At 41.0% G+C, this 68,026-nt stretch overlaps 1 protein-coding gene across 1 annotated transcript; it reads left to right on the top strand.

Annotated features, from left to right (window-relative positions):
- Positions 1-1,148: 1,148 nt before the first annotated feature.
- Positions 1,149-57,600, top strand: ZNRF2 (zinc and ring finger 2). Its single transcript, XM_082045781.1, is given in 6 exon segments — positions 1,149-1,532; positions 1,534-2,071; positions 33,238-33,333; positions 53,494-53,599; positions 54,356-54,433; positions 55,615-57,600. Coding segments are annotated over 5 exon segments (978 nt in total). The 5' UTR covers positions 1,149-1,352; the 3' UTR covers positions 54,414-54,433; positions 55,615-57,600.
- The last annotated feature ends 10,426 nt before the right edge of the window (positions 57,601-68,026 follow it).

Here is a 68,026-nt window from a genome sequence, read left to right on the forward strand (position 1 = left end):
CAATGTAGTGTTAGGGCTGGTAACCTCCTCTGCCATGCCCAGCTATGGTTTATCTTCTTGCAAATTTAACTGTGAGTTGCACTGATACCAGAAAGCAACTGCATGTGGTTGTAGTAGATGGTAAAATAAGGGGAAAAGGGAGGCCTTTGAAATTGTTTGCAACTGAGGATGAGTGTTAAAGATACATGTACATGTAATGGACATTTGTACATTTCATAAACATAATACATGTAGTAATTGCACGTACTATCTATAGTACAAATGGTACACGTAAGGGGAGTTTTTCCTCAAAGTGAGAGACTGAGATCTGCAGGATTTTCCAATATTGTCTGTGAACCAAAGAAAGAAGAGATTTTCATTCTTTCTGTCCAGCTTCTCCACCAGATATACGAGAAAACAGCCCGGATTGGAAGTCCGCTACCCGGAAAAGCTCCCGACGGGAGTGAGCGGCCCTCTCACCAACCACCCCGCCAAACCCGGGCTTGGGGAGCGGCGAGCTGGGCCCTTCGGCCCTCAGTCGGTGCGCGGCCCGGCCCAGCAGCCGGGAGCCGCGCTCGCCCGGTGGGGCCCGGAGCCCGGGCATTCGGGCGCTTCGCTGAGGCTGCGACGGCAAACGGAGCAGCGGCGCAGCAGGAGGGCACCCGCCGCCTTGTGGGGGGGCAGCGTCCCATGCTTGGTCACCCCCGTCCTGCCCGCCCCACCGAGCCGCCTCCCGCTGCGGCTGCTTCTCCCATTCACCTGGCGGGACTCAGCACGGAGCGCAGCCCCGGGATCGGCCGCCGCCAACGGCCACCAACCGTCAGAGCGCAGCTCCTGCTGGCGGCAGTTGGGCTTTTAACTCCCTCTGCGCCGGGGCGGCCGCTCGGGCGCCCCGCGAGCTTCCCCCTTCAGGCGAGCAGGCAACCGGCCGCCCGTGTCCTCCGCCCAGCAGGTTCTCGCCTCGGCCCCCCACCTTGCGTGGGGCGAGGGACAGGAGGCGGGGCGAGACGGCGGGCCCGACCCGTCACGCCGCCGGGGGCTGGTCCGCGGCCGGGGGGAAAGAGAGGCGGCGGCCCCTACCGCTGTAACCGCTCCCTATCCCGCCCGCTGGTGCCGCCCCCAGTATGGCGACACGGTAGAGGAGCGGCTGCGCTAGGGTGACCGCCCCCTCCCGCCTCCCTCGGCACAGGCACGGCGCGCCGCGGGCGAGCGAGCGGCCTCGGCGGCGCTGCTGCCGCCGTTGCCCCCCACACAGCTCAGCGGCAGTGAAGGAGGATGGCGGCGGCGGGCACAGCGGCAGCAGGCACAACAGCAGCAGCGGCGGCGGGGCCGAGCGGCCGCACGGCGGGAGCCAGCACCGTCCCGAGCAGCTCATGGTGGCGCCCCAGACCCGCGAGCAGCGGCCGCGCCGGGGCCGCCAGCTGAGTCGGATCCCGGCAGGCGGCTCTCCCGTCTCGACACCGACCCACCGAGCGACCTGTTTCCCTTCCTCGGCGCACCCTCTTCTCTCTCCCCGGCGCGACCCGCGCCTCGGATCGCCCCCGCTTTGGCCGGACTCCCGCCACCCTCGGGCGCCGCGGGGAAGGCGGCGGCGAAGGGCACCGGGCAGCGCCAGGCGGCGGCGGGACCATGGGTGCGAAGCAGAGCAGCCCTACCGCCGCCAATGGCCGCACCCGGGCGTACTCGGGCGGGGATTTACCTTCCTCCAGCAGCAGCAGCAGCGGCGGCGCTAACGGGACCGGCGGGCGCTCGGCAGGCGCTGGCGGGCGGTACGCGCACCTGGCGGCGGCGCCTCATGCCGCTCCCGGCGGCGCGACGGCCACAGGAGGAGCGGCGGCGGCGGCGAGTGCCGCGGGGTCGGCACCCCGGAGCAGGTCCTTAGGGGGTGCGGGCGCCTCAGGGGCCCGGGCAGCGCAGTCCGCCTTCAACATCCCCCACAGCAGCGGCCCTTACGGCTCGCAGGACTCGGTGAACAGCACCCCGGAGGAGGGCGGCCGGGAGCGGCCCACGGGGGGCGACAGCAGCTCCTCCGGCGGGCCCCGGCTAGTGATCGGCTCGCTGCCCGCTCACCTCTCGCCGCACCTGTTCGGAGGTAAGGACCGGACGGCGGAGCGGGCGCGGTGGGGTGGCTTAGGTGCCTCTCTCGCTGCTGCGGGTGAGGGGTCCCCAGTGGGGAATGTAGGGGCTTTCCTTCCCCGGCTCACGGGCCGGAGGTGAGACGGGTCATGAATCATCACTTTGGGGATAGCGGCGACTCTTCCAAGCTTGCGCCCGCCGGAGGGGGGGAATCACGGTTTGGAGACGGGGTTGACAGGCCAGCGTCTCCTATTGTTTGTAACGAGAGATGTGAAAGGAGGAGGTTAAAAATGAACCGAACTCCGCGGCGGTACGGTCGGGACGGCGAAAAGGAAGCGGAGCCTCTCCGGCTGGCGACTTTAGACTCTAATAGCTGTAATCAGTGCCTGTGTAAATACTCTTGCCTGCTACTTACATAATTAGAATTTAATTGGATCATGTGTCTCCGCCGTTTATTCTAAAATCGGACCAAACCCCTCTTTAGGTACTGATTAATATGCGGTTGATGCCTGTTCCTCTTTCTAAGTTCTTGGGTTCTTGGTTCTGAAAGTCGATTAAGAAAAACGGAAGTTAAAAGTAAGTTTCTTTCCTTATTTTCCCCCTGAGAGATGAGGAGAGCCGGATAGCTGTCCATGGCAGGCTTGCAGCACTGGTCCTGTACAGTCTTGAGGATGGCAACGTGTGCACTTGAGGCAGGAGAAACACTCTGCTAAACTCGGAATTAACCAAGAAGCTAAGGCCCTTTAAGGGGCGTATTAGACGTGGAGCAACTTGTCATAGTTTTTTTTGTCTCTCCTGTGATATTGAGATGAATAGGGCTTTGCATTTTACCACTGTGTTCTTTAAGTTAAAAATCTGCCTCTAAGTTGCCAGCTGCTTTCAAAGTTACTGACTACTTTCAGTACTGTTTATTCTAGAGGTCGTTGTTCGCTTAAGTCAAACATTAAGGTGCAAGGTGACTTTTGCAATGGATTAATTCTCTTCATAATTCTAGTATATATATATGTATTATAACCTGTCTAAATACCAACCAACTTCCCCAAAAGTTTTATTTTGAGAAAGAGGAGGTTACTGTAAAATTCCTGTATTTCTGTATTCTAATTAATCTGTTTGTGAATTCTATTTGTAGCAGGCTGGGTTTTCTTCTTTTCAGTAATGCAACCTAGTTTTAGCCAGGGCAGAGCTCTCTTCAGTCCTACCCTGGTGGGGTTTCTGTCCCATGACCCGCCACCTCTGGGCTCTTGTGTGTTGACCTGAGAACAGTATAGCTGTTACTTCCTAGATCTGAAACTGCTGCCTCCCAGCGCGGTGGTTGAACATTAACAGAAAGCTGTCAAACCCTGTTCTAATAAAGGGATATTTGCCCTTAAGAAAGGAAACATAACTACTCTCATAGTGCCAGGCTGCTCGATAGGAGTGCTTTGTTGCAAGGATGCTCATTATACTGTCACGGTAGCTGTGGGGGAAGAAGGTGCATGCATTGCCCTTAGTGATGAAAGGATGCCCTATCGTGGAGTATTGTGCAGTTTGTGCTAAGCACAAAGGAATCATTAAAACATGTAGGCAGGTGTTGTTCAAAGGTAAAATTTTGGTTTTTTCTTCCTCTTGTTGCTTAAACATTGTCTTGCAACCTGCCTTGCTGCCAGGAGGGAGTGGATTAAATGTAAATGCAGTGATGAGGATCAATAACCTACGAAGCTCTATTCAGATGCAGGAAGGTCTTTTCAGAATAATTCTAAATTTGGTTGTATTTTTCTACAGTTAATTGCTGTACTATACCATATTTTGTGTTTTGCAAATCTCTGAAACTGGCAAACTGAAGGGGATCTGGGCTGAAATGAATGCAAAGCTTTTTGCTTTTCCTGGTGAGGAAGAGTACCAGGAGGGGTGCACTCTCGTCATCTACTGACTAATAAATAAAGAATGCCATATGTTAGGAGTTTGAGTAGCAATTTTCAAGATACACTGTCCTTATGTGGTCACAAGATGGTCATGAATCTACTTGCTTTTTCTCTTCTAAAAATCTTAGTATTTCTTATCGGGATGAATAACTGTTTAGTCATAATACTGCAACACCTGTGAAGAAGGCTGCACTTGAAACATTATTTTTTTCAATTAAAATATTCTGTGGTATAAGCGATCCATTACTCCACATCACATTGAATGTTGGGATCCTTATTTAGCTGCATGCCATGTGTTTTCTTGATTCCTTGTAATAACTGGATGCTTGGAGCAAGTAGCCCCACTGGAGATCATACACCAGTAGAATTAGCATGGTAAAAAATAACTTGAAGCATTGTTTTTGCCCTGATGGTAACTAGCTCAAGCTTGTTTAGGTGTGGTATCTGGCATTTATCTTGTGTATCATAAGCATGCCTGAAGTGCCCTCCCTTGTTTTGTAGCTTGCAAGTTACCCAAATTGTTTCTTTTTATCTTGAAAATTACTGAAATTAATTTTGAGGATTAGCATGGCAATTCTATGAAAATTAAAATAAAAAAGAACTAGAATAACTTCCATAAGTTGAACTGAATCTCCAGCTATTTATGTTTTTAGGCATGCTGCTTGGCCTCATCAGTCAGTGACACATGGGTGTTGTGTTTGTTAAATTACTGTAATTAATTTGCTATTAGTGAATTACACCATATTGTCACTTTTACTGGGCAGCTTTACGTACTGAAGTAATGTCTAGGTATTAATTCTCTAATGTAACATACTTAAATCCCTACTGTGCTTGTTAATATAACATTTGAATGAGAATATAAAAAGTATTATGTTATTATATGTAATGTATTGGAAAGTGTGATCAATTATTTCTCATCTTCAATAGGAACCATAGTAAGCACAGCCTTTCCTGACTCTGAGGGCCTCATGTTCTTGTCTAACCTCAGGCTAGTGCACCTTTATGGTGAATGTATAGTGGAGTAAATGCTGCTATGTAAGTTTAGGTCTCATCTCAGGGAGAGTTCAATTCACTAAATAACTGAGGCCTTGGTTTCACTATATACATGTGTGTGTGTATGTTTGTGCTGTGAGCATGCCTGGAGTAGGCTTAGAGCATTAAGCAGAGCAAGGCCCAAATTCCATAGGATCTTAGGGCACTCCCAGATGGAGAGACCAAACCTGTGCGTGACGTTCAAGCACTTTCTTGCAACACGGCGCTGGGTTCCGGCTTCCTTTGAGGTGATAACGCTGTTATCAGGAATTTGGACCAGTAGTTTCCTGCTCTGTTCCTCAGTGAATGGGACTTCCCCTTTCTCCCAGCCCCAAAATAAATATTCTTACCTTCTGTTAAGAACAGTGTGTAGAAGAGTTGGCCCCGAGATCCACAGTTAGTTTTTCCACTGTGTTTTTAGCCAGTAGGTATTCCTGGGTAAACTGTCAGCGCTGCAGCAAAGCCACTGCTGTAGTTACAATATAGCTTATTTTTTGTCAATGGTGCTTGCAACAATAGTTTCAACTAAAAATGGATGATCTTTTGGAATTTTCTTTGCCTTGGGTAACTGCTGATGTGTTACTTCTGTCACTAAAAATGTTGACAGCTCCTCAGAACTCACTTCATGTTTGTGATTCTGGGCGGTCACAACAGGGAGAGATCTTGGTGAAAACACGTAGTATTAAGTATCCTTCTGGTGTTCAAATGTAAATCTCTTCTTAGGAATGTTGTTGTAAGACAAGAATAAAGCCTTTACATATTTTTTTCCTCTTTAAAAGTCTCGTAGGGAAGAATATATAAAATTCATCTGAACAAGGCAGAAATGTTACATATTGAGTCTTAAATTTCCGTATCAGTTCTTTCCAATTGATTGAGCAGTGACCGTACAAGTATTATATTAAAATTTCAGGTTGTGTTATATACGGTCATTTACAATTTTATATGATGTACTTATAGACAGGTTTTTAAGTATATCATGTTGCCAGACACAACTGTTGACAGCTTTCAGGCCTATCTCAAGACTTCGAGTAATAATTTGGAGATCAAGTTGCATCTGTTCAACTTTGTTAGGAGAAGGAAGTTTGTTATGTTCTTCTCTTCTCAAGCCAGATAGCGATCAGGCTTTTTTTATGTAGTACTTTACAGTTCAGGATTTATTGCCAGCTGCTGAATGTACATAACACAGTATGGGTAGAACCTGATAGGTATGTTACAGTAGCATTTGTTTGTAATAATAGCTGGTAGAAGTAATGGATTAATTCTTCACTCTATAGAAGAAAGCTCATGAAAGCCCCGGGTTATAACCTGAATTACTTGTTGGAAGCAGATGTCAGTAGAAGAATGACATAAAGTCACAAAAGTTTTTTAGACATCTCTCAGACTGCCTGGAAAGCTGCATTTTGTTTTGTTTTCCATCTGATCTGTTTAGTTATATGGAATTTGAATATGGTCTTGAGGTTCTCTTCATCTTTCTCACACCTTTTTTGGGGGTTTAAGACTATCTTTTGGCCACTTCCTTGCCCTTCTCTCCCAGTATCACACAAGTACTATTGCTTTGAGGAACTGTGAAACTCTTAAACACTTCAGACTTCAGTGCTGCTCCTGTTTTGTCAGCCAAAGTTGTAGCTCTGAGGTCTTTGCCCCCTGACTTGGGAGAAGCGTTGGAAAGTGTGCTTTGCAGTGGGACTGTTGGGATATCCTAGGGGTGTGAATCATGTTAGAAGCAGTGAAACTTGCTGTTGCAGCTTCAGCCAGTGTGCCGTGGTACTACCTGACATACCTTCTCTTTCTGGCAGTTGGATTTTTTTTTTTTTTTTTTAAATATTTGAGGAAGGCCAGTGAATCTTTGCTACAATATATATTTCTCTAAATTACTTCCTAACCATTCAGAATGAGGAAAGCGTATAAGGGTTTAGTCTAATAAAACTAAAAGTTTTCCATAAAAATTCTGCCTTTTTTAAGATGTACGATAACACTGCTGTTTGCTGTTGTGAATACAAAAAAAATCCCATGTGCATTTTCACATAGTTTAGCTGTTCCAGTTCATAGGTCTTACAAGGTGCAGAATGGTGAAAGCTAAGAAGCTGTCTTTGCCTTGGTATTTTGATTTGTTTCTGTTCACTTGGTTGCACTATTGAAACACAATCATATCCATGTTTATCCACTTTGGAAAAAAAGAGAGCAATAACAATGAGAGGCTGGCTGAAGTCTGCTGATTGTAGAAGAAGTTAAAATGGACACCAGTCTGAAAGCGGAGAGAAATAACAAACATGTCTGTACACATACACATAACTCGCAACAACCACAGATTGCGGGGGGAGATAGATGTGTGTCTCATTTTCTGTTCGGTTATACTGGTGAGTTGACTCCAAAATGAGACAGAAGAGTCACTTTTGCAGTCTCTGAAGATATGGGAGGTTTTGAAAATATATTAGTATTCCATTAACCAAAATACAGACTGAAACATCCAGTGTGCTAGGAAAGCAGTTCAAGGATAAGTCTATTGATTGGGAGTTTTAGAAGAGCTGTTCTGACAGCTGGGTTTGAGGAATCCAATCCCTTTTCAGGGTCTCACTGTTCTGGTGTTTAGTGGACTCCTCTGTTGCTCCTGCATACACAGAGTGGGCAGCATACGGTGCCTGGTAGGCAGCAGAGACAGAAACTCTTCTAAGGAGGGCACAGGAAAAAGTAGCAAAAAGTCCAGCACCACCACCCCCTTTGGACAAATGAACTAAAAGAAATGTTTGGATCTGCTGGTAGTGCTAGCGAAGCCCCTGGGAGCCATGTTTCGTTTCCTTTGGTTGAAGACAGGTCTCCATGATGATGAGAGGCTTGCGGCACTGGAGTAAACGCTGAAGCGAGTGATGGAGGATCTTTGAAGGGCTTCTTTTTCTTTTCCTGCCTGGTATACAAAAAAGGGTTAAGAGAAGCCAAATAATAGAAATGGCAGCACTGCATTTATGGCAGAATTGTAAATAGTTAACAGTCTGAAGAAAGGGAAGCAGCCTAATTGTAATAGCATATATAAATATTTATTTTGGCTACCAAGACAGCGATAATACCTGATGGAGCCTTTGCAGTGCCAGTTCAAACAAAGGCCTTCCTTTTAAATGTCTTCAGAATACCTATCCAACCCTGATATCCTGACAGTGTGCCTCTCCTCATGTTCTCTCACATAATTGCAGACTAGTCTCCAGCAACCTTCCGAGTAATTTCTTTGTCTTATAAAAAAAGCCTTTTGTCAGTGCTAGAAATTCAAAACTATTTTTAAAACACGGTGCCTACCCATCTGTTTGGGTAAGTTCTCCTCCTGTTCTTTCCAGCTGCTCATGGAAAACTTCATCATGTTAATGTTCTTGATGTGCTGTCTTAGCCTTGCATGAAACTTTTGAATAATGTTATGGAGTTTTTAGGATAGGTTTTCCTTGCAATTTGCAGGTACATGAACCAAGTCTAGATTATTTTCAGGATTTTTCTGCAGCATGTGTGCTGTTCATTAATGGTTTAATTGGTTTCAGGAGAGGCATGTGGTCATTTCTACAGATGGTGTTCATTTAGAGTGTAATGGAAGATGTTGTTCTTGCAGATGTTTAAGCCATGAAAAGAAAACAGTGAGAAACCTTTGAGTGTTCTACGTTTCTGTTTTTTAATATCTTTAAAAATATACATCTTATCAATCAAAAGAAAGCAATTTTTTATAAAAACCACCATTACCCAAGTAAAACTAGAACAGCACTTCTTAAGCATCCAGGAAAGTGTTTTTACTGTCTTATCTCTGGTTAGATATTTCCTAAACAAGTGCCTGTGTTCCCAAGGCCACCTTTCCATTGTAAATGATCATTGTGACTTGCGTAAGGATGTCTCAGTGTGCATCCACAGCTCTTTGACATCTGTTGTTTGGTTGGCTTCAAATTCCTGATGCTTGCAAAAGCGGGAGGGTAAGTTGTAGAAAGAATGGGGCTGGTTCTCACTTTCACTTGGGACATGTTTCTGTTTTCTGCATGGAAGTTGCCTAGTAGTGACCTGGAGAGATCAGGAAACATGCAGGAAACTCTCACAGGGCTTGGGGTGTCTGACTGCCTGCCAAAAGGAATACCAACTGTTGCGTGGGATTTGACTCCGTTACTCTTAGTCATCTTTAGGAACTGACCTACCTGGGTGTTTTCGTCTTCCTTGTCTGCTCTGTCTAAAAATCAGACCACCACAGCCTGTGAATAGTCCCCAAAGGGGTGGGTGTGCTGCATACCATTGTGGCTATTTTTAGTAGATTCTGTTTGCTGACTTAGTGTGCTATAAATACAGAGTTCTCGTCTGGCATGCACTTTGCATGTCCTCTATTAACTTATAATAAATTCATCTAAGAAGAATGGCAGGAAAAAAAATCAGCTGTTACAATTTATTTGGCTCTCCATATGAAGTGTCATTTATATAAAGCAATTATTTAGCAACGTTTTAACTGTAAATGGCTTTTAAAGCTAGTGGTGTTCCAAAACACTTCCTAGTCAGGCTACCATAATTAGTCCTTATGTCAGATTGATTTATACTGCAACTTCATTAAGGTTTTAAAAATTAAGGTGTTTTTAGATATGAGAGGTTAGTTGAGCATGTAGAGTAGTATCAACACTAGTAAATTACATTCTTTGTTATGTGAGTACAGTGTTATGATTCTCCTGGCCTTTTTTTTTTTTTCATAAAGTATAAGTGTATATACATTCACTTGAGTTGAAATATAGTTAAGGCCTTTATAACATTTTTAATATTAGTAGGACTCAATGCCAAAAGGAGAGGGACACATGTCTAACTGAAATAAAGATGCATCTGTCTTTGAGTATTGAATTTGACACAAAATTGAAGGATGGGTTCTTGCTGAATTATGCTGAGCGCAACCTAAATGCAGTTCCTCTGCAGTGCTAAAATAAAAACTGTCATAGTGTACACTAACAGATGTGGCCTTTGTGAAAGAAACTTAAAACTGGTGAAGTTTTCCATGTGCAGTAAAAGAAGGGTCTGCTTAGAAGTGCTTTCTGCAGGTTGTCTGAACACAGACAGTATTTTGAGAATCTAAAAAAAAAAAAAAATAATTTTCAACCTGGTGATAGTTTTTCAGAACAAAATAAATTCTCTCCCTGCCATGAATCAATCCTAGGTAGTTCCCTGAAAAACATGTTGCTGTTGAATCCTGCCTTTCTGCAGCTATGAGGGTTTTACTTCTTGTGGACTGAAGAACATCACTCCTCCTTGATTCTTGAGCATGAATATCAATTGAAGTTCCAGTATGGGGAAAAATCTTACCAGACTTAAGAAAATGCTGTGTCTCTACCAAATAGAGCAGAGCATCATCAGTTAAGCAAATTTCAAAGAGATAATGGTGGACAATCTCTAGAATATAAAGAACAATGGCAACAGTAACATGCAGTTCTCTATGGTCATTTAACTACTTTTTACCATCATTTAACTACTTTCAGTCCTCTTTCTTCTCATGGTCTTTTATGCCTCAGTAAGGATGGCTGGAGTAGCCTAAAGTAAGGAGGACTGAGGCAGTCTAAGATGACAGACTTGAGGAGCTGCTCTCCATTTTCTTGGGTGTTTTGCTGTCTTTTGGGAAGAATGAATTTAAAATCACACACCTGCATTCTGAGTGCTGGAAGGCACATTATGCTTGTGCAGCAAGTGACTTGGGGCTCCTGTAGTCTCTTAAACTGGATAAACACGATTCTTCTGCAGAGGTGATTTTGATGAAGTGTCCTGAAAGGCAGTATTACTGAGTTCAGGTGTGAAGTGCCCAAATACAGGGTTACCTATGCAACTTTCTTATAGAGCTTTTTAATTTTTCAGTGTTGTGATTTTGCAACTTAATGGTCAGTTAAGGTTGGTTTGAATGTGTTTGTTTATTTTTCCTTTATCCATGTGTGTGTAGTTGTTAGGGGTAGTCAGATCAGTGTAGATAGATACTTGTTTTATTTTTATATTGGGAATACTACTAAATATGTGACAAGTAGATTGTCTGAGTTCAAAACAGAACAAAAAAGACCCTACTTTTTGTTAAAGATTTATCAGTCTATTGATTAATTACAATTTCAAAACAATAAAACATAACTGGAAAACTACTTCCATAGTTTTTAGTTGTGGTGTAAAGAAATAAAATACCTGCTCCATCTGTGCAATAGAGCTATAAGGCCGTTGCTGCTTGAAGAGAAATTATCTACTAGAATAGCATGTGAATGAAAACAGCATTAAATTCACATATGTAAAAGGACTGCATGCTATCAAAGAAGCACCCTTTGAATATCTAATTCATCTGTCCTAACATTTAGATACTGGGTGACAAGTGTACAGGCATTACCTCGCTTCTTAAGGACTGAACTATATTACACTTCAGTTAACTTTAATTGTATGTTTGCTACAGCTCAGCTTTGGATTAGTTTATATCCAGATGTCTTGTATCCACGAATTTGTGTGTTTTGTAAGCGATAACGTTTTCAAAGACAGATGATACTGGGCTTATTTGCAGCTGTGGATATGAAAAAACCAAACTGTTTAAAATGCTTTTGAAGTAAAATACTGAATAGCTTCCAGTTTGGAGGAAATACCGATTGCATTGCTAGCCTAATAAAATGTGTGCTAAAATAAGCTTGGGTTTTTGCACACTTGATAAGATCAAGATCCAGTGACAGCATGCACCTAAGGAGTGGAGGAAATATTCCTTGCAGAAGTGGGACTAGTTCTGCTGCAAACAAAGAAATAAGAAGGCTGATGCAAATAATGTATTTCATATTGTGCAAGTGTGGGCCAGCCCAGGTTATTCTCCTTTGTGTCTCTACTGTGCTTCTCCAGTTGTAAGACACACGGTTGCATTCAGCCGAAGTCAAAAGGAAATGATGAACACATTTGGAGCTGGAGGGCAAGAGTTCCTTCTAGGGGGCTGGGCTTCTATATATGACTTCCCCCTACAGGTGTGCAGCTAGCCAACCATTTAAATGTATTTAATGATTGTACATTTTGCTTTAAAGCGTTATTCTGAAGAAATGCTCAGAAGAGTTTTAAGCTTGGATGATGTAATTTCTGGACGTTTAAGAGTTTAATAAGTTGGGGAAGTTTGTTGATTTGTGAAAAGTGGGCTAGAACTAAGATTTATAAAGAGCACTTGGGCTGATAGCAGTGTTGAGATTGTTTGTTCCTGTCCACACAGATAAGGCAACTTTATGCGGACGTGGAACTAGAGGTCATGGAGTGGATGTGAAAAGCATTCTACTTTTTGAATTCTGGCCAGTATTGATTCTCTTTTAGGGACTGGCTAGCTACAATCTTTGATCTAGGTAGTTTTGACAACTGTCTAAGTTTCATTTTTTTTAAAAAAGAAAAAACTTGTTAAATTTTTGAATTCATTTTTTATTAAGTGACACAGCAAAAAACCTTCCAGGACCTCTGCTGTAGCCCTTGCTTTTAGTAGTACTAGAAAAGTCTGTAGTAATTAATTTCTGTAACTTCTTTCAACTCTTGGAAAAATTGAACAGTCTTTATGAATGCCAAGTATAACTTGCCTTACATTTGTTGTAACAGACATGACACTCTCTGAAAAAATGCTTGCTTATGTATGGCTGTTGCCTGCTTTTTAATTATATTGATCTTTATTTTAGCTGAATTTTAATTTACTGATGAAAAACACTGGCATACAGATTTTGTGTTTTATCCTGGTATTTTATTGCTGAAAAACATATATTTAGCAGCAAAGCTGGAAGTAGCTGAAAGCATTGAAAAGCGAAGTGGATCCCTGTTGAAGTGTACTGGAGAAGTAGTGATTGTGTTTTGCTATCCACAGGTTGTTCCTTCCATCTCTGCCATTCCATTAGTTAACTAATGAAAATGGCAGGTATAGTGGGGTGTGGAATGAGAGTATAGCATGGTATTGGATGCTGTTGGCTTTTGAAGTCTGAAAAGCTATACAGCTTTGGTTTTAGTTTGGTGTGTCTGGATTGCTAACTATGCTGAGAAACAGAGTGCTGGGCTAGTGTTGCTATACTGCCTTTTGATAGTGAAAATTGCTCTGATATAATGAGCTGAGAATGGGAGACCTGAAAGGTATTCAGGTCTAGATGAGATGGTATCGATTTGGGGATGATTCTGATTTTTTTTCCCCCCTTGTTTTGCTCAACAAATACTTTAGCTTGCAGGTTAAATATGCAAAAGTGATGCATAATTTGTCAACATGAGGAGGGCTCTTAAATGCTTGCAAGTAGTCAAATGTCTCTACTTTTATGTAGCTGTTATATTTGTAATATGTTCTGCATTTTACAAAGTGCCGCAAAATACTAATTATAATATGCACCTCTAGGGACTCTTATTTTTCTTCCTTTTCTCATCATGGATTTGGAGAATTTCAGGGCTGTTTAACAGCTGCATCCCATGGCAGCCTGTTCTTAATTATGAAACTTTGTTAGCTGTAGAATGCTAGCATTCTTTTAAATACATTTAAAAACAAATGTTTGTATCGAACATGTGGCTGGCTTGACACCATCCACAAAGATGCAGAATTAGAATGAGTGAAAAACATTAGCACCTCAGGAAATATTAACCTCAAAGGAAATCCTCAGAAAAGGATGCCAAGTTTGTCAGCAAGAGAGAGGAGGGGGGAAGTCTGTATGGAGTGGTGGTGTTTGCTGCATTATTCCTACTCAGAGGAAATCAGGATGCACGGATATATGTGCTGATAGTTTTTTTCCAGTCTCTGTGATCCTATGACACACTAAAGCTTATTGAGAACCTCTTATTTTTTCTCCCTTTTCTCTTCCATCTTGCTGTCTTCTGTGCGGATGAGTCTTCTTACTTGCTACACCTGTATTAGTAACTGAAATTACAAAAAAAATCTGTATAAATATTGATTTACCCGGATCTTCAAAATATTTGCATAAAAAACCTGAAACAAACAAACAAAAAACCAGTGTCTTAGTTTAGGACTTTTTTCTATTTTTTTCCTAGAAAGACAGAATTTTGGGTATTACATTTGATTTGGATTTTTAACTTAGCTATCCTAGTTTTATCTAACAGTAGTTATATCTGTAGCGTTAATGGAGGAATAACACTGAAGAGAAACACATCGGAATAGATAATTAGTACTCTATTAAAGAGATGAGAGGCCATTTTGATGAATTTTCTATTTTAGGCTATTTATTTTTAGATATTTTCTTGTCTCCAGTTCTTCTGATTTGCATTTCCCCAAACTTGAAAATTGTGATGTAATGTTTTTCTTTGCATTAACAGTATTTTGAAGTGCATACAAGTTAAAACCAATTTAACTTGTTTCCTCAAAGGTCTAACCCCATAAATGTGCTTTACATATAACATGAAGCATTAAAGCCTGGAACTTAAACATCAACATATTAAATTCTAATCCTATCAGTTTTCTGTTTATGCCTTACAGATTTGTAAATTTACAAAATTACACACTTGTAATTCAACTTCAGACATGTGAAATTTCATATAGAAACAGAAAAGGAAGAAAGGCCTCAAGTCAGCACCTTGTTTTTCTTGTATTTTTCCTACTGTAGTTTGACATAATTAGCCTTGTTCTCCTTCAGGCAGTGATGATAAATGTACTAGGTGCAATGTTTTTAAGCTACTGGTACAGCTACAACACCATGAGGGCAGCTTAAGTCAGTGAGTCTTGCACATGCGGAACTTTTGGTATACTCACAAAACTGTCCTGAAGAACATAATCTCATTTGTCAGGAATTGTATATAACTGACAAGGATTCCTTCCTCTGTTGAAGGAAGGGAGCTCTTTCTGTAATCTCAGTATTCATGTCTTTAAATTGCTAGATTTATAGCCCTCTGCAGAAACTCCTAAACTACAAGCTAATTTTAAAGGTATTTTCCTAAATCTGAAAGTCGGTGAATGGTCTGACAATTAAACCCTGTAACTGAGGTTTAGGAATATCACCAGAAGTACTTGTCCACAGAGAGGTAAGTATAGATTAGAGATACTTTTGTCAGCTATTAGAGTCAGTTATTGTTATATGTAATACTTAAGCATTGCATCTTCCTTTCTCACACAGTGTGTTGGAAAACAACAGGCCTTGCTCTTGACATTATCAATGAATTTTCATTATTATTTTTAGTTTAGTAGGCATATGATGTCCTTTCCCCTCAAAACTTTACACAAAAGATGCTGTGATGTGTGGGTGAAACTCTCTTTGTTGATGATCATAGCACTTGAAGGGACCTTGAGTTTAACGGTTCCTTCCTGTCACTGGAATGCAGGATGAGCTGGGTTTAGCTGATTCTGACGAGATGATGTTTATCTATTCTTTCTTAATTTCTTAGTGGAAACCACCTATTTCCTTGAGTATTCTATTTTGAAAACTAATTTTGCAAGTTGAAAACTAATAAACAAATTATTCTTACTGTTTCACAACCAATTCCCAATTTTCAATGCAGAAATTTGCAGTTGATGCATTTTTAATGGGTAGTTCTTTCTTCATTACAAATGTGAAGGGCTCTTTTTTCCTTTTTAACTGTATTTGAATTTTTCTAGCTATTAGATGCAGTGTCAACAATGTATATAGCCTTGAAATGTAACTGAAAGGGTATTTATTGCACTGTTATGATTTTGTTTCTCTCAATTTGTGTATCTACTTACTTTGAATTAGGTTTGTTGAAAGCTATAATTTGCTAGATGTGTATGACAAAAAAGGACCAGGGTGGTAATGAAGCAGACAACATTTAACAATAAAGTAACTGTCTTAAAAAACTTAAGTTGCTGTTTCTGTCAGCAACTGCATAGCCAGATTCAGGAGGATAGATTGATAAGAGACTTTATTAAAAACAGACTTATATTATCTGATATTAGTATTTCTGTTAGCTAGTAAACTTGAAGTTGCTTCTTCCTGTATAAACAAGAAAGCCAGCTTCAATTATTCTTTAAAACTCAAAGCATCTGATTGGGCTATGAAAAACTGTTCTGTAACACAGACAAAAGTACAATTGTGACTGTGTATACAAGTTGGCACTAGTGCTGTATAAATAAAGGGGGATTTCATTTTTTTTTTTTTTTTACACGTGTATATATCTCATTATCCTTTACATAAACTGAAATTAATGTATTTGTTTCTTTAAGCCATGAATTTTGGCTAAAGACCAAGAGTAAAAACCATTACAAGGGTTTGATTCTGGCCTGGCTGCAGAAGGCAGACCTCATGTATTAATACATCTCTTTATGTCATTGTTGTGGTATTTGCCTAACTGCACTCGATGACAGGATTAACAAAAGACTAATAATCAAGGATAAATCGTTCAGGGTTTAACACCCACTCAGTTGAAGCCAAAAAGAGGAAAAACCCAGAGCCTGGGCAAGCCCCTCCCAGGCCAGAGCCCTGTTCAGCACCCGCGGCCTGGACAGCTCAGGCAGAGCCTCCAAGGCCGGGCCGGGCCCCTCCGGGGCTCCTGAGCAGGGACTCGGACTCATGTGCCTTTAGCTCCTACGTGGTGGGTTTTAAGTTTGATTTAATTTAATTTTAATCTTACTTGGGTTTCAGAAGTTCACTTGTCATCTATTTGCTCACTTCTCTCCTCAGAAACATTTCATGTTATGGCTTTCCCAAACATTGGTGGGCTAACTTCCTTGTTCTTAGTTTCATCATTGTGTTTGTGTTTTTTTTCTTTCTTTTCTTCTTCTTCTTCTTCTTTCACGTGGTTTAAGGACTTTCTGGAGCTAGTTCTCATTTTCTGCTAAAGTTTTTTTTAGTCTTGTTTCAGCTGGACTTCCCTGCTTGGTTTCTTCCAGTAAGTGGAAATAGAAGACAAAAAAGCATGTTATACAGATCCTTTCTGTTATCACACTGTCTGTTCAGTTTTCTTTGTTGCTATGTTACACCACTTTTTAAAAAATTAGATGACTGGAATATTTGACCTTAAATATTCAAAAACCTAGAGAAACTTCTGTTATGTTTTGGGTTACTGTTAGAAAGATGCTTTGAGCAGTAGGAGACTCACTGACAGATTAACCTTGTGAAATAACATCAGTTTTTCTTGGCAAGAACCTGAAATTTAGAAGATGGTATTCTGAAATACTTACTTTTGAAAAGGGATAGTTTTGCATCCAGTAATGCTTGGGTAATAAGACAGGAGTAATCTTTTATGTGGAAGAAAAAGAACAAAATCTGTAAATATTTAATTTTACTTAATGATTTTCAAAGCCAAGGTGGAAAACACAGTAATACTTTGATTCATTTGTGAAAACAAGGTTTATAAATACTTCAGTGACCTTTTCCCTTTATTTTTATGACCCTGCTGCAGAGATCTATCTGGTTTGGATATTTTTTCCCTATTGTTAAGAGCAGTTTATTTAAGATAGTATGTGCTTTTCCCCCCTACTTACTGTTATCTTTTTACAAATGTCTTGCAGCATGTTCCTTAGGGGTGGGAATCCTAAGTAAATATTATTTCATTTTTATGCTGAAGACCTTTTGGTGTACTACCATACTGTTACGTTAGCTTCTGTAAGAACATCGGCAGCTTTATTCAGTTTACTACTAAACAAATAAACAAGGAAGCCACCTGCATTTCTTACACTCCCTCGCTACTGGAAGAAAGAAAGTGAATTTCAGGAGGAAAAAAAAAAAAAACAACCAACTCATTTTGCTGTGTCAATGGTTGGAATACATGCATTACAACTTTTAAATGAAAAATGGGAATACCATCATTAAATTAAATTAGTAATAGAGTTTCCTCAGTGTCCTGGGAAAGCTATGTTTCCAAATCAGTTGTTCCTAACTTACGGGTAACTTTTCTTTGTTTGGATTGGACCTCTGCCATATATCTGGGAACTGTGGCAAGCTATTGGGTAATTTCCGGGGTTACATTCCACTTTTTTTTTTTTTTTTTGTCTTAAACTTGCTTCGTTGGAGAGATGATATATAACAGGATTCTATTTATAAGTTGAAGATTTTTATTGAAGTCACATTATAAAAGTTATTTCCCTGGTATTCTGAGTTCTTAGGTTTTATATAAGAATGGTTTGTTTCCTGAGTAGTTACAGAAACATATGGAGATTGGATAGTGAATGAAACACTTTTCATATTTGTTTGGATGGGGGGAATGGGGTTGGAGGTGGAACCCACCATGTACATTTACATTTAAATAAATTTAAAGCCTACTTTAACAGATTAGCCAGTGCAAGATGAATAGGAATTGATAATGAAAGTTGTCATATCTGGTACTTTGGAAGATGTTTCCTGTGTCTTTAAGAATTGCTTATGTACAAACTGTTTGGCTATTAAAAAAAAAAAAAAAAGGCAGCTTCGTACCTGTCCATATTAATACATTTGAGATCAGATTTTTTTGTCTGAATTGGTTTTAAAGGCACAGACTTATGTATACATGTTCTTGCCAGAATATTAATAGATTAGAAGTCTTTATTTTAGTACTTTTTAGTGCCTTTAGTGCTTTTGATTTATTCCAAAAGGCTTGCTGTTTTATTTTGCTGGATGAAGCTACTGTTGACTTTGTGAGATACATGGCTAGGTCGAGAGCAACAATAACATACTGCAGGATTTATAATTCCGCCTATGTTGTGGGTTGGGTAATATGCTGAATTGACATAAATAGAGCTGAAACATTTGATTTCTTTTTCTAAGAGCTTAAATGGACTTTGTTCCCCTTGAAATGTTGTTACTATGATTCTAGCCTAACTAGGTGACAGTGTAACAAGATTAGTCTGTCTCAAGATTTAGTGCAACTTGTATGGATATTTTTGCAGGTAGAAAACTGGTAAATGAGTTAAAGTTTTCATTTTTCTTCCTAGAAGTCATTGTATAGGTGGTGTTAAGTGCTGTGAACTCCCTTTCTTAACTAAGAGCTTACTTTTCAATATTGTTTTGAATGTCTCTGTCAGCAAAAATAGTCCGACCTATACAATAGGTAAGGAGGGCAATTTGCATGTTTATGTTGACTTCTACCCCAAAGCATATGCTTGTGTGTAAAAAATATTTGTATTTCCATGTGTATGACATAACCCTTTCAACTGCATCTGTTTCCTTTGGTCATATTTAGGCCAGCTTCTGGACAGTTTTGATACATTTTTAGTTAAGGACTGGTTTTACCCAAAGAGCAGAATTTCAGCCTGTCCTGCCATGTTTTGTGGAAAGTGCCAGACAGACGGCAATGTCAGGCTAAAGTCTTCTGTTCAAACAACAAGTTCAGCTTTCACTTCTTTTCCAGCCTGGAGCTGGAGGATCTCCCTGAACGATTGGACAGCTGCTAGTGCTCTGTAGCCTGCCTGCTGCCCTGCGGAGATGTTTTCCAAAACAGAAACTGCTGCTGTAGATTACAGGAGTAATAGAATGAATGGTACAATGTCTACACAGCTCTGGAAAGCAAAGACATACATTTAAATGCCATTCCCGCTGCACAAAGCCAGGAATTGTGTTGTGTATCGCTGCTTCTTAAGAAAAACCAATAAAAGTAGGTTTCTTTTATTGGCACATCTCCCAGTTTACTGATTTCTGGTTTGATACAACTGCTGTGAAGGACAGGTATGGCAAGACCTCTGCTAGCAAAAGGAAGAGTATACTTCTGTGATGCCTGGCAGGAATGTCAGGCTTCCTTTGGGAGCTTTTATTAGGTATTCCTGAAAATGGTAGCTAAAAGCAAATTTTTCAAGAAGCTACTTGATGAAACAAAAAAGCCTGGGGGCAGAGGCTGTCTGTCCTTTACATGCCTGTGGCTTACTTCTCAGTAGTTTTTAATACAGATAGAGTTTACAAAGCTCTCTTTTCACCAGAGCTGATGACTTATGCCTGGCTTAATCTCACTAATTTGCTGGTGGCCATACTGTGAAATTTATCACAGTTACTGTGACTGCACTCACCTGTGTGCAATGGACCTGCCTTCCCAGGGCTTCTCCTACAACAGGAGTGGATTTAAGCTGGTGTTCATGTGGGAATTTCCTAAGACGATGAAAGTACAGCTTCTGTCTACTGAAACAAAAATATTTTTGAGGAACTAATGCTTCTCTTAGAGAAAGTGGGAGATCTAATTTGCAACAGAAAAATGTCTATAAATTATGTTAATTCTTTACAGTTCTTAAACCCATTTGTGAAAAGTAATGTGACAATTCAGTAGCCGAATACTTAGCAATATAAAATCTTTCTTGCTTGGAAAGTGGTTTATTTAACTGAAAATGCCTTTCAAGAACTATTGTTTCCTACACAGAAGATTCTGGGAAGTTGTGAGTTTTTTTCCAACCTAGAATGAAAGGCTACAATGGGAAAATAAATATAAATCTATATCTCTCATCATTTTGGGTGGTAGTAGTCCTGAGTAGTCTTACCTCAGGACTTTAGATCCTAAAGTGATGGAAGATGCGTAAGTTATTTTTTATGAGTGCTTTACACTTAAAAAATGGGAATTGGAAGAGAATTAAATCATAGGTGTTTGAGAAAGGCTAGGTGTTTGGTTATTTAATGTGCATCATGGAAGTTTATTTTTTTCTTTATATAAGTTTGTTTGCTGCTGAAATATGTATATAGTACTCATTGGGGATGCATCTTTCATTTGCTTGTCTGTTGTTGTAGAAACCTACAGTTTTTTTATTGTGGTTTTGTTTGTTTGGTTTGTTTATATCATGGAAGGGTTTACTTAAATGCACCTTACTGGTCTTTGCCCTCTACCTGCTGGATCCTGTCAGCCTCTGGCTTGTTTTATATGCTGCCGGCAGGCTGCCTAATGCAGCAAGGTGCAGTAGGCTGCTCCAGCACACCACTGGGAAAGCTCAGGGTCCTCCTTGCTTGGGCTGGTCCCCACCAGCTGACATGGCCACGCAGGGAAGGACAGCAAGCGCAGAGGAGGTGGCACCGCTGCGGGACAGCGGGAAGGGGATGAATGCATGGATGAGTTGTGGGGAGCGCAGGCTCAAGCTCTGGCACTTGTGCTGCCCTCAAGAGCTTTTCTTTTTTCTTTCAAAACCAGATTTTGTTGCTGTTTGAACATTTTATTCTTTATACTTTAATTGGTCTGTTGCTGGTTTTAGGGATCTGTGGTAGAGCCTTGCTAACTGATTAGGTAAGGCTCTGGTTGATTCTGTGATTCTGTGTGAAAGGCAGAGCAAATTTATATAGTCATTTACCTTTTCCGTGACCCTTGTCTCAATGTCATTGTGGGCAAATAGCATTTTTATGTAAGGTGAGACCTAGAGACTTATAAGAATTGCTTTTCTTTCTGTGTAAGCCAGGGCAAGTTTCTTTCTGTCTTTCTAAAGCAGATAATGGAGACATTGTAACCATTGCTTGTTCTTGTATATTTTAGAGTGTAAGCTCTTAGGAGGAGAGACTAATACATATATGCAAACAAACATATTTGCAGCACTTGGTACACTATGATCCTGATTTTATAAGGGCATTCCTGAAATAGGAATACTGACTATGATTGCTCTTTAGTCAGTTGTTTAAAAAACAAACAAAAAAGACAAACCAAAACACATACACAAAACACCCCACACAAAAAAACCTCAAACCCAAAACCCCTTTCTTATTAAAATACAATTTAGTAGCATGTTGCAGTTTCATGCTATCTCAGTATTCAAACTCAAGACAGTGTCTCCTTTCTTATGCATAATGCTTATATCCATCAATTGAGAGATCGTGTTTTTGTTTGAACAGTGACGAACAAAACACACTTTTTAAATAGTTGCAGCTTCTCTTACCTTCCATAGTGTTGTGGATGAGTAAAGCAATGAAAGCCTGTACTTCTTTAAATAAAAGCCATAATTGGATAAATAAAATAATTTGAGTTACCATGTCATTTTTCAAACTGCTGAAAAGTCAAAATGTCTGTCCTTTTAACTAATTTGTTCCAACTGCCTATCCCTGTTAAAACTTATTTACAGTCTATGCTCTGTGTGTGCGCATGCATATGTGCATCTTATTAGCATGATCTGGTTAATAATGTAAACAAGATGTTTCTCTTCTAAGGTAGTGAATCAAATTTCTCAACAATTTGATAGACCAATGCAGCAGTTGTAAATGGAAAAATATAAAATACACACTAGTGTTCTCTACAAAGCCCATTTAAAATGTGAATGATACACAAAATATTTCTTAAGTTTCTTCAAAGAGTGCCATCTTAATGATGAAAAAGCAAGAGTTACAATGCTGACTCAGTTGCTGCAGTAAGAGTGATGTGGCACGTCATTTGAAAGTTTGGTTGGTTTGTGATTTATGGATATTCTTTAAGGTTTTGCAGAGTATGGTATAGGTGCTATGTACTCTCTTAATAGAGATAAAAGACTAAATGTAGATGGATCTGTCATGGTGGTTATGTTTAAAGGATGTGGATAAATAGTTTGATTTTTTTCAGCCTTTACTGAATATAGTTAAGAAAACTTGATTGGGGGGTTATTTCTTTATGGGTTCAGTTCTAGCTTTTTCTGAACTAGTTATGCATCTTCTATACCATTCCTCATATTAGTTATTTTGCATGCTTTCTTCACTGTGGTACATCCCCAAATGTTATAAAAAGGTTCTGTCTTAGAAACAGGAACTTTTGCAAAAGTTGTGCATTATAAAATATAAATGCATGTCGCTCAAGCTTAAGAAACTGCTCTCACATTTTATCAAAATTTGTACATAAGTCCTGTTAAACACTTAAATTCTGTTAATACCAAATGACTTAATGATCTAATTCCATTGTACACCTTTCTGAAATTATGTGTTTTGTAACCTTTGGTCTTTTCCCCATTTGTTAAGATTCTCTCTAATTATTTTGTTAAAAATCTGTCTTCTTATGAACTTGCATCCTAGTTTCTGCAATATTCTGTACACTAAGGTAAATATTTTCCAAGTTGAAAGAATAGAGGGATGAGTGAACTTCTCTTAGTTTAATTTTCCATTTAAAAACAAAAGGCTGCTTTATGACAAGCAGAGATGCCAGTACTTTAAAAAAGTTATTCCTTAAACAAAATTCCATTGTGCTGAGAATTAATGATATTTTTCAGCCCAGACTTTTCTACCAAGCTCAGTCATTATTCATAAGTCATTCCTGAGTCTGGGGAAATAAATAAACAAGCAAACACATTTACCCTCACCAGTTTCAAGTGAATGAAAGTAAACTAGTCCATAGGTTAGATGTTTTGCTGCAGATGTAAGAAATTGGTGCCTTCTGTGGAGAACTGCCATTTGGAGAGCTAAAGAGGGGAAAGACGGAGTATAATAATGTAGGAAAGTCTGCTGTTGTGCTTAGGTAATAAAAATGTTTGTATGTATGACTGGAAAATGAGATGAAAAGCACTGGAAAACAAGTATGCTTTCAAATGTTTGTCCTTGACTTTCCTGAAACTGTACTTTTAATAGGTATAATTTTTCTGTTATACTGAATGATAAATGTAGTTATAAATACATTCGATACATGATTTAAAGTTGCTGTCAAAAAATGAAATGTTATTATGTTTGGAATTAATATTTAAACTCATGAGAACATCCCACATAATTTAACTATTCATATATATTCTTCCCAGTTGTAATCTTTAATATTTTGTACTCTGACTTTTTTGTCATTGATTGGTTTTCCCCTTTTTTCTTTGTCACTGCTACCTCTATTTCTGCAGGAACACGTAGGTTATTGGTAAGTATTTCAACTAAATCAGACTTTACAAAGTTTTGCCTTAGTGAGGACTTCTTTTTTTGACCCTCGCTTACTTTGGTAAAAACTTTGTAGGCAACAGACCAATTGTCTGTAAATGCTGTGCTTTCTCAGGTCTCCATTATCGCCTTGTATGTGTAGTAGAGTAATAGTTTTCAGATTCTCCAAGAGACTTTGTCTTCTGCATGCTTTCCAGCAGCATTATTATCTGTGCTGTCTTCTAAAATGCTGCCTTCTCCTGGGGCTTGCTCCTTTGTTCCTGTCTGCTGGGTTCCAAGTGCAGTGTTTACTTTGTCTCTCCCATTTCTTTTTTTTGGTAAGACCTTGTATGCATTTTGGCCAGTTTGCTCAGAAGACTTCTCCACGTCCAACAAGATGCTCTGTTTCACGTGTTCAGTTAGTCATCCTTGTCAACCATTATTCAGCCCTTTTCACATCATACCTCTTCTCCTTTAGCTATCATTAACTATACTCTCAGCATGGTGTAGCCACCCTCTCCTCTCTTATTATCATGCTTCATGTAATTCCGATCAGATTTGTTGCATTGTACGGTACAAGTTTTCAAGATATTTACATCTGTGCATTTTTAAAAAGTAGGACTCCATTCTTCTGATCTTGGAGCAGCTCTTCCCATACTTCCTTTTAAATGATGTGATTTCTAATGGAAACTTTCTTTAACACTAGTATGTTTTTTTTTAAAGTAGTGATTTTATTGACAATGTGAAGAAGGGAAGGGGAGTGTAGACAAACTGATTTCCCTGTACTTAAAAGTTTGTAATTGTCTTGCCAAATTACTCAGTTACTCCAGAAGAGCCTACTTCTGGCAGCAGCAGACCGTTGTCCTGTCTGTCTTCCACAACTTCTGTTGTGAAATGATGAGTGCAAAGACCTTTTTCAAGTGTTTGAGGAAAATACTGCTCCAGGCAATGAGGCAAAATTGAGGGAGTAGGAAAATTAAAGAAGAAAGAAAAAAAAAAAATACAGATTCAGGGGAGACTAGGAATGGGAGAGAAGAATTCTTCCTCCTTGAACTGTGATGGGTGAGTTCAGAATAAAAGAGCAATGGGAATATGTAGTATCTCTAAAGTAAAAGTTTTAAGGCATTTTACCTCCATAAAGTTTTCAGACCTGCAAGCTGACTTTGTCAGTTATTTGTCATTATCTGGTAATGGAAGGACTAAGCTTGTTTGACAGGTTAATCTTGCCTGCCATGTGTAAATAAAATACATTTGTGCCCCAAACCATGGACCATGCTTTCTGGCTACTTGCTTTCTGAATAAGATAGTTGATTGGGCACCAAAATGTGTCCAACCTGGCTTAGCTGCATTTCCAGGCAACTTTGTTGTCCTCTACACAGCTCTACAAGATTTCTCCAGAGTGGCAAGAACACCATGTGTGTCCAGAAGCCTCTGAGGTGGTGATAGGGCTGGTTTCTTCCCATGCTACTGGTGTTACTCTGCAGGTGTGGCTAGAAGGGGACCTTGCTCTTATCTCTGCCAGAGATCTGACAATGAGAGACATGAGAGAGAGCAAATGTTTATTTCCTTTGTTGCCCTTGATTGAGATTTTGGAAGGGAGTCATCACACCTATATGAAAGAGAGAGAAAAAGTGTATTCCTTTGGGTTCTCTCCCCTGCCCCCTTTTTCCTTGGGAAAGACGCTATGGAAGTTAACGGTGTTCTTCTGGGGAAGGTCTTGTTCATAAGTGGAGGTTTTGGTCAGTAGTTGAAAATATACTTCTCAAATGTAGTAAGCTAAAATAAAAAAATCATCTGGATTTAGGGTGTGGGTGGAGCCTTTTTTACATGAAAACTGAGGCTTGCTCTTACCTGTAAATCTACCAAATGCAACTCCCAGTGTACCTTTATATTCACACTTGTCTGACTTCAGCTGCTTCTGTTCCATCAAGAAACTTGTGGTATGGATCTCTGCAGGAGGGAGTGACGTGTCTGAAATGCAGTTAATAAAGTAGCAAGTTTAAAAGTGAATTAATAGCTTACAAGTCACTTTAAAAACGGTTCTTGCCTGTGTGCTTGTTGGTGTGAAAATGCAAAGACTCTAGGAGTTTGGATGAAGGAGACTTGAGCAGTCTCATCTACCTTGACTACAGATACCTATGGATGATGGGATGGTGGGAGTAACATCCACTCACCAACACAGGTGGAGCTAAGAAGGTCTTTCTTCCTCTCTTGGGGTGCTTGCATCAGTCTAAAATGTCACTCTTGAAAAGCTGTTCCTTTAATAACAGCTGGTTTTATTTTTGCATTGAGAAGTGAAATCAAGCTTTCCGCAGGTCTTTCGCACCTGTAATTTCATCTTCTGGTTTGCAAGATATTCTACTATGGGGCTTTTTTTTTTTTCTTTTAACGGTTGTATTTATTCTTCTTCATTTTGTAAAAGTATGCAGCTGTCAGTTACAATCATTATCATCATGTGTTATTTTTATATTGGTATTAGACACCTGGAGTTTTGCAGTTGACAAATGCTTTATTTATTAATAAGAAAATGTGTCTTGTTCAATTTCTCTTCTTCATTCTGTACTGCATTATTTTTCAGTGATTGCTACTGAAGATCTTACTTTCCCAGTTACCAAGATGAAGGGGGTTAAAGAAGTTATGTAGTAAGATTCTGTCTTTCGTAAGTTTTTGCTTAGGAGATGAAGCCTTATCCAAACATATCTTTTCTAATTATTCTGTGGGCTCCTTAACGAAGTTTTGGGTTTGTTTTTATTCCACATTTTATATATCCCTCCTTTCCCACTGAACGCTGTGGAAGCTTTAAATTGGAAAATATAAAAGAAAATCCCTTGTTTCCCTCAGGGAGTTCACAGGTGTGTTTACTTCAGTTTTATTGCACTAAAGTGGGGAAGAAAACCCTCTGGATTATAAGCACAATATCAGTAAAGGCTGAGAAGAAATTACTTGTGCTTATCCTGGTTCGGTTTTCTAGAAAAGACAGAGTTTGGAATGCTCGTATTGTGTTTCTTATTTCTATTTGATTTCCTCTTGTCTCCTAAATTGAGGGGAATATTTATTTATTTTCATCTCCAGAAGCCTTTCCAGATGACACTGTGTTCTCTTGTCTGCAGCCATTGACAGCATAGGGAAGGATGGAAACTAGAGAACTAGATATATCTTTTCAACAAGGCACTTTCTCCCTTCATAAAAAACTTCTGTACATAAAGTGGTAAACTGTCTCTGAGTAGCCACTTGTATTGGGAGCAACAGCACCCAGAAATTCTCTTGTGGAGGGTTCCCTGGGAATTGGTAATGCTATTTTTTTCTTCTACCTTCTAACTTGAAGCAATTTTAAAAATTTCAGTTCTCTGTTCTTAAATTTAGTGTGAAATAATTTTCATATTCTCTTTAATGGTTAGGGTAAAGTTACCAGGTAAGATGTTAGCTGTGTTAAAGCAATATGCTTTCATGTAAAAAGCTTCATGGTTTTGAGCTTAAGGAATTATTTATTTTGTCTTTCCATTTTTAGCTGTCTCAGGAGAAGAGAATTCTGTGGCCACATAATTCTGATAGACTATGTAGTCTTAACTGAAGCTTTTATTTCTTCTTCTTTCAGTTTAACAAATGAGTTTACAGAAGAAGGGAGTAACAGAGGTTTGTCTTCACTAAGACTGTTGTTACTTCTCTGAGGATCTGAATCATTTTCATCTATTTTTCTACTATTCTTACAATCTCCCTTTGTAGTCCCCTACACGACTGAATATAAAAGGAAGAAGTTGAGGCATTATGCTTTGACTTTAATAAATATTTATGCTATTCTGCTTTATATTCTCTTCAGCAAACTTAGAGAATATGGTGTAGGTGAAAAAGTAGGTGGATGCTGAAAAAGTTGGAAAGAGAATCCTGTAACTGCTCTAGAAGGGCAACTGAAATCAAGTATCAAGCTAGTCTGCTTTGGGTCTGTTTTCAATAATCTTTTTTTGGAGGGTGGGCACTTTAAAAAGGAAATAGAATGACAAACTTTTAAGATCTGAAAACACTGTGGAGGGTGAAATTGGAGTTCATAACTGTTTTTAACACATCAGAAAACTGTTCATAATTGGTTAAAAAAAAGACAAATGAGAATTATTAAATGTGAAGAGAAATAAAACATACCACTAAAAAAATGGGATCTGGCTAGTAGCAATTCTGTTGAAGATTTAGGGAATGTTATGGGTCATGAGAGGAATGAGCCAATAATCTGTGGGTTTGTTTAAAATGCACATGTACGTGCCTATATACACACACCTAAAGGAGACTTCTCTATGTATAAATAGATCTATATATAGATACTCAGCACCTACTATAACAGAACCATGTGACAGGTAACTATTAATTTCTGCTTAGAACTTGCAAAGTCTTGGCCTGAAGTTATGCCAAGTTTTTGGCAATGCAATATATTTCAAGGTTGGAGAGAGCCTAGAGGACAGCAATAAGAATGAAAGGTTTAGGCAGCAGGGCCTGTGAGGAAAGATTAGACTAACTTGTTTGTTTTTCAGGCTAGAGGAAGGGCCCACATTTTCCAGTGTGAACATGTTTGGGTTTTTTTAAATACTGAGGACAGGTGCTGACTGTTTTCCATGTCTGCTGAACACATAAGAAGTAATCAACCTTTCTTGTGAGTGCAGGCTGCCAGATTAGAGATAAGGGAAGGTTTTTCTAACTTCTAGAAACAGCTGATCAGCATTGTAGGTTGTCTAGGATGTCTGTGAAATATTTCACTAGTTGATTTTTAAGGGCAGATTAGATTGTCTAAGTATGTTTAACCCAGTTTCCCAGTATGCGATAGACTTGGTGACCTCTTGAGGTCCTTTCTAACATGTTTCTCTGATTATGTGAGGTCTTTTCTGTTTATTGTGGGGAGGGGATTATTTGTGTTGTTTTGGTTTAGCATCATTATTCAGGCTTTATTTGTGTGACAGTAATCTTGCATAGCACCCTCATACTGTCATATTTACTGGCTGCTGTGCTTCCAGATTGTCTATACTTACTTTTCTAAGTATCAAAGAACAACTGTAAGTATCTAAGTAACACTTGTCAGGCTTCTTACTGTCAAATACATTTTAGAAAAGTATGTGTATGCAAGGATTTCTCTTTTCTTATGACTTCTTTAAATGTAAACCAGGATGGATTTATCCATCTTATTTGAAAACACATGGATTCAAAATTTTAAAATACTAATATGTTGCATACTTATTTCAAAAGAACAGCTGGTCTCATTATACTTTTAGTTTTGTTTTTGCAACGTGCCAGTTGAGATATTTTCTGCTGAAGGGTTACTCTGATCTTCCTGATGCAGTCTTTTAGTTGGTGCAGGTTTTATTTGTGGTTATTTTTTGCTACAGCTGTTTAATATTGACTAAAAGGATCATCCGTTCTTCTGTGCAAGTCTAATACCACTTTAACTTGTTTCCTTCATGTGCAGTTATGTGACACTCTGCACTGTATTGTCTGGAAGTTCTTAGCTCTGTTGTTTAATTCCCATCACAAAGTAGATATTCAAGAATGAGTGCCAATGTGATTTTGCAAAAAATATAGAGGTCCAGGAGTTTGTTATTTGTTGGATGGTTTTTGTTTGCTTCGCTTTGCACTGAACTGCAAGTTAAACAGTCCGATGTTTGCAAAGCCAGGCAAACACAGCAAGATATCAATAGGAGGCTGAAATTGGTACAGATAGAGTTAGTAGCCACCTGTTGACCTGTCCCTGTGGATAGTTTTCAAGCCTGCCAGAGATTAAAGTTACTAGTTCGATAGATGCATGTGAGAGAAGATGGGATTTCTTGACTAACTGGAAGTTCATTTGCAAAAGACAGCAGTGTCTGAAGAAAGTGATACATTCAAGAGAAAATGAGAGATAGAATTCACTTCTGAATATTTAAGTCCTGCTATTTACACAGCTTTAGTTATTTCAAACTTTCTGTGCCACCTAGTAGCCGTATTGTAACTTTCTGTTCTGTCTCTCTTTTCTTGTAATTGTACTTTTTTCCAGGATTAGGTTTTGCTTTTGGTTTAAGTAATATGTTACTTTCAGCATTGCAGTCAGGGTTGGGAAACTAGATGATGGGAGCTTTTAAGAATTTGTCTCCCTGCCTCTTAAGCATGCAGTTGTAAAAGTCAGCTAGAGGCATGTGCTTGCTCAGTTCTTTCCTGTTGTACAGAAAGAGAACGGGGTGGGAGGTGGTTTTTCCTCCTGACTTGAGGTGTCCTCTCTGCTGGGAGAAGGAAGGACAACTTTGTAGGGGTACGCTGACAAACAGTGATGTCCCTAATACAAAGGTGATAGTTCCTCACCTTGGATGAGGGATGCTGGATTTTTACCTATAACTATACATTATATCTTGTGCTCTCCTTGTAAAGAGAGTGGGAAAGTAGTCAGTTGAGCTTTGTGGTTTTTAGAGGACGCTTCATGTGATGCCACCTCATCTGATGACTACTTCCACTTCGTTATCCAAATGTCTGTGGATGCATTGTTTATCTGCAAAACTCAGTAAAGCAAGTCATGTAGAGAGTGAGTTATTTTTGACCTGCTGCTGATTGTTAAAGTCATGTGAAAGTTTCTTCAAGTTATCGGAATTGTTCCTTGAGACTGGTAAAAACAAACATAGGCTAGAAATGTTGTTAGCCTGCTGGGCAGTGGTACAATAGAGTCTTTGTTCTTACAGAGTAGTTAATTGTAAACTGGGTCATGAAACTATGGCCTTCTGATTTGAGGAAAGGTGGGGAAATACCAGCTTTTTTTAAGGACCTTTATCTGGCTTGTGGACAGTGTTGATTGTTCACTTAGTTACATTTTTCAAATACAGTTAAAAATAAAGTCTATAGTAAAAATATTTTTTTCTTTGAGGTTACTAAAGGAGTTGGAAATGGTAATTTCCTTCACACAAAACATACACTCTGCATCTCTTGGGGAGAAATCCAGGAGCTGCTTATTGCAGCAGAACATTGTGAAGGAATGAGAAGTTGGATTTCACTTGTATTTGAAAAATGTTTCAGGAAGTGTTGCAAACTCAAGGTTGTTTTTCTGCTGTTATACTAGTCTCTGGCATGCAGCGGATGCTGGTCACTGGAAGCACATCTTTTCTACACAGCCACCTTTACCACTGGCAGCTAAGGCTTAGTTAAGTGTGATGTCCTCTAGTTCTTGGGTTCTTCAGTGTACTGTTCTGCATGCCAAGGACAGCTATAGCAGTTGGATATCCCAAACTTTTGGTGTCAGGAGGATATTTGTAGTTTTTTCGCTCTTACCTTCAGATGTCCCTTGACACTGGAGAAGCCACAAGATACTATATTGTTAAAATATGTACTTATATTGCTAGAATGAAGACTGTTTACTAGGTTTAGGTGTATATGGTAGTATAAGCAAATTCAGCTGAATAAGTGGATAACCAGAAAGATTTTTCACAGCTATCTGTCTTTAAGCATAGATTTAAGTAAAAGCATTATTATTACTAACCTGAGATATGTACCTTCTTAATAACACTGTTAACTTTAGCAATGGTTCTAAACACCTATTGATGGTTTTCCTTGCCCCCTGTCACTCCCAGTTAGAAGTGCTGATGAACCTAGGGAATAAGCTAGAAGGGTTCTGTCCAGAAAGCAAAGGGGAACCTGTTAATGACTGTCCCAGTGCATAACTAGCCATGAACATAAATGTTAACTTGCTGTAATGCAGACACTTTCTTCTGGCGTAGCTGGACTCAGTCCACACTGTGTTAAGGAAGTTATGTGCTTTTTCCATCAAAATATGTTGTCAATTATGTCTTACAGAAGCATATAAATGAGAATAATGCATGGATCTTAGTAACTCTTTAATAGACTTGAAAGTAATCAGCTGTGTTAGGCTGATAAAGTTTGAGAGAATATTTACCCGGGGTCAGTTTTTGAAGAAAACCATAACAAAACAGTTATGGGTGGTTTGGGGGTATTTGGATGATTGAGATACTGTTTTCAATTTTGGTCATGTTGAGATGCAGCCTGGGAGGAGGAGGCTACACAGTGGCTGAATTAATCCTTTCAACTTTTTTTTTTTTCAACTTGGGTTTTTTCCCAACCTTTTTTTTTTTTTTTTTTTTTTTTTTTTCCCCAAAAGGCATGTTTGGCTGTTACATGCTTGTTAACCTGTGGTTGTACCTACTGTTTGTAAGATGTGGGGTGGAGGTGGAGGATTGAAAAATGAGGAGAGAAGAGCAATATTTAAGCTGAAATGGAAGATTGACACAAGAAGAAATAGATATGAACTGTTTATGACTAAAATGGGAAGAATCAGAACTGTACTTTAGCTCAGGAAGTGGTTTCCAGTCCATGTTCAGCTGCTGCTCAGAGTTCCTCATGGGTGTTAGCCATTGTCTGTTTTGACTTGCTTCCTATTAGAAATAAAAACCAGTCTTGATAAATGAAGTGCATTACTTCTGTCAAGTGCTTCAGGTTACTTGCTTGATCTACATTTGGATAATAATAAACAGCAAAGATCAAAATTCTCAGGCATCAGTAACTTGAAAGTGCAGCACCAAGTCGCTTGTCATCCTTGACCGACTCGGTTTGTTGTGGACTTCCAAGGTTAGAAGTACAAAAGTAATGAGCAACAAACTAAAACATGTAGGAACAGGCCCAGATGTGGATGCTGGTGGAAGGTGCAGTGGCCTTTTATACAAACCTGCATCATTACTTTTCAACAGCATCAAAGAAGAAGTTGCTTCTTTGCACTGAGTGTGGATTTAGATATTTTCACCATACATTGTCCTGTAGGTAAACTTCTTAACAGCTGTTATGCATCAAGATCCATTTTTGTGGCTTTTTGTCTGTCACTTGTGTGTTAATTATTCAGCAGATCAAAATCAGTCAGACGTTTCTCAAACTTTTCTATGAACCGTGAAACTAGTTTAGCCAATATTGTCCTTTAACTGGAAGACTACTGGCTTTGGTAATGACATAGAGTATTAAGCAGTTTTGCTATGGACTATTGTGCAGTTGCCTCAAAATCCAGACTGTCTTAATTATTCCTTACCCCTTATTGCCTTAGGCTGTGACCTCACAAGCTAAACAAGGTCATGCTTGGCTAGGATGAGAGAAGTCAAATGAATTCAGCGCTACAGGAAATATTAGTGATTCAGTAGGTGAGGTGGCACCCCTGAGTTGATGTTTTCCCTGTACCCCAGACTGGTAAAAGATGGTGCACCTTGCATGATGAAATGTAAGACTGAGATCCTTTGTTAAAGTGTCAATGCTATTCCTGGTGAAAATGAAGATGTTAATTTAGGGCTCCTGCCCAAGTTCAGATTTTAATGGCTATGTTCTCTCTAAATTTCTAATTTCTGTTTTAGTAGATTCATATTATCTTCTTGTTCCTGTCTTAAACTGTTCTTAGAATTGTTGGGAAAGTTTGTATTCCAGAGGTGCTGACATGTTTGCAATTGGCAGCAGATCAATTTGCAGAAACGATGGTCCGTTTTGAGATCTTTGGCTATCAAGGGAATTATATTAATTTAAGAAATGTCAGGTCAAAACTGAAAAGTTATCATACATTTTTTCTCTTTCTTTTAATGTGTGCAGAATAGGTTTTCTGTTTAAATATACATATTTGCAACACAGTTGAGTGTACTCACACATATTTTTATTTTCCATAGGATTCAAGTGCCCTGTATGTTCAAAATTTGTATCTTCTGATGAAATGGATTTACATCTTGTGATGTGTTTGACAAAGCCAAGGATAACCTACAATGGTAAGAAAGAAGTAAGCTGATAATTATTTATTCATTTTAATCATTAAAGTGAAAATAATTCTATTTAATAAGGTACTCAGGTAACTAGTTCAGTGGACTCAGAAATTATGTATGGTTTTTGCAAGTAGTTTATTTTTTCAAAATAATTCCTAAGACCTTGGTCTTTTCTATACTTCATGCCAATATAATTTACATTGTTGACTTGTTCTGCAAATATAAAATTGTTCTTATTTGAGTATGTTTATTCATTTTTTTTAACCACAAGATCACATATTTGTCAGTGTGTGTTTAGTGCCTGCTTGAGATATGCGTAGCTTAAATGTCCTCTCATCTAATGGCATCAAGTAGTGAGGTAGGTCAATCAAGTCTCTTTCTGAGACATTATTAAGGACTGTAACTTGATGCACTGTGCATTTGCACGTTATTCAAGAAAATGACCCCTTCTTAAAGGAGCTAAAGAACTTTCTCCTCATTTAGCTGATTGTGTATGTGATACTTCATAAGGACTGGTAGATATGTATGTTTTTGTTATTTTAGTGAAACTTGCCAATTTTTTCCCTACTACTGAGCTCTCCTAGGCAATCTTTGATGCAAGGTAAACAGGACTTTTGCCTCTGTTGGGATCAAACCTTTCTATCACCGTGGCTTAGGCTGACGCTCAGTTCTACAGCAAGCACACAAAAAGGTTTTAGAAAACTAGGAATTAGAAAATCTTACTGAAATATTAGTGCCTACTTTGCCAGAGCTGCCCTGCCATCAGGAAATCTTACAGTGTCTTCTGAATGACCTTATAGCTCACCAGTCATCCGATGTGGAATATGTGAGAACAGAAGGTGATGAGAAAGAAATTGTGGAGGAGCGGGAAGTTGGATTGTTTTTGGAGCTGCACAGCAAAAAGTTGAGAGTCAGTAGTCACGAGCTACATCAGGGAAAAATCTGATTCAATGTAAAGTGGAAATGCTCATAATGAGGATGGTCAAACACAGCAACAGGTACCTGAAGAGATTGTGCAACCTCCATCCTTGGAGATGATCTGCAATTGACTGAACAAGGCCCTGAACAACTTAGTCTAACTTGGTCCTGCTTTGAGTGAGGGGACTGGACCAGAAGACCTCCAGAGGTCCCTTCCAACATAAGTTACTTATTGCATAAATAACCTTCAGTGTTATAGGCTCTTTGACCCTCCTGGCACCTTGCTGTTACAGTATCCTACACTGGATTTTTTTCTTATTGGAACAAGTCTTGAGGGGTGGTTGGGCCCACCTTATTCTTTGTCTGGATAGCAGTAATGCTGACTCTTAATTGAAAAATCAATTTGAAATCATATGCTTTGAGTTATGAAATATATTTCAAAGCATAGCACTCAGGAAAAGTATTTTTTTTTCTCCTGGTATTACCACACATACATTTTGGAAGGTTGACTTCATCTAACAGAGGCACCTTTGTTTCTCTTTGTTTCACTTTTTTAAAGTTTGGACCGAACATTTTCCAAAACAAGTTGATTGAAATTTGTGTACTGAGGGATGTTAAACACGAGGGAGAAGCAGTCTAGTCACCCCAGTCAGGGAGGGATAATGCACTTGGGATCAGTTAGGGTGGAGCAGGAGGAGGCAGGCTGGCAGAGAGCAAGCTCTGGCAATAATCCAGCTGATGGGATGCACACAAATTATGCATTGACTGATGGAAATCCTTTGCCCCTGCAGCTTCCTACATGTATGTATGAGCTCACTCAGCTGACTAACCTTTTTTCAAAAATATAGGAATTACATAATATACTCTCTTAGTGTCATTTATGATGTTCATTTGTATCACAACTGTGCCATATGCAGCCTCTTTTTTTCCTGCACTGTTTCTCTAAGATGGCACACTGCTGGTTGGAGCTCCTTTGGGCCATCTTGTTGCCTTTGCACAGTTTCTTAAGTCACCAAACTTCCATATAAATGAGCAGAAGTAAAAACCGTGAGTGGCACCTGAAGACACTCTTTGGATAACCAGCAACACAACAAAAGCAGTTGTGGACAATGCAATATGGGTTATTACCAGCAATGTGTCATGTCTCAATTTAGGATTGTATAGAAAGCCTCAGAAACTCATTCTAGGAAATGGTTATATAGGCTTGAAAGGAGAAAACTACTAAATTACATAGACTGATTTGAGAGATGCTTACTTAGGGTATGGTCTCATTTTCATAAACACTTAGTAGAAGTGTGCATTGATCCTTGTAACTCCAGTTGGTTAGCTCCCAGAGTCATGGACTAAATCTTAAATTACAGTTTATAGCTGGTTACTTAAATTACTGCAGCACAAAAGAAGTGAGGTATGGCTCCAGAGTTGCACAGTGCTCAGTTATTACTTTGTGGCATGATTGTAATCCTGTTAATGAGGCTAGTGAAATAGAATTAACTAGCAGATTGTTAACTTAATCCTGCCATGATAACAGGCCCAGAATTGCATATGAATGTCTACATGCATGCACTTTTTTTCTTGTATGTTTTGCTGTTTGCCATAATGAGGAGATCAGTGATGGATCTGCCTTTTTGTCATAAGCCATAAGAAAGGCATTTCAAGTTTTGCTTGAGAGAAGAAAAGATGCTGCTATCAACTTTTGATACCTTCTTCCAAAATGGAAGGCATGTCTTTATGCTTTACTTTCTCATTGTTATCTTGGCCTTATGCCGTACATACTCGCATAGAGTCAGGTAGGCTTCATTTGCTTGCTGGAGGTTCCTAGCCCTATTGCCACTAGCAGGAAAATATATTTTCTTTTTCTTTTTTTTTCCTCTTTTTCCCCTCACCTTCTTTTGTCTCTAAATTCTGTGTTGGAAGTAGTTGAAAGGAGCCTTAGACTTTGCAGATGGTGAGATGTTTAAAAACTGAGCAGTTGGATTGAACTATGCTTATGTCTTGTTCTGTTCTAGATGTGTTTCTTCATTATACTGTAAAAGTATTAGTTGTTCTTTCTAAGAAACAACAGGGAGCAGATTGTATGTATTTTGTCATTCTGAAAAGACAAATCTTTCTTTTTAAATGTGAATCTGAGGCATGCAGTCTTCCCCACAAAAATGTTATAAGACTGTCTAGTTGTGATTTGAAGTTCAAAAAGATTAATGAGTCCTCCCAGCCAATCTCTAATTGCTTTCTGAGCTACCTTTGTGCATTGCATTTGGCAGTAGGAAGGGTCAGTGAACTGCAAACTCTGGCAGCTGTCTGATTTACATGTGTTTTCTAAAAGAGAGTGGTCACAAATTTGTCCCAGTTCTATGCTGGAGGTTGTGCTGATTTTCATATAAATAAATCAGTACATTTTATTAGCCTTATTCTTTCAAAATCATGTGACTTGCCTGCAACAGAGATCTCATTGCTGACTCAATTTGGCATGTAAAAAGAGCTCTTTCTTTATTCTGTGGAACTTTTTTCCTCATCTCTTACACTACTTGTGGTGCTCACACATGAACTGATGTCTAGGCATTTTGATACAAAAGCTGGTTAAATGAATGGAATTGCGCAAAAACATTGTGGTGGTTGGTGTATACGGTCTTACATAGCCTTGCTTTTTTTAGCGATTAAAGACTCTCTTCATACTATTACTCGCTGAGTTGCAGAAAAGCCTGAGTAGGTCCCATGCACCAGTTAGCCACAGGCAAAAGCCGGTTTTATGAATAAAGTGGGTTGCTTGCTAGTTGACAGATTTTTTTTTTTTTTTTGAAAACCACTGCTAAAATACTATATAGCCATACCTATTCCTTTGAGCTTCTCCAAAGTGTTTAATGAGGCCCCTTGTGCCGTCTCGTCCCAGTTTGCCATGGTGAGTTACACAGGGAGCCCACTTAAGGACTGCTCTGGCCAGCTTACAGGGTAGCCCTGTGTTTTAGTCAGACAGGGGCATTTACTTGAATTTACTCAGTGCTTTGGAAGAAACTTGCCTTTAATTCCTTGCTAATGATTAGGTTTTTAATATAATTATTATTCGTTTTGTGTTGTTACAGTATTGATACTTTTTTCCACTGGAAGATGTTTTATAAAAACTGAGAAGACGCAGGAGAGACTTGTGACTTTAGGAGCACAAGTTTCAGGTGCTGGTGCAACCAATTCCTCTTGAAGAAACCTTGCAGTTGGTTCTGAAGTAATTAGTTTTTTCATTTTAAAATTCCTTTGTTTGTTTCCCAGAACACTTTGTAAGGCTTTATTATTATTATTATTATTATTAAAGGGCTGCTCTGAGAGCAGGGCCTGGCAGCTGGCCAGCTGGGGAAGCCAGTGACCCCGCAGAGCTGGGGAGAGCCAGTCAGCTCACCAGACTGGTTGGCTGGCTCAGCCAGCTGGCCTGTCCTCTTTCAAAAGTTTTGATTGAATTAGCACATTCCTGTGGAATATTTTGGGTTTCATCAAGTCAGCACTTTGTGCTGGAACGCTGTTCTGCTGGAAACTTTCTAAGCGGGTCCCCTCAAAGCCGCTTGCTCAGGGTGGTACAGCTATGACATCAGTGCTGCTTTCACTCGGACTGCTCTGCGTTTAATTCAGATACGGCAATCAGCCTGATTATTGTCTGACATATTGTCTGACGATCATTTTAAGGAGAAAAGCTTTTTCTAGTGTAATTTCAGAGAGGGAGAATGTTGAGACATCCAGTGAGTGAGCTGCTGGAGGTTTTTTCCCTTACTCAAGGTAACAACTTTACCGTTCTTCTTTTTAAATTACAATGAGTGATTTTTTTTTTTTTTTTTTTTTTTTTAAGCTCTGTTGTGCCAAAAAAGAGCTGGGGATCAAACATCACAGCATGGATTACATATATGATTTTATATTTGAAGTTTATCCAGCTGTGTTTCAAACAGAGCATTAGTATGTGGCAAGACTGTTACAGACAGAATATTGAAAATGAAGGTAGGTGTAGTGGAAGGAAAACCTGAGTGAAACTCAGTGTTCTCTTCCTGTCTGGCAACACACTTTGTCATCTGCGCTATTCACATCTAACACCATGCACAGCTAGCTAAATATTCCTGTGCCATCTAACCCAATTCAAAGTGACTTGGGCCACAGCAGTGCAACTGATTTAGATTAGCAAGGAGGCAAAACAAGGTTTTGTCGTTAGGATTTAAATACACTGTTTATTCTAAATCAGTTTGAGGTATTGGGTTAAGTTTTGTTTTGTGAGGGATGAGAAATGCTGGTACAGCCACATGCTGAGGCCTGCATGTGAGTGAGTGTCAGAATCCTGAGCTGGAATTGCTGTATGAGCAATAATCCTGCCAGAGGAGTTGTCAGCTGCTAAATGACAGCCATAACATATGCATATTGATCAAAAGTAGAGACTTGAAAATTGGCATGAGTCACCTCAAGGGCTAACAAAAATATTTTTGAAATGTTCTTTGTGAATGGAACTGACCTCATTTTTAATAACACAAGTTCTAAGTTTTGTTGATTGGTGGCTGTTTCACGTCTTTGGGGCAAGCTACTTGTGCTAGAACTTACTTGGTTTATATTGCTCAGTAGAAGGGAAGAAAAATAACACACCTTAATCTAACGTTAGGACCACCAAAATACATTATTCTGGTAGTTCTGCCCAGTGCAGCGACTTGATTTCCTTGGTCACTTCAGTGCACAGAAGAAGGGAGAGTATTTTACTCAGCAGGACTGATGCTGTCAACTGTTTTGGCTGATACACTCAAAACTTCAGTCTCAAATGAAAAGAACTACTGACTTCAAGTTCACTTCTCTGCCAGGGTTCCTGAGATCACACCCTAAAGACCTTGCAAAAGGGCATCTTGCCAGTCTGCCTGGAAAAGCTTAAGCCTTCCTCCTTGTCCTCATCCTTTAATAGGACTAGACTTTAAGCAAAGCAGTACAAAATAATACTAAGTTAAATCAGTTCTTTTGTTCCACTTTACCTGAAGTATAAACTTCTCCATATAATTTCTCAATTCTTCCATTCTTGGAGTTTAACAAGATTCTTGCCTGAAAGTTTCTAGCTTCTTGCTATGCCCTAGATGGTTCTGTGCTCTGTCCTCAGGAGTGCTGAGGGAGAAGAGCATACTTTATAAGGTAGTTTAACAGGACGCGTAAACAGACACTTATCCTGTGCTTGCAGTTAAAATAGTGACATTTACTCATCCTGATCTTGTGTACTCATGAACATCCTGCAGAGTATGTAGGAGGTTCAGTCAGTTTCCTTGATGTTTTAAAACTGTTTTCTTCAGTGGTTCTTGAAAATAATTAGAACTGTTGCACATCTGTTAAACTTTGAGATTTTGCTTAATATGACGACAGTAGAACATTACTATAGTCAATAAAATTTTAATCTTGGACATTTGCACACCTGTTGTTCTGTGAATTGGTATAATGTCAGCTCAGGCTTTTCACAGCTCGTCCTGCAAATAATTGTTACAATTTTAAGGAGCAAAACTGCGTTTGAAGAACGTGATTAAAATATATTGATTAGTTTGTACTTCCTCCCTTTGGGAATTGTTGGCAACATTTGAACAAGGAGGAGCACAACCATGTAGGCCATGGATAGCTACTTGTCCAAACCAGATGGCCAAGAGGAACAGTGGCAAACTCTGGCCCTTCCTCCCTTTTGTTCAGAAAAGCCTTATTTCCTTCCAACCATCCCAAATCTCTCCTTCAGCAGTTTTTGGTACCTCACAGAAGAGCACCACTGCAAAAGCAGCCTGTTAGAGTTCAGGTTTGTTGGGAGGGAGATGGTTAATTTTAAAAAGTAGCACTGACAAATGTCACTAAATAAAACCACAATGAAGTTCAACGTGCACCTACCTCCTAAAGGCGGTAGGACCTGCTTCGGTGACCCCAATTCAGCCTCAAGTCAGCGGATGAATTGGGTCAGTCTGTGATAGCGTGGAGTTGCAGCACTTTTAGAGGCTGCAGTGTCTTATCTTTCCTTCACACCCACAAACAGTCAACCCTTTGCTATGGAGTCAAAAAGTAAGTTGTGTATTTCTAATGGTGTCGCTGTGAAGAAACCCCCTGGAATGGGAACATAGTGTAACAGAGAGGGAAGTGCTTCAGTTGTCTGAACAGCAGTTCCCAGAACTGCAGACTGCCCCATTTATCTTAGTAAGATGTAGTCTCGGAGGTTTAGTGGTGGTGGTGGTTGAGGTATCAATATTGCTTATTATTTTGCTTTTCATGTAAGAGACAGGGAGGCATAGATTTGTAAAGAAGCTATGACAGCTCACTTTCATGGTTCAGGTTGGGGGTCCTCAATAGATTATGCTGAATTTTCTTGCTGTAATGAAGTTAACAAGCTTGGATCCTATTGAGGAGGACACACAGCAGAGATTACATCCATTCATATCTTAAACTTTTTCTCTGATTTGTTGTGAATGCAACTTATTATTTTAATGAACCTCTGGGGAGAAGGATCTTTGGTGGGTGATTCTGTAGGTATTTTCCTTCGAGTCAGGCCTAAGTCAGCTAGACTGAACTTCCTGTGACAGAGCCATTGCAAATCACTCCTGGCCAAAATAGCTGCAATGTCACCTCATACTTAATTCAGTTCTTGGGAGTGTGACAACAATTTTTTTCTCAGTACATTGGAATCACCTTTATATAAATGCACACATGTGCCATGGGAATATTTTATGTGCAGCACTGGAGAAATACAGTAAAGCTTTTGACAACTATAGAACAAGCCTGCTTGTTTCTGAAAGAAATAGAGAAAATAGGATCATTCATGTGCTGAATAGCTCAAGTTGTTTATTTTCCTTATAAGCCACTCCTAACCTCAGATACTACCATTGTCTTGTGTTGGTACTGACAGTGCTGCTTAAGTCAAATGACAAATCTTGTCCTAGAAAATTACAGATACACCTGCAAACCAGTGATGCAAAGAACAGCTGCGGGTGACAGGAGGAGCGATTCAGATCGGATTAGAAGGGGAACCGCTATATCACGCTGTATGTCATTGTGTTTCCCTTATATAATGTCAGCGCAGTGCTGCATGCGGTGGAAAAGCTCAGGGACGGTTCTGTTGGCTCGGCAGCAAGCGCTCGCTGTGCCGTGACTCTGCACCATGTGACGCGGGCAGACAGGAGCTACCTTCCCTGTCTTACACTTAATCAGTCTTAGCTTTGCGAGGTCATTGGGAGGATGTCATAAATCGCGTCTGCAACTGCTGCAGTCTTGTGACTGCTGGGAACCTAGCTTCAGGGGAAGTCGTGTTCCTAGTTTCATATGGTAATTCTGCAGTCTTTAAAGCTGATCGCCAGAAAACCTTAAGATTTTACTCGTTCATTAGCAGCAAACTGACTTATTTTTTGTAGTTGCTCTGTGGAAGCAAAACGCTTGAAAATACACAGTTTTTCTTAATCACAGAATCACAGAATGTTAGGGATTGGAAGGGACCTCGAAAGAATCTTAGAGAACAGGTTTCATTGGCTGGATTTTGAAATTAAACTACTTGAAGTCTTTAGGTTTTTAAAAATAAATACCAAACTACATCTTGCTGAGACTGAGTGATCTATGTAGGAATTTCATGGTATTTCCTTCCCTAAATCCCTTACTGTTTTGCAGGAACTAGAACAGATTGCTCATAGATCAAGATTGTTGGTTTTTTTCTAAAGAAATATAAAAGAATGGGAGGCACTCCTTGCTCACAAACTGCCCCAAGGGCAGATCAATTGAAAGTATTGCCTGAAATGTCATATGGAATTTATTCTTCAGATTATAATATTGCTTTAAAACCTGCTACACTTTGATTACTTAAATAGCCTTGTGCGTCTCAGTTGGCAGACTCAAGCCTCCAATGACAAAAGAAGTCCAGTCCAGCTTTTGCAGTGGGTTTCAGTGGTAGAACAAGTCTAATTCTTCAGAAACAAACTGGGTGAAAACACTATTGATGTGCTAGAGAATCTCGCTCCTAAACTGGGGATTATTATCACTGCTTACACAGGAGAGAATGTTACCAGTTTTTAGTATTTGTATCAAAATCCAGTGACTCTAGAACAGCTGTAAATTGCCTTTTGACAGGAATTACATTGATTATATATTGACATAGGTACAAAATACTAGATTAGCCTGCTGTATGCTCCATGGAGGAACCTTCTTGCTCCCCAAAGTTTGCATTTCTTTGTCTCACATGGATACAGATTTGTTCAGCTGCAGTAATAACCCGAAGTTCTAACACACAGCTGAAATACGAAAAACTTCACTAGTGCTAGATTTTGTGCTGAACTGTATTAACTTAGGAAATCTTGTTAACGTTTCCTCATAAAAGCCTCAGATAACTTCAGTTTTAACCTGCACTAATAGCTATTTGTAATTTAAAGCCAAATAAAATTTTCTTCGTTTCAACCATGTTCCTCATACCCTCCTTTCTTGTGTGAAATTTCCTTAGATAGTCTTAATGTATAACATTAAATATTGGATATCCTTCATGTAGCTAAGCAAAAATGTAGTATTCATTGATCATTTTTAGTCCATAATCGTGTTTATCTGTTTGGACTGAAGAGATGGGGGTGGAACTGTTTGGTTGACACTTTAATCTTTTTTTCTTCCCAGTTCCAAGGAAGTCTGTTTCAATCTACAGCTTTATTAGCTGCAATGCCTTGTTGTCATAATGGTGTCCAATAGTTCTGCTAGCCTGTAAATTTTAAAAAATGAGGAGAAAAAAACCCCAAACTTTAATGTGATTGTAGAAATACACTGCCAGATTATGTGCATAAAACTTTGAACAAATACCGGAGAATTGTCTTTGGGGACTTTTGTTTTTTTTAAAACACATCTCCCATGTTAATCTTTTTGTATTATTATTTGTGAATGATCATGACTGCTGAATACTATTGAAATTATGTGGGTGTCTTCTCTTTGACTTAATTGCTTGGATCCAGAAATTGATGCTATTTGCTTTGAAGTATAAAGGGAGATTTTTTTTTCCCCTTCTTCAAATTAAAGAACCACATGCTCAGTATCTTTCTGGGATAGTAAAAACCTGTAGGTGCCTGTTAGCATCAGAAATACTGTATCTCTGTGCTTGCTGGAATAAATGATACTATTGGATTATGGGTTAGTGTAGAGCAGAAGAACTGGGTAACTTTGAATCCTCTGACTCAGTACTTAATGTTATCAGAACTTTTTGCATTCAGAAAAGTTTCTCCTTCCATCTATATTGCAAGGATAATTGCATTTAAAATAGGAATAGCTTGTAAAAAAAGCAGTCTGTCTGCTATGAACAGAAAAGACAAGTAAAAATTATGCAGTGATTTATATCCCTGTCTTGTGTATGCACGTTGACAGCAGACAGTCAGTCTTTTCCAAGTTAATTCTGATCTCAAACCTGCTAGGAAAAGCTCCCTGTAGGCCTAGCACCTGGCACTGGGGTTAATAAGCCAGACTTTATGCACACTGAGTTTTGGCACCAGCGTTTTCATTGTGTGTTGCTCAGTAATGCATCGTATCTTCCCTAAGAATAGCGTCTTAGTCAAACACACCTGTTTTTCTCCCCTCCTCCTGTTTCAAGCTTAGGCTTATAGTTTCATCTTTCATGCCATCATCCTTAGTGCTCCATGTGCATTCATTTTGCATCAGATCAAACCAAACTCTTCTGCAAGCTTGCAAAGAAATGAGTCACTTATTTGGCCAGTGTTAAAAGACGGGAAGAAAGACCTGGCAAAAATCATTGTGCTCAGAGCACCTGTAGGAAGCCTGGAATAGGAACTTCAAAAGGGACAATGTGAACAAAACACTGAATCAAACCCTACATCCAACTTCAAAACAAGTCACCATTAAAGTAACCCGTGTTCCCCAGAGTAATAGGATAGCTAACTGCATCTGAGCTTTTTCATTCCCTCTCTGTTCTTCAGGGATGCTATTGCCCTACCCTTTCCTTCCACAAGGGTTTCTAATGCTCCCACTGCATCTACCTGGTGTTTGTTGAGAGTTCTTATACATTTCATTAGGCAAGCATGGCCCTATCACACTCTCAACTCATCGCAGACCATTACAAGAGTGAAACTTCTTAACTGAAAATCGTTACAAAGCGATTTCTATGACTTCTGACCATAGTTTCAGTGATGGCGAATGCTTGAAGCCTTGCCATTTGGAAAAACTGTGTTCTGCAGTCTTTTTAGTCTCCTCTTGTGTTGGGGATAAAATAGGCTTAGTCACTTCAAAAAGATGATGAAGCAAGAGAGGTTTTCTAACCTCAGTGGGGATCCTTTTGTACAGTCGCATCAACATCCTGCATTTGCAAGATCTTTTCCAATTTAGATCTTTCCCTTCGATTGATCAGAGACAACCATCTTCTGTTGCACCGACTCTGCCACATCCACACTCTGCTTCACTTTCCCAGTCTTTGTGAACACTGTTGGTGACAGCATCTGCTCTTGATTTGGAAAAGTTGCTCATTTTGACAGGCTTGAAGCATCACAGTTAAGTTTTCCTTCTGACCACAGAGCTATTAGAAGAGGACTGTCTCTGCACAGTATATGAAAGGAATCACCCTACTCCTGACCGCAGTGGTATCTTTTCCTCATTAAATCATTAACTCAGGTTCCCAAGTGATTAACTGCTAGAAGAAGCTTCTGTAGGTAAATACTCCTGGGGTTTTATGCCTGGTTGGTTGTGGTGGGGTTTTCGTATGTGGGGGTTGTGGTTTTTTTTGTTGGTGGGTATTTTTTGTTTTGTTGGTTTGTTTGGGGTTTATTTCTTTGATTTTTGTGGGAGGGGGCAGGGTTTTGGATTTGTTTTGTGTGGGTGGGTTGTGTGTGTGTGTGTTTGGTGGTGGTTTTGTTCGTTTGTTTGTTTTTACCTTTGGTAAAGTAGTAATCTGCTCTAAGCAGGCTAGATTTCAGGTGTCTCTCGTCTTTCTTGAGTGTCCCCCCCTTGGTGACAAGCCTTAGTTTCTTCCCATTGCTCAGGGGAAAACCAAATGGTTCAGCCACCTTTGCACTGGATCTCTCGGTTGCAGTCCCAAGTTCTTAACAGGCCTAAATCCATTTTTCATCTATCATAGCAGTTTCTTAGTGATGGCACAGGCTGAGAGGTACATATAAGTAGCCCTTAAATATTATGCTTTGTTTTATTCCTCAAAGATAAGAAGCATTGTTTAGCAAAGAATGAAAATTATAGAAAATCTGCATGCATGGATTCTGCTCTGGTATTTTTTCTTGCCTTCTTCTGTAATTTTCCTTCATCCCAGTTGTCTCCGGCTCCCTGTAAGAAACAATCCTCTCTAACTGGAGCAGACTCTGTCAGCAATGCATGCTGGTTGCCCCTGGCCATTTATTCAGCCACTCCTTCTTTTGTAGCATATTTGTGGTGTAAGATCCTCTTTGATGGTAAACTGAGCCTTGAGAAGTGTAAATTGTTCTTACCTGATGGAGCCAAGGAGGAGGGTATTCCCCAAGTGATAGTTCCTTACGCTGTTTCCTAAGGAGTCTTGTTTTACTGCTGTTTTCTTTCTTGTGGGTTTGCCCCTTTACGTGCTCCTTTTTATTTTGCTCCTGACATTCAAGATTAATACACGATAACTCAAGAGGTCATGTAATATTGATTAAAACCCAAGAAAATAGCCTAAAGGCAGCTTCCTTGTTCCATGCACTGCAGTAAGCAGCTTTTCAGATGGTATGTGCTGGGGTACATCATTCATGATGGGGTTTCACGGTGGGGCAATGGTTTGGTACTGCTGCATTCGAGGCATTTTCACCTAGTTGCCTCCTAATGAGACCACGTTGAAAAGTATTTTCATTTCCCAAGACTAGTGTTTCTGAAGGGAGGGGGGGAAGCCTTGGGACAAACACAGAATGCCAAGGAAGACTATTCAAGAACAAGTTACCCCTTGGGTCATTCAGAACACAAACAGGGATCAGTTCAGTTGGAACAGGGACTTAGTACAAGATGGGTAAGGCTGGCACAAAGTCTCTTTACATCATGTTCTGGAGGACAAGACTGTTTATTTGTGGTTTGTTTGTGAGCAGATGCAGCTCTTTGACCTATATCTAGACTAAAATTTGACAGTTTAGGGACATGGTACTTAGAAATGTGGTGAACGGAACTTATCTTCAGAAGTCAGTGCAGCAGGAGAAAGTTGTTTAGCTGTATTGACATGATTTAATGGTGAAGGGCACCTCAAACCACAAGAAGAATGATTAAACAGAAGCTGGAAAGACTGTAGCTTAAGCAGAAGTTTCAGACTCAATCACATAATTGTCGGTATATCAAGAGCTAATCTTGAATCACTGTAGAAACGCATAGTCACTCCGGCAATAAATCTCAAGACAGGAGCACAAGACATTCATGTCCAATTGGGTTGATAAAATTTGTCTTGTATGAGTACCTATTTTGCCTCAGCGCTTTCTACCAGAAGAACAAATATGGACCAAAAAAGTTGTTACACTGAGCAGGATAGCATAGGAGCGACTGTGGATGTTGTTGCCTGGAAGTGAGGAGCTTTATTTCTCAGACTACTTGACCTTTTTTCAAAGCCTAGCTCTTCACTGGGAGTGCTGGGGTGCAAACTTGACTTTGTCTGTGAGGAAGGTGTCTTAATGGGGCATTGTGTGAAAACTGTGTTATTATTTAAACTTAGGATTTAAATTTTTTTTTTTTTTGCAGAAGCGTAGCTTGTATTGACACCATCTATCGCAAAGGTGCAAATAGATTTCCATTGTGACCGCTGATGAAAACCCCTTTACAAAAGAACTGTTTCCCTCACTGCACAAATCCCTCTCCTCCCTATATTATTTAATTTACCTAATCAGAATTGTATTCAGGTAGCTGAGACTATACAGGCTTTTATACTCATCCTGCTCCCTAAAATTTATTTCTATCGCTGCTATTTCAGTTTTTATCTTTACTCAACAGAAAGTATTTTTTTCTCTACCATACACCTGATCGTTATCTGTCTGAACAGGAAGCATCTAGCTATTTCTCAGAATTTGCTTCTGAAAGCTGAGAATGTCCCACAAAAATCTAAATCCAGTTCTTCAAAAGTTGTGTTAGCTGAGGAACAGTGAAACATCTGCAGCGACCTCCCTCTAGCTCAGTGCAGTATTGTGATGCAAATATTGCCACTTAGGCCTTATTCTGCACATATTTTTCTTGCGCAATTTTGTTTTGTGTGCTCCCTCCCATTTGTGTTTTAAGAGGAGAGAGCACCAGTCTGTAGGCAATGTTTGTGCAGGTCGTGTTTCACAATGGGTATCTGTTTTTGTATAGATATCTCAGTCTTGGACCAACACTATGCAAAGTGAAAGGGAAGGGGAGAACAAGGATAACACTTGGACTTTGAATAGGAAATCATAAGGGATTGATGCGTTGCAAAGGGTGAAGAGTGAGATGCCAACCAAAGATTCCAAAATTCACCAAACGCTTTGTCAGTATTTGAGGAAGTGTCACATTTGTTGTAGCTGCTTCATTTGGTTTAGAGAGGTTATGTTTTTGTATATTGTGGTGGTGAAGGTGTTTTCAGATTGGTTAAATTCTAGGTATTACCGTGCAAGTCGTGAGCTGGTGTTCAGGGTTATCGTGTGTGGCAGAAGCACACACAAAGTTGCAACATGTTCTTGTTTGATTAGCATATGGGTATTAGGGTATTTTTTTAGCGGTATAAAAGGGAATTTGGATTGAAGTTAGCAGAGTTGAATTCTGAATTTTCACATGTTCGGCTTTTTGGTGTTGAGAACGCTGAAAACCACTTAGCTGTGATTCAAGTGAAAACATTAGATGTTAAAAAATTGTTTCCTTTTGCATCTGATATAGAGGAGGTTGCTTGTATTAGAGCCACAGGAAATGTTTCATAGAATCATTATGGTTGGAAGAGACCCTGAGGATTATCAAGTCCAACCATAACCTAACTCTGACACTAAACTATGTCCCTGAGAAACTCATGTATGCACCTTTAAAACACCTCCAGGGATGGTGACTCCACCACTTCCCTGGACAGATGTCTAGAGCTTGATTTCTCCATTTAAAAACAAGCAAAGACAGTCTCTAGTATTTAACTGAGAGAGTTTTTAGTAATCAGCGGCAAAAATTAATGAATGTGTAAGAGATATATGGCAATATATACACCATTTAATTAAGTGCCATCAATATCTTTAACCTCTCATGGCTCTTGTTGTACCAGTTTTAATGCTGATAAGACTGCTCAGAAGGTATGATTCGATTGAGTTTCAGTCGTATTCTTGAAAGGGTGCACTTTTGTGGTGCCCTTCCCAGTTAAGCTAGCTGCAGTGGCAGCTTCCACAGACATTTAAGCTTTTGAGTTTTAGAAAAAAATACAGATATTTTGAAAAACTGTCATACTGGATTAGGTCAAAGGTCTTTCTAACTTGGTGTTCTGTTTCCAGTGAATGCCCAGAGAGAAATAAAATACTGCAGCTATAAGGTGATATCTCCCCAAATACTATCGTTGTCTCTGTGATTTGTGACTTGGGGTTTCCTGAGCCTAGGGCTGTATCTATCTGTGTTTTAAAAACAAAAAGCAGTAGCACAGATTTGAATGACTTAATCCATAAGGTATGTACTGCATGAGCTGTTGCAGTCCTCAGCTTAAAGACAGACTATTTCATCACAGGCATTGCCTATGATTTTAGCCATGGCTGAGCTGATGGCTTTGATAGTTGTTGGATATATTTTTCAAAAGTTCTAGAAAAAGTTTTTACTTGGTAAACTACATGCAAAATTGCCAGGATGATTGTCTTGTAATTCAGCGCCTTCCTATTTTGCTATAAATGCAGGAGTGGAATAGAACTTCTTTTGCAGTAAAGAGCAGAATTTTAGGAGGAAAAATTACCGACAACCAGAAGTTAGAACAGTAATATTATGAACCAGGGATAGAGGCGAGGAGTACTTGAGCAGACAAAGTAGGGAAAGACTACGCTCTTTTGCCAGATTTCATCTTTGACACCAGTCTTTGGCTAGTGAGTACTTGTTCAAACAGCTGGGAAGGTGGAGGAGTGTTTACCTCCCATTTGGTGCAAGGCAGATGGATGTGGGGGTGCGGTGAGTGTTTGTGTATGTACCCACGCGTGGGCGAAATGGAAAAATGTGGCCTCTGCTTACTTCCTCTTCCCACTTCCATTTAAGTAATACACACATATAAATGTTTTAATCATAACATTGATGAAATCTCAAACTGTTCTCTCTTTTTTTTTTTTTAAGAGAAAAGAGAAAAAGGAGAGAGAATAATATGTATCTGCTGAATCACTCCACTGTACAAAAATATTAAACCAAAAAATTGTTCAGACTGCAGCATTTCTGTGTAAAACGATTTACACATTTTTCCATGGCCGATATGTTTAAAAGTCAGTGTTAAATGGCCCTTAAACTGACTTCCATGTGGTATAAGCCAGTGTTGGTACAGGAAGGTGCTGTATGAAACAAGTGCAGAACTGAATCCAGGTCTAACAGGTTTTTTTACTTCTTTTTCTTTATCTGGGATTGATGATCCAAATCATCTAAAATGGTCAGAAGGGAGTCAGACCCAAAATATCATAGCTCCATGAAGGATTTGGTTTTGCTGTTGTCATTCTATATGTGTAATTGATCGTGAGCATAATTACATGGGTTCTGAGTCTGTTAACATGCAGTGCCAAGCTGCATGTGGGCATTTAGAGCAGTTGAGTATTTTGTACTAATTCCTTCAGTATTTACACTTTTCTGTTGTGTGAGAACCTGGTAGGATTTGTCAGGTTAACACAAGAAGTAGGGAATGTCAACTCCTCATTATTTCAGAGGAAGACCACTGAAGCCTGTTAACAAAATCTCCTCTGCAGGAGTGGCCAGACTGGGCAAAGCCCAGTGTGTGCCCGGCGGCTTATCCCAGTGGGAAAGCCTGGGGTGAAGCAGGAAGGGTGGCAATGTGTGCCAGGGGGCTTATCAATACAGGCTGGGGGATGAAGGGGTTGAGAGCAGCTCTGCCAAGAAGGACCTAGGGGTGCTGGTGGATGAAGGATTGCACACAAGCCAGCAATGTGCTCTCACAGCCCAGAAGGGGCTGCAAGTATCTTGGGCTGCATCAAAAGGAGGGTGGCCAGCAGGTCCAGGGAGGTGATTCCGCTCCTCTGCTCTGCTCTGGTGAGACCCCACCTGGAGTCCTGTGTCGAGCTCTGGAGCCCTCAGTACAGGAAAGACATGGACCTGTTGGAGAGGGGCCAGAGGAGGCCACAAAAATTAGCAGAGGGCTGGACAGCTCTGCTGTGAGGACAGGCTGAGAGAGTTGAGGTTGTTCAGCCTGGAGAAGAGAAGGCTCTGGGGAGACCTTATTGTGGCCTTTCAGTACTTAAAAGGGGCCTGTAAGAAAGACGGGGACAGACTTTTTAGCAGGACCTGTTGCGACAGCACAAGGGGTGATGGTTTTAAACTAAAGGAGGGGAGATTCAGGCTAGACATGAGGAAGAAATTTTTTTACACTGAAGGTGGTGAAACACTGGCCCAGGTTGCCCAGAGAGGTGGTAGATGCCCCATCCCTGGAGACATTCAAGGCCAGACTGGATGGGGCTCTGAGCAACCTGATCTAGTTGAAGATGTCCCTGCTCATGGCAAGGGGAGCTGGACTAGATGACCTTTGAAGGTCCCTTCCAACCCAAGCTATTTTATGATTCTATTGTGCAGTTGGGCTGGTATTGGCAAGTGGGAGGCTAATGGCAGCTGGGGAGAGAACAGGAGTACTGGAGGGAAGAAAACATAATGCCAGGGCTGGTGGGAGATACAAATGTTTAAATTGGCATCTTGCCCTTATGTTAGCCAAAAGGTGCAGAACCTTGTTAAATTGCTCAGTGGGAGTTCAGACCCAAGTGTTGTTCAGTCTGGGGTGTGCACGATAAGCCAGGCATGTACAACAGAGAATGATGGGATAGCAGTTCACAGGGATGCTTTCTTTTATAAATTACATTTTATTGGACAGCTTTTTAATTTTTGTTATCAAACATTGACTAAATGCTTCTCTTTTAAGAGTACTGAGGGAGGGAGGCTGGGGTTTAATTCACTGGAGGTATCTTTTGTGTTGGGTACCAGCGGCTGATCTGATAAAGTGACTCCGTGGAAAAAAATGACTTTTATTAAATATGCTCTGTGTATATGATACGTGCTTGAATTATTAATGGCACTTCTTCCTGCAACCTAACTGTGGGAAGAGAGTGGATCTGTTCACAGGACTTTCGGCAAAGTACTTATGCAAAGAGCAGTCTAGCAAGGTAGAGTCTGAGAGCTGCAGGCAAAGATTAGCATCTCTGTAGCGAGACAATACTGTCTGGAGAATCTTTGCCTCCTGGTGTCAGATATTAAAGTATCTTTTTATAAAACAAAACCAAAACAACCTCACGGAAGTATTTATCCTTAGCACCCTCTTCTGGGCAAGTTCTTAGTGTCAGGGTTTTGTGATGACAGACAAGAGTTCTTATGATCTCTTGTGTTGTTTTAAGTTGCTTTGTCTCTTAGGTATCTCTAATGTTCTCAGAAGCTTACAGCTTGTGATATTAATAGAACAAAAGAAGCAGTTTCTTAATACGATGCCTACCAAAAATGTTACCATGTAAAATACATTTTTAATCTTCTTCATTGTGGTGGATATATATTGTTTATTATTTTGTTTTGAATATTTTTCTTTATAACAGTTTACCTCATGTTAGATATTCTTCACATATCCTCATGAAGATGCCACACATGTGGCATTATACAGCATTTTTAACATAACCGATGAATATAGCAGAGACTGAAATAAGCACTGTGTTAGAAGCACAAGCACCTGTAAGACAGCTTGCTGCCAGTCTAAGGGAAACAGGTAGACCTAATTTCATTTTACGTTTTGCTGCCATGATAGCTTTCTAGTTGTCTGCTTGTCATTTTTCCTGTGTTTAGAATACCATAGTAATGAATATTGGAGCCACTGGAGAGAATAGTGCAAAGCTGGTGGTTTCTCAGTCATACCTGGGAACTGTATTCTCCATAAGCAGTCCCTTTAGACTTCCTTTGGTTAAGAAGGGGAAGATTTTTCCCATTAAACTGTGGAAATTTGAACACATGGGCTTTATTTTGCCAAGCATGCACCTTTCTGATCTGTCAGAGGTTGCCAGTGTGGTTGCTGCATGGTCCCTTGTGAATGTTCTGTGCACTGCGTGAGGTCGCCTCTAACTGGGACGGGGCCTTACGTGATCTCCTGTTTTGCTTTATGCTAAGACTGAATTCCGCATCACATGTTCTGGTGAAAAAAAGTGCCAAGAAAGAATGTTTTTATTAAAAATAATAAATTTTCCCAGAAACTTGTGTGTGAAAGCCAACTCCTGTGCATTCCTAGCAACTTACTTTTTTCTCCTTTGTTTTGGGAATTGGTAATGCTGCAAAAAAATCAGTATCTCCAGGAATTTAGGGTCATTGGAACTGTGCAGCACTGATCTTTCCCTGATGGAAAACTCCAGTTGCATATTTTACATAGAGGAAAAGGTGGATGGGATGCAGTAGAACATGCTGATGTGGTGGTAAGAGGCAGTTGAAGGTGTGAAATATGAGTACTGACAATGCTGGTAAAAGAAAGCCAGATGTGTAGGAGATGAGTAGTAGTGTAGAAAAAGCAAACGATAGGCTGAGTGTTTAGAAGTTAAAAAGATCTTTTTCCTAGTTAATTACCTGCAGTGTCATGTCTGGAAAAATGTGATGTTTAGGCTTGAACTTAACATCTGTAGTGAAAATTGAGCATGGGGGAGAAGGTACAGGTAGGAAAAACCCACCCAGCATGAATCCTCAAAACCCTGGAGGCGTTATGTACCATCTGCATGAAGAACCCGACTTCTCCAGTGCTTGGCTCTTGGGGTTGGCAGCACAGTGTGTCTGCTGTGCCTGCGTGGCTCAGAGACTGGGTTTCCCAGGTCAGATCAAAACAGCCTGTGTGGTGGGGTATGGATCTGCTGGAAGTCGATGAACTCCAAAGAGATACTGGCTTTTGGTTATGGCTACCCCTCTTCATATGGATGTCTCCCTACAGGACTTCATTTTGAGCTGCAACTGCGTTGTTCAGGCAAGAAACTGAATCATAATCATATTTTAATGTGAGGTGCTAAGAGGTCTCCCATCAGCAATCTTCACTCACCTTGGCAGGGCTTTCTGTAAGAGAAGAAGTATCTTCTGTAGCTATCCTTGATGTTCTGAATAAAGAACATTCTGCTTGTAGCAGTCTGCTTTTTAACCCCTTCATTTCATGCTCTTTTTCAGAGGACGTGCTGAGTAAAGATGCTGGGGAGTGTGCAATATGCCTGGAAGAGCTGCAGCAAGGAGATACTATAGCACGGCTGCCTTGCCTCTGCATATACCATAAAGGGCAAGTATTCCTCAGGATGCATATAAAATTCCAGGTGGTTGCATGTAGTGGGTAACTCGTCTAAGGGCTACTTAAAGGAACGCTAAAACTAAGTTGCTTTTTACATTTAAAAAAACAAACAACAAAGAAACAAGAGCAGCAACCCTAAGGATGTTTTTAAAATGACATCTTTCTGCATCTCCACCAATGTATTTGAAGTCAGTTTTCCCTCCTATGGCCTTCTCATGGTTACATGAAAAGCCCACAGGAAAAATAAGGCAAAATCACCTGTATGGGGAAGGAATGCACATCATGGCTGTGGAGCTTAGGTTCTATGTACCTAAGTTTTGTCAGATACTAATAGATTTTTGGGGGGAGGAATGGAAACACTTTCTAAACCTGTTTGATATTTGTTTTCACAAATAACTGTAACTGCAGGAAGTAAAATGTCAATGAATGATAAAAGCAAGTTGATAGTGTTAGTAGCGAAGTAACCTGTGTATAATAGCTGAATAGTAACTTGTAAAGTGCATCCTTAGAGAATTTTAACACTTAGGAAATTCAGTTTTTCAACAGTGTTTAATATCCAAATATTACTGTGGTTTGGGGTTATTAAATTTTCCAATGATGTATGTGCTATACATATACTTATTTGTATAATGCAACACCTTGCTAGTCATTGAAATTATGAGAAACCAGTTTATATTTATATCTTACAGCTAAATGTTACAGAGATATTCATGTCAATTGTTTTCGTTTTTGTCTTGCATCTCACAGCTGCATAGATGAATGGTTTGAAGTAAATAGATCTTGCCCTGAGCATCCATCAGATTAAGACAAGATTCATGTTTTTAGGTAATATTAATTTTTAGATGCGTACACTTCAACCATAAATATCTTGATTATCTAAAATAACTTTTTATGCTATTTTTTTAGTTTGTGAATTTGCTACTGTGTCTCAGAACTGCAATATTAATCAGTAAGTATTGACGTATATTGCAATATGTAAAAGGTTTCTGCATCCTTATATGGCATGGTCTGAAATGATGTATTCCAATTTTAATACTGGAAAGTGGCAAGTCAGTGCCAATAAAGCCTTAGCATTAACTTTTAAAGAGTATTTTTTCCATGGAAATGAAGCAGAATTAAAAGATACAATTGTGTAATTTTGGATTGTTCCATGAGTGCTGCCATTTATTTCTGACGGAAAGCTTTTGGAATTATACGAAGAAGTTGAAACTAGATATTTTCAAAACCACTTTTATGTTAATGCATTCCAGAACGTTTAAAATAAATAAATAAATATGTTATCCTATTTCTGTCCATCCCATCTCACGGAGGTTCACATTTTTCCAGCTTATGTTTTGTGTTAATGATTGCAGATCTGCAATCAGTGTCAAAGGTTTAAAGGCTGGGTTTATTCTTTTAATGGACTAGTTTGAAAACTTTATCTTGCATTAAACTACTGCCCCCTAAGCGCTGCAAAACATACCAACAATCAGCGTGGTTCTTAGAGAAATGGAGATAGCTGAAATTCTGGCTGGTAGCTGAGGGTTTAGTTTTGTTGTTCTGATGGAATTTTTTTTTTTTTAATCTGAAGACTTTGGCATTTGTTTGTTCATTTGTTTCATCTTGCTTCATGAGTCTGTGCTGCAGGTCGTATTGTGGTGCAGTGGTTGTTGCAGGGGTAGCAGAGAGAACCTGAAGGCAGGTTCCCTGCTACAGGGGTAATTGTTTCAACCTCAGGGCAGTGTTAGCCAAAATTCATAAACAAACGCTTTTCCTGTTGTGCCCCCAACAACTGAATTGTGGAAGAAGCCTCCATGCTGTCTATGAGGTCATTTGTCTCTGCACATGCTCATGGGTGTTCTAACCTCTTGTTAAATTGGATTTGTTTTATTTCACAGCAGAGTTAGTGATAACTGGGGGCTTAGGGAAAAGGGGAAGGAAAACACAGTGGTTGTACTCATGTTGTCTGAGTGCTATACACTGAAACAGCTGAAATGATGGTACTTTGTCTTCTGCTTTTTCAACAGCTGCTTCCACTGATCAGAAAACATTGGAGATTTGAGGTTCCCGTGCTGAACACAGCGTGCCTGGCTTGAGACTTACTGTTCTTTGTGGCTGAAAAAGGCAAAGATGGACAGTGACACGGAAAAAGCGTTACAGACACCGGTTACTTGCCAGCAGCGCTCGGTATACCAAACACTCACGCAAAGAACACACAGGGATCTTGAAAATGCTGCACATTCTGTAACAATCGACTCCCCACAGACATTACTGACACTATTTTGTAACGAAGGCCAAAGTTCCTAATTTCAGCCTAACTTGTGGTTCTGTGAAGAAGCAGGTTATTGGACAGGTTTCCTGCTGCTTTGAGCGAAAGCGGAGACGTTCGATACGTGCTATCTGAGACCCTTGCAGGAGGATGACCCTGGTTCGGAGTGGGGAACGTTTTCACCTTCTTGTTGGCTGAAGAAGAGTAAATGGCAAACTAAATATAATCTAACAGTGTGACCTTAATTTACTGAATTCACACCCTGTTTTACGTTCTTCACTTTTTTCAAGAACAGAAAACATAAACTCCTCTGCATAGGAATACTGTATTTCAAAATTTTGTAACTAAATCTTTGTCACAATGCAGTCCAAAGAGTAAAACCAGGACAGGTAACTAATTTATATTGATGAAGCTATAGGGATTGTTGAAATCTGCACATTGTGTCGCTATTTAAGTAACTAAAACTTCTCTTTTACTGCTCGTGAGTAAGAACAACAACAACAAAAATGCAGCAAAGCAAAATCTTACAGCTATGCAACTTTTTTTTAAATAGGAAAAAAAAAAGAAGAATTACCAATTTTAAGTGCTGCCAGTTAAGGTAATTTGTTTAACGGGTATTTTTTTAAAAATGTTTCAGGTAATTATTTTGTTGTACTATTCTCATCTCCAGGCTGCCTCCTGAGGTGTAAACGAATAGCTGCAAATGTGGGCACAGCAAGAGGTTTTTATAGGCATGGGTTGAGATAACATCGAGGTAGGATTTGTGTTGAATTTTTAAAACATGTGTAAGTTTTTGTTTCCTTGTTTGGATTATTTTTTTTGGTGGCAGGATCTGTAATACTTTGCATCTAAATCCTTGGTCTCTTCATGTGGAGACCGGCATTTGACGGTGGTTTTTGGTGCTTGTTGGTTTTGGTTGGTGGGATTTTAAAAATTTTTTTAAATGCACCTGCATTTGTTTAATTTATTATTATTTTGCTGTATTGTATTGATATAACCAGGGCTCCACGAACAAGGGATGTGTCTGGTTGGGTACACCAAGTAAAACTGTGGAGAACTGTTAGTTCCCATAAAATATCACAGTTTAAAAAAACAAAGACAGGGAGGTGGGGGGGGAAGCCAAACTGGAACAGATATCAGGGCTGAGAAGCATACTTTTTGCATCAAGAATTAATCATAGTAGTTTCTGCATTTCACAGTACAGGGAAGAGTTTATAAATATTTATTACCAACAGCATTTTTAGTGAGTTTCAATAGTTAAAATAAATTGCACAACACTTTGAACATTTTTTTCTTGTATATCCGTAATTCTGCTTTTTTTAAGTACATAATTCTCTCTGTTGCTACTGTGATTCATATCAAAAAGGGCATAGAACAGGAGCAACTGCTGCTATCTGGAGAACAAGTGTGGTGCATGTTACTAAGCTCTTCTCTCTTGCTTGCAGAACAATTCTTGCAATTCTTTTTCTCCTGAATGTTGCTCTGTAAAATGCCTTTGTTATGCTGCAAATCTGAAAGAGTCCAAAGTAGGTAATTGTCATGATCGCTCGTGCAGTTTCCACATTTTTGGGCTTGCATCACCGGTTTCAGCTGAACCTGTAAGTATGGGGCTCTGTTGTATTCTCTTTTTCAGTGGGAGCAGAATCATTTTGTCACACTTCCAATTCTTTAGTCACATCAAATGTACAGTCGTTCCCTATACAGATTCCTTTTTAGTCGAGAATATTTGTGTTGCCTTGTATTATCCTGGGGGGGAGGGAGGGAGGGGATGAGGAATTACAGCACCTGTAATACCCCAACAGTGGTGTTGCCTGCAGGCCCACGTTCCCAAGGTTTTAAATTCCTGCTGTCTTCTGAAAGTAAAGCCTTTTACATTTGCATTGATTTAAAGTTTACTGTTGGCTTCATGCCTACAGAAACTCCCCTGTAATAATGTAAAGGGAGTAGGTAAGTGTTTTGGTGTCCTGTGCTCCGAGGTCATAGATAGCCTTTGGCTTGGGAATTAAGTAGGTAAATATTATAAACATAAATCTCTTTACAACTTAAGCTCAGTTTTGGTAGTTCATATTTCTAGTTTGGTTACTTTTTGGGGTTTTTTTGTTTTGTTTTTTTTGGTTTTTTTTTGAAAAACGTTAATTTTCTGTATTCAGATGCAAGTAGCTGGTTTGAAGACCCAGCAGTTATCCCTGCTGTCCTGCACTTAGGCCCAGTGTCTGAAAAGCAACCCACTCGTGATCACACTGGTGCGTGGTTTTGCAGGCAAGAGTGTGTTGCTGCTTCCATGAGCACAGTAGAGCAGCAATACCCTGGATTATTTGAAGAAATGATATGAGGTCAGCCTTAGATCCTAGTTTGGCATTCTTGGTGTCCATAAATCTCTTCTGAAAGGCTACAGGAGGTTTTCTGGTATCAAAACCTGTAATATAGGCCAAGCCTAGAATGACCGTGGAAGCATGAAAGTGATGCTTGGGTTTGCAAACACCTGTGGAGACTCACCTGTGTCAGCTTTCTGTCGCCAGCTATGTTGGTCAGCTGGCGACGACCATGCTGTAGATGTAGTTCTAGTCATAGGCAACACCTTTGTTTTAAGAATGTTCTCACAGAGGTCCTGAGTCATTGTGCTTCAGAAGGGGAAAATAAACACCAAACAAGTCCTGTGTCTTGATCAAGGAACACCACACTCGTCCACAAGGAGCAATAACTTAAATTGCAGTGTGATATGCTTCTTTGTCTGTAAATATCTTGAGATTGCCAATTCTGTGCTGTTTCAGAGTATTTTCTGTCATCTGGCCTATATCTTCCCTAAGTATGTAAGAGTGTGAAATAATTCCCATACTCAGGTCTGCCATAAACATGCTGCTTGCCAGAGGGGAAGAGTAGACTCAACGCTGTCTTGAAATGTGGGATTTTCTGAACTTGTAACGTATCTGCGTATTTTGAGTAGTAACTTGAGTTTCGAAGTTCGTAGTGGAGGTGGCTATGAGTTGGATTGTATATAACCCTACTGCATCCAATACCAAGAGAAACATGCTCCTGTCAGCACAGGGCACCCATTGCCCTGTCTCTTATAAAGCAGCATACATAAAGTAACACTTGCCTTTTGAAGGAGGTAGCTAATTTTCATTCAGTGTGTACATTCAGCAATGAGTTCAGTGAGACATAAAAGCAAAAATACAGAGCATGCTGCAGATTTGTGGTATTTTAGTTTGGGGAAGAATAAAGCAGAAAACAGACCGTCTTATTAGTAATTAATTTTACTTTCATATTCAAGGGTAAGTGTACCGCAGTATTTTGAAATGGAACATGTAGGTAATGTACAAAGATATGGGTGTATACTTGTGACCTTTTTTTCTCCCCTACTCCTCCCTCTTTATGATGCAAAGGAGGTTTTTTGACTTAATCTTGAGATTTATACATTTATCCTACTTCTTAATGCTAGGAGCACTGACTTCTTAGTTAAGTCTTTGCTGAAAGGCTGGAGAGCTGGTAAAACTGACTCCCAGAAGACTAAAATCTCAGCACATGTGGGAAAGATAATTTTTATTCAGAAATGTGGGTCTTCGGTGTTTCTGGTTGGATAATGTCTAATACGTAAGATGTGCTTATGGATGCTTTTAGTATGTCGCCTTTTCCATGTGAGGGCTTCAGAAACTTGCTGCGTTTCTCCTGTGTCCCACCAAAAGCAGGGAACATGGCACTTGAATGTCACCGCTATCTGTACGTAAACAGCAACAAAGCACACATTGCTTTTGAAGTAGGCCATGATCTCTCCGAGTTTCTGTGAATCTTAGCTGCTTTCCCATATTGAAAGAGAATATTTGTGTGCAAATCCGCTATTGCTGTTTTGTACCTGATTTTGCTGTACAGTTGGGAGTCTCCTGCTGAGAGACGACCTGATACTTGGGAACGAAGAAGTGCTACTATGAATCTTCCCGCTCACCTTTGCCAGAGGAGGATTATCTCATTAGGCCACATCCCCTTAATTTTTTAACATTTGGACAGGCTTTCCATTGTCATCGGCAAAAGTAACGTCAGAGGTTGTAGCTGGAAGAGGGGGGCTTGTTAGGGGTTTCGCTTCAACCCAGCCAAAAACGCTTTTTCCTGCAGCAGTGTCATCAGCTTGTACCACTTCTTGTTGTTCCAAATACTCTTAATATGAGAAATTAGTTACAGAACCGTGTCCAGATTTTGTCTTCTAAATGTAAAACTTCTGTGATGTTTCTCCATATAAATTAACCTGCTTCTGAAGTCAGGTTGAAGGTGTTTTAGCCTGTTAAGGGGAAAAAAAAAAGAAAAAAAAATAATCCTTACTCTCAAGTTGTCTCAAGTTGCATTTGTTTGACTGGGCAGCTCGGCTGGCTTCCCACGCTGCTGCATCGTGTTCTGTAAAGTCATTTCTCATTTAAGTACATTAGAGCTGATGATGGGATAAACCATAAAATGACCTGACTGTGGGGCATTATTAGTTGCTGTAGATTTGCTCAGGTAAACAACGGCAGGAATAGCCAGCACCTATAAAAGGCTGGATTTGGCTCTGTCTTGGATCTAAGAAGGTGCTGGTGCACAAGAAGCGGAGGGCAGCGAGCCCGCTAGCTGATCCTTCTGGCAGCTTTTAATCTCTGTATGTTTGTTTGAGAGACTTTTGCCCTTGGGTGTGCTTTGGCAAAGATTTTGCAACGATAAGTAGGATTTGCTTGATTCTGGCAGAGTTTCAAGTCTAAGTAACCCAGCGTTGCAAGAATCTAATCCGTTGCCGAAGCCTGTTCCTCCTGTTTTCCCTCAAGTCTATCCCTTTCATTGCTAATTTGTTACATTTAATAGTAAACACTTCTCTACATGCCTGGTCACAAGCTCTCAAGGTGTGAAATGCTAACCGGAGACATCAAAGGGTGATTCTGTGCTCTTCCTGTATATATTAAGATGAAGCTGAAGTATTTGTTATCGTACAGTCAAGAATTCTCTCTCCTAGCTGATATTGCCAAAGCACTATAACTTTCAAGGAAGAAGGGAGGTGGCTTAGCTGTAGAGGGGATGTTTTAATAAACTACTGGATTTTAAAAGCTGCAGCATCGGTGCTGAATGAGTGGTGATCCGGAATTAACCTCATCACTTGATTGCAAATCTCATTCTGGCTCTTCCTGCCCTTTGGCAGGTACCCGCTGGTAGGGAGCAGAGTGGATATTCCCCCTTTTTGTTGGATGCCTCTGCCCACAGAGCTAACCCTGCCCACAAGGAGTTAGAGGGAACTCCGTGCTAGCTTCTGAAATGCCACCCGTACGCGCAGTGGTAATGGACAAGACGTCTTCCTTCATTACCCAGAGCAGAAATCAGAATGTAATTTGCAACGTCTAATGTAAAACATGTTTGTATTTTTTTTTTAATTGAGCGGTATGATTGCAAGTTGACTTAAGTTGTCCTAAGGTACTCTTTTCAGTGGTTTGCCAGTACATAGTCATGAATGAAAATATTTTTTTATTGATTTTTAGGTTGTATGTTTAACATTCCATTCATGTAAAATATGTACAAATATATGTAATAAATCTTTTGAAGCACACTTTTCTTCACACTTTCCAGGTGATTTTTTTTTTTTAATATTAGTGAAAGAGGCCTCACTATCGCCTCTGCATGTCTGTGCTGCACACCAAACCGAAGCAGAGGAAGGAAAAGCAACACGTGGTGTACAGTCACAGCTAAAAAAGCAACTTGTTATCTCGCCTGTGTGCAGTTCTACAGGCAGGAGTGCAGACCCTTCGGGCAGCCCCTGGCCCCTCTCGGAGCCCCTTTTTGCACTCTGCCTGTGTCCTGCCAAGCGACGGCGTGACCAGCTCTCATCCAGCTGGCTGGGCTGGGCTGGTGAAGCAGAGCTGATGGAGCTGCTGTTCTGCCAGGGTGGCTGGTGGCTGCAGGTGTCTCCGCTTGGTGTGTCCTCTGGTGATCCTCAGCAGACACAGTAGCCTTCAAGGTGAGCAGAAATGAGGACTGCCAGGTCTGGAGGGTGGGAAACTTATGCAGGTGGTTTAAAACGAGTAGGAAAAAAACAAAGACCAAAACAAGAAGGGCCAAACAGCCCTTTCTTATCACCCAGGAAGTGGGAAGCTCCATCAAAGTATCAAGCTAAGCTGAGTACACTGCTTGTTCCTTCAGAATCCTCTCCCCAAACAGCACTTGTGCTTCCTCCTAAAATGCTTCATACTGTCCTCTTTAAGACTGACTCCTTGCCAGTGCACCCGTGGCTGGGCAGTGCGTGGGTCTCGTTGTCCCCAGCGGTCACCAAAGCTCTCTTGTCTGTCACTAAACAGCTGGGACGAGGCTGCTACAACAAGCTGCCGCAGAGCCACGTTGCTGGAGGAGGGAGTTTCTGCCCAGAGCCACGGAGGGTGTTAAATCATTCTCCAGCTGAGCTCTCTGGCAAGGGCAAAGCACTGGGAACCTCCTTCGGGGGCAGCAGCTGCAGCTACCGGAGCTCATGTCATCTCCACTGCTGCAGGGAACCGCGGGGACAAAGACACGACCACGTTATTTACTCCACACCTTTCCTGCAGCCCTGGTGCTAAAAGTGAGATGAGGAGGGATACACAGATGAGCCACGTGCTACTGAGGACACGCAGGTTTTTGATGGTGTATGGTCTAAGTCTGCCGGGGGAAGAGGGCGATTTTACACCCCTTCCTCCACACTAGTTGGGGGTGGAGCAAAATCAAAGTGCATTTCACCAAAGTTATGTAGAGCACCAGTGGGGAAAATGAGAGGAGTTCACTCTCCGGGCAAGAAACAGCTTTTCTGATGTTGGCACGTTGCATCTCAACCCAACGGGGTGCTGCTCCCAGATGGGTTGGATGTCAGCAGGCTGGTAATAGCTGCTGGTGGAATGTGATGCAAGTATTTATTGCACAGGTTCCTCTGAGGCTGGGTGTCCATCCTCGCTTGCTCCATTTTGGGGAGAATCCTTCTGGTGTGGGTAGGGGTAGCGGAACCCCTTGTTAAAGCATGGTGATAGTCACAACCCTCACAATTCTCTCTGTGGGAGATGGTAGTTTTAATGCATGAATTATTCAAGTCTGCATCAAGAGACAGTTGGATGTAATTACTAAGGAACGTGTTCACGTCTCTTGCTCGTGTAACTTCCCCCCTCACACCCTCCCCAGTCACCTTCTGGGAAGCCTGAATTCCTTCATTGCCAGTAATTCCTGTGTTTTTCTCCTCAGTCTCGAGCCATATTATGGAAGCAATTGATAACTAGTTAGAGCCACATTTGGCTTCACATCAGGAAAATCTGCTGGAAATTATTCCAGTTCAGTAGGTACAGGATTTCATGCGTGGAATTTAAATTAGTGGCATCTGTTGGTATCATGTCCTGCGCTCCTTCCTACGGCTGGGACATGCTGCCTCTGCCCCAAGTTACTTGCCCTGGGGGTAAACGGGTGGCTGGTGCCAGGCTGCTCCCAGGGGCTGCCAGCGTGAGATGGTGATGCTGCACGTGTGTCTGTGTGTGTGTCTGTCCCCACTACCGCTCACTGTTGCTTGTTACAGCCAGTGCCTGCATCTGGAGGCAGCGTTGCTTTTAGTGGGAAGGGCCGCAACACCTGCAGCAAATGGAGAGGGGGGAGAGTCCCCTGCAGCAGCTGGAGCTAAATGGGGACATTTCCTCCCCTGGCTTTTGAGTGCCCTGTGCTGGAAGGTCCCGTGCTCCTCCTGAGGCTACAAGACCCGAGCAATGTCAGTGCTCAATGTCTGGGGCTCAGGCTGGAGCCTGCTGGTCTCTGTGAGCATCACTCCGTGTATTTGTTTAGCTGAGGAGGTGCAGGGAGAGGGGTGTCTGCATCCACAAAGCCAAACAAGCCCATAGAGGACACTGCTTGTGAGGTGCTGTGCAGCTCGTGCCCACTGTCTCTTTGCCAGCCGGCCACTGGACAAGGAGCCTCAGCAAAAGTCAAGTGAGATGGCATTTTCCAGTCCTCATTCAATAAAGCATCTGTTTTCTGAGGGGGATGAGATCAGGGATGCGTGGGGGCAGGGAGGAGGGTTTGACATAAATAAATAATTGTGTAAAGCCCATCCCCAGTTGACGCAAGATGACTCACTCCTCGTAAAGGCAAGAGCGTAGAGGAGGCAGATATTAAAAGCACAGGGATGGGTCCTCAGACAGCTCAGTGGAGACTGCAGGTGCTTGGTGCCTTTCTGGATTGGGCTCTTTATGTTTTGAGTCATGTTTTGCTGACCTTCTGCCCTGCTTTTTGTTTTCACTCTAGTTACAGATTTCTTTGTTTGAACACGGGTTTAAATTGTAACAAAGACTTACTTCCCTCCACCTCCTTCCATTCCCAGTTACTTCTTTAAGCTGGCTTCAAACAGAAGGGAAACCTAAAGCCTCTGTCTGAGCCTGGACAGGTTTTGTCACCAAGGAGAACGACCTGTGGGGTCTCCTCACTCACTCCCTGCCTCAGTGGACTCCCTGCCCGAGTGACTCCTAAAGGGGGCAGCTTTCCTCTTCACAAGTCACCTGGGCCAGGATTAACATCTGCTAAACTCAGGATTAAGGAGCCTGGCAGGTAATGGAATCATGAAAACTTGACAGCTTCATTTACTCCAGCCTGTGAGGTCTAAGCCTCCCGGCTCGCAAGGTTTTAGCAGCTAATTAACTTGCTGTATAGGATGAATCCACAGAAGCAAGTAGTTGGGAATAATTTAGTTGTTTGCAAAGGGTTGGCTAGAGCTGGAGCTCCATCTCTCTCCCCCATGGGAGCAGAGCAGGCACTTCTGCCTGGGCTGGTTTGCTCTTGGGCACAGCTCACTGTAGAGTTGCAAGTGGCCCATCAGCTGAGCCACCAGCAGCCACCCCATGGGCCAGCTGCCCGTTTTGGGGGCCAGGGCAAGGGAAGCGCGGCACCTTTCTCAGCAAAGGTTCTCAAATCCAGGCTCACCTGCGCTGCACTGAACTGCCCCTGGGCAAGGGTGCTAAGCTTGGGGAAAGGGTCTGTTCATTCCTCTTTGGTGCGTGGGGCTGCCGCCCCCCAAGCACAGCTGGGGCCGTGAAAGCCGGTGGCTCTGGGGTGAGGGAATAAGAGGAGCCAACAAAGCAGGAAAACTGCGTCCAGTGAGGTGACAGAGCCGCTCCCATGTGAATGACCCTGAGCTGTGCTGTTGCACGTGTGAGGCTTGGGCTGGGACAAGGTCAGGGCGAGGGCTGGGATTTGGACTCCAGGCCGTGCCTTAGCAGCTCTGCTGGGTGGAGAAAACGTGGTGGCGGTTACCAGCAGGACAGCCAGAGCCAGGGAAACACCTACTTCTTCTCCCCTGTACTTGGCACCCATTTCTGCATCTTCCATTTCTACATGCCTCCAGAAGGTCCCAGCCTCCCACAGCTCTTGGGAAGTCCCCAGTTCAGCAGCCTGGGTGCCAGCAGCAGCTGCAGACCCCGGCACTACAAGGGTTCAGGTATCACCACCTTAACGCCTCGCTTGACGCCCAAAGGCACTGAGCTGGGTGGGTGAGGTGGCATCAGCCCTGCCGGGAATCTCCTGCTTTCTGGTGCGGTCACCCAGGGATTCCCATCAGAGCAGATGTGTGAGGGTGCAGGACACCCCCCGCTTTCCCAATATAAAGCAATGGCTGTAGTTTTTGCTCCTGCCTGACAACAAGACCAGTTTTTATTTCCTCACCTGCTATGATGCCTCTGAAGCTGAACCTGCTCATCTCTCTGAAGCACCGGTGCTCCTTTCAAGTCCAGCTGCGTACCTGAGGCAAGTTATTTCAAAACATGGCAGCTCATGCCCTTGCCTCTCATTCACCTCTGGGAGGGGACAGTTAACCTCGGCCCTGCTGAGAGTCATGGAGGATTTGAATATGAGTTCTTCAGGACAAAAGAGGGGCCTCCCCAGCGCCCATGGCCCTTCCTGCAGCCTCCTGCCATTTGTCCCCACCTGGGGAAGAGAGGAAGGAGTCGCTGCTGTTGCTACATCATGTTTTTAGAAGCCTCGATCATCCCACAAGGCAACGGAGAGCCCCCAGCAAGGGAACAGAAACCATCTCCTGTGAGTACATTCAGGGTCCCCCGGTGCAGCAGGCAGCTCCCAACCCTGCCTCTGTTTCCATCTAGCACGATCCTGCTGTTTTGTTTTTACCTCCTCAAGCAACAGTCAGGTGCTTTGTGCACAGCTGCAGCTTTTTGCTGCTAAGATTATTTGTTCCATTAGTTGAAAACTGAGTGGCCCTTGCAGCAACCTCTCCTTCCTCACGGCATGCCCGTCCCTTGCTGCCTTGGCTCTGATGCCTTCGCTCCCAAGTGCAGCCATATATACAATTTTGCAATTTTTCCTTTGCTTTAGGTAAGGGAAGGCAGTGAAGCCCCAGGGAAGCAGGGGTGCGTCTCTCACAGTCTTTCAGCGTCGATGCTGCTCCCACAGCATGGATGGGATATTGGGATCCTGTGCTGGCTGTGGTGGAAGACCAAGGGCTGTGAGTCTTGAACTGGAGATGCAGGTCTGACACCCCATTAGTGGCACTAAATCAGGCTCAGAGGAGGATCCTTTCCCGAAGACCTGGCAGTGTGTGACAGCGTGGGGCAGTGCTGTGTTACAGCTGGAGCATCTTTCTCATGTGGAGAGACTGAGAGAGCTGGGTCTGTTCAACCTGGAGAAGGCTGAGAGGGGATCTCATAGATGTTTATAAATATCTGAAGGGTAGGTGTCAAGAGGATGGGGCCAGATTCCTTTCAGCAGTGCCCAACAATAGGATGAGGGGCAATGGGCGCAGACTGAAGCAAAGGAGGTTCCTTCTAAAAATGAATAGAAACTTCTTTACTGTGAGGGTGCCAGAGCACTGGCCAGAGAGGTTGTGGAGTCTCCTATGGAGACATTCGACATCTGTCTGGACACATTCCTGTGTGATCTGCTCTGGGTGAACCTGCTTTAGCAGGTGGGTTGGACTAGATGATCTCCAGAGGTCCCTTCCAACCCCAACCATTATGTGATTCTGTGTGTGTGATTCTCTGGGGGCCACTCTGTTATTGGGCACCACCAGCAATCGCACACATTGTGCACCAGCAAAATGAAAGTGTTGCACCTTGAGCCAGCAAGAGCTTGCCCCTAGCAGCGGATGGAAACACAGTGAGTTGCTGCAGCCAGTGCTGGACACAGCACGGCAGCAGAGTGTGAAACCATCGTGGTTTCCCTCCTGGCCCCTAACTGGGTTGGAACCTGCTGCTGGAAAGTTCTCTCGGGGACAGTGGCAGCTGCGAGTGCCCTTCTCCAGCTGTGGCAGGTCCCCTCTCCTGCCTGCAGCCACAGTTAGTGAGGCTGTCACGGTCCCATTGTGATATAGCCAAGTATCTGCTTGACAGGGCTTCAGCAGAGCCAAAGCACTTGCAGGCAGCCTGTTGGAGTTCTTTAAAAAGCTGTTTATTATCACAGTGGACAAGTGGAAGAAACATAACGCCGCGTACAGAGAAGGTCTTAGCAAATTACAAACAAGTCTTAAAAAAAGTTACAGTTGTCTCTGAACTTGAGTAAACAAGGCTCTGGCTTCAAGCTGCAAATGCTCTGGCACACTCCACAAATAGTCCAGTAAGACTACGAAGAAAGAACCGCAGCCTGAAATACTGTGCTGATCAGCAAGGAAACTCCAGCTGCTCCCAGAGCAGCAACCCCTTTTCCCAGCAGCAGCTTCCCAAAGCTGTGACATGCTGTGGGGCACAGACCCTCTGCCCTGGCCGAGCTGGGAGCAGGATGCTGTGAAACTCCTTGGTTTTGTCAAAGCCAGACTGAGCTGCGCTCAGATCATCAGTCCAGCCTAAATGAGTGCTCACAGCCCAAAATCGCCTCTGCAGTGAGTGGCTGTGACTGGCACGGTCACTGGCACCATCATCGGTGCCAAACTCTGTCCTTTGTGGAGCTGGGCTTCATTCTGCCACCACTTAACTCTGAGTTCAGTGGCTGCAGCCCCGTAGATGCTCCTGTCCCTGAACACGGTGACCTGGCTGTTAACAGCCGGGCATGTAACAGGATTTGCAACAGGGTTCGGGTTGTTGTCTCGCTCCAAAAGCTGCTCTGGACCAAAAACAAAAGGGGCAGAAGTGTCTGCACTGGAAAGCTTGGAGAGAACTGTCAGGGACACTTTGTACTGCTCTAGCCTACTGGTGAAATGAGGACAGGGGCTGGAGTTTTAAATTATATTT

The sequence above is a fragment of the Streptopelia decaocto genome, assembly GCF_964273445.1.
Source record: "Streptopelia decaocto genome assembly, chromosome: 2".
In the NCBI taxonomy this organism is placed as follows: domain Eukaryota; kingdom Metazoa; phylum Chordata; class Aves; order Columbiformes; family Columbidae; genus Streptopelia; species Streptopelia decaocto.